The sequence below is a fragment of the Acipenser ruthenus genome, chromosome 48, assembly GCF_902713425.1.
Source record: "Acipenser ruthenus chromosome 48, fAciRut3.2 maternal haplotype, whole genome shotgun sequence".
In the NCBI taxonomy this organism is placed as follows: domain Eukaryota; kingdom Metazoa; phylum Chordata; class Actinopteri; order Acipenseriformes; family Acipenseridae; genus Acipenser; species Acipenser ruthenus.
In genome coordinates, this window is record NC_081236.1 from 5,848,472 (window position 1) to 5,915,971 (window position 67,500).

At 42.7% G+C, this 67,500-nt stretch overlaps 4 protein-coding genes and 1 non-coding gene across 6 annotated transcripts; 2 read left to right on the forward strand and 3 right to left on the reverse strand.

Annotated features, from left to right (window-relative positions):
* Window positions 1-8,291: 8,291 nt before the first annotated feature.
* Window positions 8,292-17,472, forward strand: LOC131721177 (cobalamin binding intrinsic factor-like). The gene is made up of 10 exons (XM_059014501.1): window positions 8,292-8,557; window positions 9,603-9,803; window positions 10,319-10,468; window positions 11,435-11,590; window positions 11,843-12,024; window positions 12,538-12,709; window positions 13,227-13,336; window positions 14,570-14,730; window positions 15,882-16,000; window positions 16,773-17,472. Exons 1-10 carry the CDS (start codon window positions 8,479-8,481, stop codon window positions 16,832-16,834), a joined length of 1,392 nt encoding a protein of 463 aa, XP_058870484.1. The 5' UTR covers window positions 8,292-8,478; the 3' UTR covers window positions 16,835-17,472.
* A 5,359-nt stretch (window positions 17,473-22,831) lies between these two features.
* Window positions 22,832-34,852, reverse strand: LOC117404826 (uncharacterized). Its single transcript, XM_059014610.1, has 23 exons — window positions 34,721-34,852; window positions 34,402-34,457; window positions 33,752-33,841; window positions 33,380-33,504; window positions 32,876-33,019; window positions 32,127-32,204; window positions 31,276-31,446; window positions 30,389-30,485; window positions 29,700-29,923; window positions 28,980-29,133; window positions 28,511-28,719; window positions 28,102-28,219; window positions 27,589-27,764; window positions 27,076-27,193; window positions 26,306-26,475; window positions 25,977-26,074; window positions 25,672-25,811; window positions 25,261-25,308; window positions 24,875-25,058; window positions 24,646-24,784; window positions 24,385-24,472; window positions 23,848-23,946; window positions 22,832-22,935 (listed from the first exon to the last, which is right to left on the reverse strand). The coding sequence occupies exons 1-23, from the start codon at window positions 34,741-34,743 to the stop codon at window positions 22,841-22,843; spliced, it is 2,844 nt and encodes a 947-aa protein (XP_058870593.1). The 5' UTR covers window positions 34,744-34,852; the 3' UTR covers window positions 22,832-22,840.
* Window positions 34,853-42,958: 8,106 nt separating this feature from the next.
* Window positions 42,959-43,030, reverse strand: trnat-cgu (transfer RNA threonine (anticodon CGU)). Its single transcript has one exon. It is a non-coding gene; the product is annotated as a tRNA-Thr (tRNA).
* Window positions 43,031-44,276: 1,246 nt separating this feature from the next.
* On the forward strand, window positions 44,277-53,770 carry LOC131721204 (break repair meiotic recombinase recruitment factor 1-like). 2 transcript variants are annotated; one of them, XM_059014614.1, is made up of 8 exons: window positions 44,277-44,357; window positions 45,304-45,343; window positions 45,665-45,827; window positions 46,181-46,259; window positions 48,939-50,477; window positions 50,672-50,802; window positions 51,444-51,539; window positions 51,881-53,770. In XM_059014614.1, exons 2-8 carry the CDS (start codon window positions 45,313-45,315, stop codon window positions 51,990-51,992), a joined length of 2,151 nt encoding a protein of 716 aa, XP_058870597.1. In that variant the 5' UTR covers window positions 44,277-44,357; window positions 45,304-45,312; the 3' UTR covers window positions 51,993-53,770. The 2 variants fall into 2 exon arrangements, with proteins under 2 accessions (XP_058870597.1, XP_058870598.1); XM_059014615.1 differs by having other exon boundaries at window positions 46,184-46,259.
* Window positions 53,771-58,782: 5,012 nt separating this feature from the next.
* Window positions 58,783-59,142, reverse strand: LOC131721178 (nanos homolog 3-like). Its single transcript, XM_059014502.1, has one exon. It carries the CDS (start codon window positions 59,140-59,142, stop codon window positions 58,783-58,785), a length of 360 nt encoding a protein of 119 aa, XP_058870485.1.
* Between the last annotated feature and the right edge of the window lie 8,358 nt (window positions 59,143-67,500).

Consider the following 67,500-nt stretch of genomic DNA (forward strand, 5'->3'; position numbering starts at 1 on the left):
TATAATAGAAGTCAGGCTTATTGGTCTGTAGTTACCTGGTTCGGTTTTGTCTCCCTTTTTGTGGATCGGTATTACGTTTGCTATTTTCCAGTCTGTCGGTACAACCCCTGTGTCAAGAGACTGTTGCATGATCTTGGTTAGCGGTTTGTAAATAACTTCTTTCATTTCTTTGAGTACTATTGAGAGGATCTCATCCAGCCCAGGGGATTTGTTTATTTTAAGAGCTCCTAGTCCCTTTAACACTTCTGCCTCTGTTATGCTAAAGTTATTTAAAACTGGATAGGAACAGGTCGACATGTGGGGCATGTTGTCCGTGTCCTCCTTTATAAAAACCTGTGAAAAGTAATCATTTAATATATTTGCTATTTTTTTTTCTTCATCTATGATTTTGCCATTTGTGTCTCTTAGACATTTAACCTCCTCTTTGAATGTTCTCTTGCTGTTATAATATTGGAAAAACATTTTGGAATTGGTTTTAGCCCCCTCAGCAATATTGATTTCTGTCTCTCTCTTGGCCTTTCTAACTTCCTTTTTGACTTGTGTTTGCAGTTCCAAGTACTCTTTCTGTGTGCTTTGTTTTTGGTCCCTTTTAAACGCTCTGTAAAGTGCCTTTTTTCGCTGAATATTTTTTTTAATTGATCTATTAAACCGTTTTGGCCATTTTGTTTTAGATTTAGATTTGTCTACTTTTGGGATGTAATTGTTTTGCGCCTCTAGTACTACATTTTTAAAAAACAGCCATCCTTTTTCTGTGGATGTTTTCTCTATTTTACTCCAATCTACTTCTATTAGTCTCTGTTTCATACCTTCATAGTTTGCTTTTCTAAAATTGTAAACCTTAGCTTTAGTCATTACTTTTGGGGTTTTAAAAAATATTTCAAATGAGACCATGTTGTGGTCTGAGTTTGCCAATGGCTCTCTGACCTCTGTTTTAGTTATTCTGTCTTCATTATTTGAAAAGACTAAGTCAAGGCATGCCTCCCCTCTAGTCGGTGCCTTGACAAATTGCGTTAGGAAGCAGTCATTTGTCATTTCCACCATTTCAATTTCGTCTGTTGTGCTCCCCACCGGGTTCTCCCATTTTATACAGGGGAAGTTGAAATCCCCCATTAGTATGGCTTCTCCTTTTCTACACGCATTTCGAATGTCATTGTACAACAGATTATTTTGCTCAGCATCTGAATTTGGCGGTCTATAGCATGCTCCTATTATTATGCCCTTTGAATTTGTGTCCATTATTCTGACCCATATTGATTCTGCATTGTTTTCTTTGTCCTGATTTAACACCTGGGCTTCAGGACTATTTCTTATGTATAGTGCTACCCCTCCGCCTCTTCTGTCCTGCCTGTCTTTCCTATACAGTGTGTACCCACTAATATTATATTCGTCTCCATCACTCTCAGACAACCAAGTTTCTGTAACACCTATCACATCGTAGTTACTTGTTAGTGCAGTAGCTTCAAGTTCTAACATTTTGTTTCTGAGACTTCTAGCATTAAGATAAATACATTTAATAGTGGTCTTACCTGAGTTGTTGCCCTTGTTTTGATGTGGTCTCCCTTCTGTTTTTTTGTTTTCTCCCCCCTTCCTTTCTAGTTTAAATGCTTCTGGACCTCCTGCTTTGTGGATGAGGAAAAAAAGCTACAAGAGATAGTTGTCTACAATTATTTCAGCATTTATTTTGCAAAACTAAAAATACCCTTTGATGCTATGATAGTATTATGTACAAGATACTAGCAATTTCAATATGATAATGCAGAACCTAATTCTAGAAAAGTCTAGAAAATGCTGGAATGTAGGTGAACATTCTTAGAGAGTATAAAAGGGTTAGGCATAGGATGACTGCTGTCATTACCAATAAGTAAATATCTGAAAAAGTAAAGAGCTATCTGAAGACCTTAGGCAGAAAATTATTAATGGATTGTCATAAAGCTGGAGAAGAATACAAGAAGATTTCCAAGCATTTGAATATCTCAATTTCAACTATTATTTCTATTATCAAGAAGTGCAAGTTTCATGGTACTGTCACAATGCTCCCTCTGTGTAACACCCCCCAAAACACCCTGATGGTCTAACCCTGGGATAAACCCCCTCGGCTAGCACTATAATTAAATTGACTATTTTAAATGACCAATTAAGTAGAGTTAAAGACTACACCAATTTGGAGCTAATATAACTCCAAATAAATAACAGGTTCTTTAAAAATCAAGAAAGCTCAGTGTGTAAAGTGAGGACAACAAGGAATAAAAACAACAAGGATTTTATTCAGACAGAATGTTCCAGCTTTTACCTATAGCAGCGGAATCGATAGCAGCAACCTTTAACTAGAACAGCAGGTTTAACCAAGAGTGATCCCACCAGACCCCAAGTCTCAGGATACTTTAAACTAGGTAACGTCACACCAACACTTCTAAGAAAAAGAATGATTTTCACATCACAATTCCAAAAGTAAAATCTTAAACACTTAAATAACACTTTAAAAACTAGTAATAGACAGTGACTTTCATATAAAAAGAACGACAAAAAGCTTCATGCAACCTAAAAATGCCTAATGACTCCAATAGCCGCTATTGTAGTTAATACACATGTTGATAAAGTGCCAGAGTGCAATCGAGAGTTAACAGGCCGCTTGTAAATATGTATTGTAAACACAGTTACAGCTGGAATAATCAGGACAAAGACGCTACTCTAAAAGTCTAAAACCACCACTAACACAGGAAAGGAATTCTTATACAGAGCTATTACAACGAAATTCACACGATGGTAATTACAAACTCAGGATACTGGCAGTGCACATTCTCTTTTGTAATCAAACCCATACAATTGCTACCGAAGTCTGAGAGCACGAGGGATACTTCATTGAAACCACTCTAATATAGAGCGACCAAACTATTCAATATGAACAGTAGTAGTTTACCATTAACTTCTAGTGCTTCAGCCAATTCACAGCGCCTCAGTATTACACTTCAAAAGTTAGAATCCCAAACAGTAGTTCCCCGGCCCGTTACATCTGTCTGGAAGAAAGAAGGTTCTTTCACCAAGAACACGTAGAAGAATTGTGAGGAAGGTTAATAACAATCCGAGATTGACTGCCAAAGATATTCAAAGTGATTTGGCTGCAAGTGGGACTGGGGTTTTCATTTCAACCACAGGTCGAGTATTGCATGGTGAAGGTCTCAATGGTCACAGGCCAAGGAAAAAGAAACTCAGGAAAACATCACAAGGACAATCGCTTAATGTTTGTAGAACTGCATTTGAATGATGAATATGAGTTCTGGTCAAAAGTTTTGTGGAGTGATGAAACAAAAAAAATCAAGCTATTTGGTCACGCTGATAATCCTTACGTTTGGAGAAAGTCTGATGAGGCGTACAAAGAAAAGAACACCATACCTACTGTCAAGCATGGAGGTGGTAATATCCTTCTACGGGGCTGTTTTCCCTCTAATGGCACAGGAAATTTAGTTCCAGTACATGGTAAAATGGATTCCATAGCATACCAAAGGATACTGGCCAATCATCTGAAACCCTCTGCTACAGAACTTGGTTTAAAGCTCAACTGGACGTTTCAACATAACAATGACCTGAGGCACACATCAAAATCTACTTCAGAACGGTTAAAGAAGAATAAAATCAAGGTTTTGCAATGGCCCGGTCAAAGTCCTGATCTAAATCCAATTGAGAATCTTTGGTATGAGTTGAAGAAGGCTGTGCACAAGAGAAGTCCTCGGAATTTGAATGAGCTGGAACAATTTTGCAGAATGGTCAAAAATCACTAAAGAATCATGCCAAAAGTGTATTGACAAATATCCTAATATTCTAAAAGAGGTTGTTAAGGCCGTAGTCAGCTGTGAGGCACCCGAGGACGGGGTTCGGTTAAAATCATACTAATAATTATTTATTTATGTCTTTTGCATGTTGCTATGGCGTGAATAAAAACACATTTCATCCCTCGTTGTGTGTGCACATTAATTCCCAAGTCTCGCTGATATCTCTGGGCTCTTCAAAATCGTTACTGTCATTGCAGACTACAGTGACACGACTCCATTTTTATTAAAAACTGATACGAGATGATTAACTAAGACTTCTCTCTACTCCAGCGAATAACCTGAACGTGCAGAAGGAAGGCGGTGGAATAAAATGAATTGCTCTGCATTTTAAGTAGTCCTCTTATAATGCAAACACATAATTAATCATCACAGTTTTTAATATTTTTTTTATAGGGCTGCGGTTTGCAAACTAACATTAATAGAAGTGCTGAATACAAAAATAGCAGCAAAAACATCCAGAGTATAAAACGCAGTGAATGAACACTGTATTGTGATTAGCACTGAACACTGTCACTGTATCCTCTAACTTCTCTGCCTCTGACAGCTTGTTAGTTAGCTTCTCCACCACATCTTTCACCTCAGTGTTGGATTTTAATAGTACTTCTAGTGCTGTTTTGATGCTGCGTAGCTCCTCCTTCACTGACTCGCCGTTAATAGTTACTGAAGTTGCTGCGGCTGTACTCTGCCTAGAAGCCGGAGGCGAGGTTTTGTTTTCTTTATTTGATGTTTTTCTTCTGTTGTTGTTTCTGCTGTTTTCCTGACATCTTGTAGATTCTTTGTTTTGTTAGAAATTAAAAACATGACATCATTTATTATAATATATAACAGTTTCACCTCAGAGCTCCCTACTTCTGCTGCCTCCCACCTCTGTGCATCACGTGACTCTTCCAAGCCCTGTCACTGTTACACCAGATTCAGGCTTCCACTCCTTTCATTGGACAACGCGTGTGCACGTACTGTTAAAAGGGACGTGTGATGAGACTTTGAAGATTAATATAGAAATGATGGGCTCAGCTAATACTAGCTGTTGGAAAACATGGAACTTGAACGTTTTAATGCAATGTAAGATATATGTCTTCTTTTTCAGGCTCGTACACTTTGTTGGTCTTTTGACTCATAAGAGACGGGATTCTAAGAATGCATTGAAATTCCAATGACAGAGACCAACTCTGAAACAAACACAATCCCATCTTGCTGGAGGGCCATTAGGAAAACTCTGCGCTGAAACATCTCAAAGATAAATTAATGAATAAACACAAAGGGACACACACACATGGCAGAAACCAGTTTATTTTGCTACATGAAATTAGAATTGGCTCTGGATCGTAACACATTCCATTGCTGGTGCGAACAAGTTGTGTTTTACAAATACAAGGGACAATGGATTATAACCTTTCCCCCACCTGGGAACAGGAGACCAGTTTTAGGGCAGAGGTCAACGCAGATCTTCCAAAAACCAGATAGTGTTGTTATCTTGAATAAAACAAAGAACAGCCATTTGATGCCACAGAGATCAAGAGATTGGTTCACGGACCCCCAGGGCACAGCCATAAGGTCTGCGGTGACACTGATTAACATACACCTTTTAGCTGGAGGGGAGGACAGGGGGGTGTGCTCAGGAATGGATCCTCATGTGTATAAAATGCAACATGTAACTTTAAACCATGAAGAAATCACTGTGCTTGGTGTAAGGCCTTCCCACAGGTACAGAATAAACTAAGATGGACAAACCATGTAATTAAAAATGCCTCTGTAGTCTTTTGACTTCAGACTTCAGAAGGTGTGTGATTTCTCTGACCTCAGAAGACTGCACTGCCATGGATGGGACTCTGCAAGCTGCAAACAGGCTGTGTGATGCTGCGGGCTGCGAGCTGCTGTGTGTATTTATCAGAACAGAACACATGGCAAACCCACAGCCTGCTGTAACGCTCATCCATAACTACTTACATCTGTTAGAGGGAAAGACAATTGTCACAGCACTTTTCTTTCCCTACCCTTTTGTTTTTATTACTTCACTAGCATTACCGGAAAACGAAAAAAAGAACTAAAAAAATCAGTGATTTTTTCATTTGTCCTGCTGCCTTTAAACCAGTGGTTTTTAACCCTTTCATCTCAAGTACCAGTGTTTCCAGCAGGGACCAGTGGCATAGCCAGGAATTTGTTTAGGATGGGTAATAATTTATAAAAATGTTTCTGTCAGTAAAAATTAACTACACTCCAAACTTGCAATGAACTTGAAATCTCCCTATTGAGAACCGTGCTGTTTCGCCTCACAATCACATTTAGAATCACTACCGCAGTTATCAAACATACAAATTAAATAACAGAAAGAATAAACTACCTTACCTGCTGTTTAGATCCCCAAGTTCATCCTCCTGTTTTTCATTGCAAACTTGTCTCAGCTTTACAGCAGGCGTTTAAAGCATGATTCGCATGGGTCTATAAACCAGGTGTCCTCGGAGTTGATCAAAAGCAGAGGACGTCGACCCAGACAGCAATTTTTAGTTGGGCCAACATTGAGCTTACATCCAGAGTTTACGTTGCCAACTGATGGCAGGCCCAAGATCATTTTGCTCACTGGGACAACGTTGGTACAACATTGGCATTTAGTCGTTATCATCAGATGGGACAACGTTGTGCCGACATTATATTCAGTGCTATAGGTCGGGCCAATGATGGAAAATTGCAACGTAAAGAATATAGGAACTTCAAACATAGTTTACTAACCCTTCTCTGAGTAATTTACCAACATAGGAAAACAGTGTCTAAATTACTCAGTGACCCAAACCCTTCTCTGAGTAATTTACCAACATAGGAAAACAGTGTCTAAATTACTCAGTGACCCAAACCCTTCTCTGAGTAATTTACCAACATAGGAAAACAGTGTCTAAATTACTCAGTGACCCAAACCCTTCTCTGAGTAATTTACCAACATAGGAAAACAGTGTCTAAATTACTCAGTGACCCAAACCCTTCTCTGAGTAATTTACCAACATAGGAAAACAGTGTCTAAATTACTCAGTGACCCAAACCCTTCTCTGAGTAATTTACCAACATAGGAAAACAGTGTCTAAATTACTCAGTGACCCAAACCCTTCTCTGGAGCGCTGACTACACATGAACATTATGAGTTCTTTTTTTCAGAAGGAAAAATCTTATGTAATAAAATAGGTTGCATCTTTCCACATGGCACAAGGGGGCCTCAAAGTGAAGTATCAGTTGTGACACATGCCAGAAGCCTTGTTGAACCTGTTGCACTACCATTATAATTCTAACAAAGTAAAACAATCAATTATATCTTAGCTACTAGGTCTGACATCTAGTATAACAGGATTGCAGTAAAACATGCAGATCTTACTCTATTGGAAATAGAAAGTGCAGTTATACTGGGACGTGTGGATTTTCTGCAGTTAAGGTTTACCAATGCATGGATCATGCCAAAATACTGTACCTGTTAAACTAAATTACCACACTAATTGTTTGCTAAACTGTCTTAGATTGCCCCAGCTGCTACTGAGACCTGTGTGAATTGCTACTGTGTTCACATACTGCCTATTTCAAACTCTTCACAAAATACAGGCTCTTTTCTACCTATACTCTCTGGCTTTTCTGCCTGTGTGCACTGTTTACACGCTCCCTGCCTCGGCTGCTTCCTGTTAGTTTGTCCACCCTATCCACAAGCACTTCCTCTGCTACCTGTCAGGTAACGAGCAGCCATCGCACTCATAGATCAGAGAAATTGGTGGGGTGTGGGATTTGAATATCTGAATGTGTGATTAACAGTGGCCAGTGGACACCAATAAACTACATTCCCGAGTACATTATGATGCGCTGTGAGATTTTAGATCTGTGTTTTTTATGTTTTATACTGTCAGCTAAAAGAAAATCACGTTTATTTTTTATAGCCAACCTTTAGGAATTTCTAGTGGCAGTGCTTGCACCTAAATTAAAGTTTACGTTTGCACATGATGTTTTGTTTCTGATTGAATAGTGGCGCAGTTATTATTACTGAGCTGTACTTGCACTCGCTGTGTGTTATTGTGTTCTGTAAAGCATTGATATCTTGTCAGTTAAGAAAAGGCTTCATGAAAAATCTTGTTTTAACGTTGTCTGTTACACCGGCCAGAGATCCGCGCTGCATTGCCATGTTTTCTACATTTGCTTTAAATTCTCAAATTAATAAAAGTGACCCGGGTAGCGTCGGGTAATTTACAACCCGTGTTTTACCTGGGTTTTCGGGTACCCATGCCGACCCCCAGTTTAGAGTTTCTATTGTTCTTCACACAATCACTTTCTTGAAGGTTGGTGATATAATGACTGGGGGTGAGGGAGGGGTGAGCGATGCGGGGAGGGGGCGAGTGTGATTAGCATCAGGTGATTCAACACCAGCATTGACTAGGAAAGGCAACAATAGTGGGAGGGAGAAAACCTTCAGGAGCAAAAGACTTCCTGGAGGTGACTATATAAGAGAGAGGGAGTGAGAGAGCGAAGTACCAGTATCGTCATTCCCAAGGGGAAAGACTCCCTCGACTTGGTGACAGTACAGAATTAAAGACAGAAAGAAAGAAAGAGGATCATTAGCTACAAAATAAGAAAGGAAGAGAGAAAGAAAGAAAAAGAAAGGAGGAGATAAAGACAGGAGATAGACAGAATGGCAGTGGGTTGTGTGAGGGTGGCTCTGGCTGTGTTGCTGCAGCTCTCTGTTTGGCTCCCGGTCGCTCTGCAGTGCTGTGAGTACACAATGAACCGCTTGCTATTAATAGCTGAATAATGATGCCTTTGTATTAACTAGACCAGAGAGTGTGTTTGTGTGTGTGTGTGTGTAGCTGTCTGTGTCTATGTGTTGTGTGTATGTCTATCTGTCTGTGTCTATGTGTGTGTGTATGTCTATCTGTCTGTGTCTATGTGTGTCTGTGTGTCTCAGTATGTGTGTGTGTGTGTGGCTGTCTGTCTGTGTGTGTGTGTGTGTGTGTGTGTGTGTTTGTATATGTATGTGTGTCTTTGTGTGTGTGTGACTGTGTCTCTATGAGGGCAGGTATTACTATCAATGTGCGGACACAATTTGAGAAAATGTCCCCACAAAGATAGTAATTGCTGAAAAAATGCCGTTGTGGGGACGTCCCCACTTTGTAAAACACCTTTTTAAGAACAAAATTTGCCTTAAAAAAAAAAAAAAAAAAGTTTGATGTCCACATTCACCCTGCGTGGAGTTTTGTTTTACTGGAGTTTGACTATAGTGAGAGTCAATGAGGGAGGTCCCTGGTTCAAATCCCAGCTCAGCCACTGACTCATTATGTGACCCTGAGCAAGTCACTTCACCTCCTTGTGCTCCGTCTTTTGGGTGAGACGTTGTTGTAAGTGACTCTGCAGCTGATGCATAGCTCACACACCACTTTGTGATGATGGACCACTATGAAAGACACTATATAAAAATAAATTATTATTATTATTATTATTATGAGAAGTCCCCACAAATATAGAAATGCAAACATGTGTGTGCATGTCTGTGTGTGCATGTCTGTGTGTGTGTGTGTGTGTAACTGCGAGTGTGTGTCTCATTATTATCATTTATAGTTCTTAATAGAAATCTCTCAATGCAGTTTCAATTAGTTTTTGCTTCAGCCCCTGTATCTTTCATTAATGTACTGTTCCTCCTCTATCTCTCCCCTCCCTCTCTCCTCCCTGCCTCCTCTATTTCTGCCTCCCTCTCTCCTCCTCTCTCCCTCTCTCCTCTCTCTCTCTCTCTCTCTCTCTCTCTCTCTCTCTCTCTCTCAGCTGTCTCAGAGATTCAGACAGGTCAGGTGATTCGGCTCCTCAATATAATGGTCCAATCAGAGAACAGCAGTACTGCCAGTGGCTCCACCCCCAATCCCAGCATCCTCCTGGCTCTGCGTCTGGCCAGCCATCATGACAGTGACACAGAGAGAGGCATGCTGGCTAGACTGCAGGTTGATGCAGTGAAGAGAGTCCAAGAAGGTAAAGAAAGCGACTCAACAACCAACCAACTGAATTAACAACTAACTACCAACTAAACTAACAACCAACTATACTACAAACTAGCTACCAACTAACTACCAACTAACCAATGATACTACTAACTAAACTACCAACTAAACTCACAACTAACCAATGGAATTACTAACTAAATAACTGAACTACAGACTAGCTACTATAATTAACATTCAACTACCAATTAACTACCAACTACCTAAACTAGCTACTAACTAACAATGAACCAACTATACTATTAACCAAACTACTAATTAATTACCAACTAACCAACTAAACTACCAACTAACAATGAACAAAACTAATCTAAAATGTATCAAACTAAAAACTACTAAATCACGCTAAAATACCAACTACCTACCAACTAACATTCAACAAACTAAAATACAAACAACTAACTCCTCTCACCTACACTTTTCTCCTCTCTCCTCTCTCATCTCTCTCCTCCCCTCTCACTCCTTTCTCCCCTATCTCCTATCCAGGCCTCCCCTTCTCCTCAGGCACCGTGGCTCTCTACTGTCTGGCTATGCAGGCCTCCTGTGCGGACCCGTCTCTAACTCCAGCCCCAGGACTTAAAGGGGGAAAGAAGGCCATGGACCTCAGAAAACTGCTGGAAAAAAAAACTGAAGGAAGAGATTGACAATATTGGTGAGAGCGAGAGGAGAGGAGAGGAGAGAGGGAGGAGAGGGGATAGGAGAGAGAAGAGAGATGAGAGAGGGGAGAGGAGAGGAGAGGAGAGAGGGAGGAGAGGGGATAGGAGAGAGAAGAGAGATGAGAGAGGGAAGAGGGGAGAGAGAGAAGAGAGGAGGGGAGATGGGAGAGGAGAGAGGGGAGATGGGATAGGTACCAGCTATGATGTTTTAAAATGTTTAAACTGCAGTGAACACCAGTTAAAGGGATACATTGTAAAGCACAGAGAGGTCTGGTAAAGCATAGGGAAGCATTGTAAAGCACAGAGAGGTCTGGTAAAGCATAGGGAAGCATTGTAAAGCACAGAGAGGTGTGGTAAAGCATAGGGAAGCATTGTAAAGCACAGAGAGGTCTGGTAAAGCATAGGGAAGCATTGTAAAGCACAGAGAGGTCTGGTAAAGCACAGGGAAGCACTGTAAAGCACAGAGAGGTGTGGTAAAGCATAGGGAAGCATTGTAAAGCACAGAGAGGTCTGGTAAAGCATAGGGAAGCATTGTAAAGCACAGAGAGGACTGGTAAAGCATAGGGAAGCATTGTAAAGCACAGAGAGGTCTGGTAAAGCATAGGGAAGCATTGTAAAGCACAGAGAGGTCTGGTAAAGCATAGGGAAGCATTGTAAAGCACAGAGAGGTCTGGTAAAGCATAGGGAAGCATTGTAAAGCACAGAGAGGTCTGGTAAAGCACAGGGAAGCACTGTAAAGCACAGAGAGGTGTGGTAAAGCATAGGGAAGCATTGTAAAGCACAGAGAGGTCTGGTAAAGCATAGGGAAGCATTGTAAAGCACAGAGAGGTCTGGTAAAGCATAGGGAAGCATTGTAAAAGCACAGAGAGGTGTGGTAAAGCATATTACAAAAACAAACCATTTTAAAACTAACCCTTATTAAAGTCCCTCCCACTTTCCTTTATAGATTCCAAGAACGTTCCCCTCACCAACTATTATCAGGTGAGCCTTGACATACTGGCGCTGTGCATGATGGGAAAACCAGTGACATCACACAGCGTGCAGAGTCTGATTGAAGCTTCGGATAACGGAGGATTTTCATATGGAGAGAAATATTCAGTGGGTAAGAGACCTACGGAGATTGGAGCTAGGATTGAAACTCAGGGGGACTGTCTGAAGCTTGTTTGGTGTCACTGCTGTATAGTATATAAAAACTATGGAGATTGAAACTCAGGGGGACTGTCTGAATCATGTTTGGTGTCACTGCTGAATAATTTATAAAACTATGGAGATTATAAAACGCCTCTCTCTCTCTCTCTCTCTCTCTCTCTCTCTCTCTCTCTCTCTCTCTCTCTCTCTCTCTCTCTCCTCTCAGACACAGCCTCGGTTGCAGTTCTGGCTCTGACCTGCGTGAAGCGCTCTATCAAGGCCCCTGATCGTATGGTTCTGCGTCTGAAGATACTGAATGCTCTAAAATGTCTGATCAAGAACATTCTCCAGGAGACAACGAGCGACGGATTGATCGGGAACCTTTACAGCACAGGACTGGCCATGCAGGTGAGAGAGAGGAGAGAGAGAGAGAGAGAAGAGAAGGTGAGAGGGGAGAGAGAGAGGGGAAAGGAGATAGAGGGGAGAGAGAAGAGGAGAGAGAGGGCAGAGGAGAAAGAGAAGAGAGTAGAGAGAGGGGAGAGTAGAGAGAGGGGAGAGGCGAGAGAAGAGAGGAGCCATATGTGTTGGTGGAGGTGCAGGTCCTGTCTCTGCTGACAGAGTTGTGTCAAACTCCATATCTATAATAAAGAGAGGAGAGAGGAGAGAGAGGATGCATGGTTCATCCCCCTAGTCTCTGCAAGTCATTTAGATAAAAGTGTCTGCTAAATGACTGAATAATAATAATAATAATAATAATAATAATAATAATAATAATAATAATAATAATAATAATAATAATAATAATATTATTATTATTATTATTATTATTAATGAGGCAAGTTTTGAACATTCATTCCCTGGTTATCGGTGGGGGGCTATGTTGTGACACTACCGACCGTCTCTCTCACTGTCTCTCCCCAGGCCCTGTCAGTCACCTCCACCAACTACGACTGTTCCAGAACTATCCAGACACTTCTAGAGCGGGCTGGTTCCGGATCCTTCGAGAACCCCATGGCTGCTTCTCAGATCACCCCCTCACTGGAGAACAGAAACTACCTGGAGCTGAACAAGCTAGACTGCAAGGACTTTGAGAGTGAGAGAGAGAGAGAGAGAGAGAGAGAGAGAGAGAGAAAGAGAGAGAGATAGATAGATAGAGAGAGAGAGAGAGTAAGAGAGAGAGAAAGAGAGAGAGAGAGATAGAGAGATAGAGAGAGAGAGAGAGAGAGAGAAAGAGACAGACACCGACACGCAAAAGAAGGAAAGAAAGAATGAAAGAAAGGTGACAGAGTATGTATATGAATGAATATCTCAGTCCATCTGAGTATGTGTGGGATGAGCTTGAGCACACACACACACATACAGGGCGATTAGAAAGTAGGTTTACAAACAGAAACAGACAAAGGGGACGGGAAGGTGAACTTGCATACCGTTGTTAAGGGAACCAGGGGACACAAATGCAACAGTTATTAATTGTTGTCACCAGGGGGGCACCACTATGACCTACCTCTGATAATCACATAATAAGTGTTCAATATGTGCTCCTCCATGATCCAGAATGAATTGCATTCGTGTGACAATGGCCATTACGGCAGCGTTGTGCATCTCATCAGGTATGCGGGCCACCTCCTGGACAATGGCATCCTTGAGGCCCGGAATTGTGCGAGGGTTCCCTCAGTACACTCGTGACTCCAGGTACCCCCATAACCAGAAATCCACTGGTGTAAGGTGCAGTGAGCGAGGTGGCCATTCACAAGGAAAGGGAAATGATTCTGTGTTGAAAGTGCTCCTGCAAGACGCGTTTCACCTGGTTATCAGTATGCGGAGGGGCCCCATCCTGCATGAAGATGGTAGTGTTTATCACATCTCGCTGCTGCAGCACAGGACTGACATGGGCTGTCAGCATGGGCTGGTATCGTGCAGCAGTGACTGTGCAGGTTTGAGGTCTCCTTGCTGAGGGCTCTTCAAAAAAGAACGGTCCAATAACAAAGTCAGGCGTACAGCCACCCCACACTGTCAGTTTAACATCATGTAGGGGGCTCACAAATGGTGCATGTGGATTAGTCTCTGAGCAGATAACACACTTCCAGACACGGTGACGTGCCCTTCATCTGTCCATAGGATATTAGCAGGCCACTGGTCATCCAATTCCAGTCGTGCCAAGAACTGCAACACAAAATCGCCACGTCTGATGAAATCCGTCTCCTCCAATGCTTGAACATGGATCAGCTTTTATGGAAACATCCGAGTTGAACAAAGAGCCTTAGGAACAGTTGAATTGGGCAAATCCAGGCAGCGGGTGACAGCATGTGTGCTGGTGCTGTTTGGTTCTGCTACGGCGTGGCTGATCTCAGTGACAACTTTGCTTGGTGTCGGTGGGCTGCCGCTATGAAGCTTATCACAAGTGCAACCGGTTTCCTCAAATGTTTTGATTAACTTGTGAACAGCAGCTCTTGAACAAGGCCCGCTGCGGATGTTATGCACTCTATGGTATTCCCAGAGAGCTGCCTCGGCATTGTTTCCTTTGCTGTAAAAAAAAAAAAAAAGAACAGGACCAGTTCACCTCTCTGCACACTTGTCAGCTTCATGTTGCTTGACTGAGCTGCCTTGCGAGTGACAGGACTATTTCTACCCTGTAGTATGGAAATATGCGGCAGTAACCACAGTGGTGCCCCCTAGTGGCAAAAATTAGTAACTGTGGCATTTGTGTCCCAATGGTTCCTAATCCCCTTATATATATATATATAGAGAGAGAGAGAGAGAGAGAGAGAGAGAGAGAGAGAGAGAGAGAGAGAGAGAGAGAGAGAGAGAGAGAGAGAGAGAGAGAGAGAGAGAGAGAGAGAGAGAGAGAGAGAGAGAGAGAGAGAAACTTGAGACCAGTGCAAGTAATAAAACCAGTTTCTTTACTGTTCTTTCCTCCACACAGAGACACTTGATGGGTCGGTGCTTCCTCTAGCGCCCCCCCACTGCCCCGGAGGGTGTAATCACCGTGCACTACAGAGTGGAGGACGGCATTCACTACTCCTTCAATGACAGCATCGAGGTGACGGTCCCTGTGGGGTCCTCGCTACTGCAGGTCATGGAGGAGGCGGCCAAGATATCACCTGCAAAATTCAGGCACGAGTATTCACTGTAACTATGTCTTTGTTTCCAAACTGCACAGGAGCTGCCTAGGAAGTGCGGGTGTGACAGGAGGCTCAGAAACAGGTTCCTTTATCCCAAAGCAGTACCAGATACCATGGGCTTACAATGAAAATCCATGTTTGCTTTAACTATGTGTTTCATTTAAAACTGCACATCTGAGAGCCGTGGTTTCACTAGGCATTTAATAATAAGACACAACTGGGCTTGTTACCTAGACACACTGGCTGATCAAGCTGGTAGTAAAACCTGGAATGGGAGAAACTGCTGTGCAGTAGGGTCTTATTACCATCCCTGCAATGTAATTCCAGTCCAATCCAGTCTAGTGATATTAAACTGCAGTTACAATGTAATTCCAGTCCAGTCCATTCTAGTGATATTAAACTGCAGTTACAATGTAATTCCAGTCCAGTCCAGTCTAGTGATATTAAACTGCAGTTACAATGCAGGGATGGAAATAAGAATCTCATTGCATAGCAGTTTGATCCATTCCTGGTTTCACTATGAGTTTAATAATAAGACACATCTAAGCTTGTTACCTAGACACACTGTGACTAATCAAGCTGGTAGTAAAACCTGGAATGGGTGACACTGCTATACAACATGAGTCTTATTACCATCCCTGTTCTATTAGAAAAAAAGCAACAGCGCCATCTAGTGCACAGCTAGCTTACTGCCAGCAAATTAAAACTCCAAAGTCTCAGATCACAAGATAGCAGTGGCTGTCTCTTCTGTAAAGACTGGCTGATCTAGTCTGTGTTACACACGTCTATGGCAGTGCAACTAGAACTGAAGAGCAGCTCCTGAACTCAGTCAATGCAGAAAGTGTAATACAGCACAGCGCAGCGCATTGTAGTTTAAAAAACTACAGCTCCCAGCATCCATTGCCATTGCCACGGGGGCAGAGGCATGCTGGGAGTTGTAGTCCTAGCCAAGGCTGATTCACAATACAATAACTATCAGTGCAGCTAGAACTGAAGAGCAGCTCCTGAACTCACAGTCAAAGCAACACAGACTGAGCAAAACAATAATAAACACAGTACTTGAGTGACTGCAATAATAAGAAGCACTTGGGATGTTTGCAAACCTCATATAAAATAATGATCACATTTTCATACTGGTTCTAGGTTCACTGTGGAGCAAAGCAGCTGGGGTCCATTTGTCACCAGTATACAAGTTTTAGCTGGGAACACGGAGGAGCGAACATACTGGCAATTTCTCACTGGGAGTAACGCTTTGGATCAAGGTACAGATCTCAATTTAATTAGAGGACTCTGTGTGTGTGTGTGTCTGTGTCTGTCTTCTCACTAAACTAATAGCAGTGTCCAGTGGACCCCGTTTCCCTGTCTCTTGTGGTACAAGACTACTAGTAAAATTAATACAGCTAACGATTGCCTGATTGCGCTGCCTGTCGCACTGCATTCAGGAACCTGGCAGCCACTTCCGTTTGCTTCCTTCCCGGTAAACAACTGAACACACGCTGCAGAGAGCTGCACCATTTCTTTACAGCCTCTTCATCGAAAAAGACACCTGCTGCGTCAAAGATTGGAAATATATTTCTGCTCAAGATCGTTCTGTCCAGTATAAGATAGGGAACATTTTTAACATGTGTGTTGTATTTATTTTTTGTGTTTTATTGATAATTCAGTGATGGTAAAAATAGAACGTCTGTAAACACTCGGCATTAAAAGAAGAAATGATCTACAATTTAGCATTTGCTGTTTTTCAAGAAAGCCTTTCAATATTTAGGAACATTTTTCTATCAATAACTCTAGAGGAAGGGATAGGTTTTGAATGTGGCAACGATATTGTTTTCTGCTTTAATAAATATGACATTTAATAGTGAAATATCTTGAAAAAAACTCATTTTAGACATGAAAAAAATGCTTATTAATTAGGCACTCTAAATATATATATATATATATATATATATATATATATATATATATATATATATATTTCTGTGTTATTTGCAATTAATAAAGTATAATGAATTTTCTTTTTCTTTGTCGTTTCAGGAGTTGGTGATTATAAGCCGTACGATGGGGATTACATCGTGGCAAAATTCTCTACAAATTAACTCTCAGATTTCCATCTCATAATTCATGCATTGTTGGAGGTTGTGTTTAATTATCACTTATTTTAATCACATTATAATTCTATGATTCAGAGGGGTCTGGTAAAGCATAGGGAAGCATTGTAAAGCACATAGAGGTCTGGTAAAGCATAGGGAAGCATTGTAAAGCACAGAGAGGTCTGGTAAAGCATAGGGAAGCATTGTAAAGCACAGAGATGTCTGGTAAAGCATAGGGAAGCATTCTAAAGCACAGAGAGGTGTGGTAAAGCATAGGGAAGCATTGTAAAGCACATAGAGGTCTGGGAAAGCATAGGGAAGCATTGTAAAGCACAGAGAGGTCTGGTAAAGCATAGGGAAGCATTGTAAAGCACATAGAGGTCTGGGAAAGCATAGGGAAGCATTGTAAAGCACAGAGAGGTCTGGTAAAGCATAGGGAAGCATTGTAAAGCACAGAGATGTCTGGTAAAGCATAGGGAAGCATTCTAAAGCACAGAGAGGTGTGGTAAAGCATAGAGAAGCATTGTAAAGCACAGAGAGGTGTGGTAAAGCATAGGGAAGCATTGTAAAGCACAGAGAGGTGTGGTAAAGCATAGGGAAGCATTGTAAAGCACAGAGAGGTGTGGTAAAGCATAGGGAAGCATTGTAAAGCACAGAGAGGTGTGGTAAAGCATAGGGAAGCATTGTAAAGCACAGAGAGGTGTGGTAAAGCATAGGGAAGCATTGTAAAGCACAGAGAGGTGTGGTAAAGCATAGGGAAGCATTGTAAAGCACAGAGAGGTGTGGTAAAGCATAGGGAAGCATTGTAAAGCACAGAGAGGTCTGGTAAAGCATAGGGAAGCATTGTAAAGCACAGAGAGGTGTGGTAAAGCATAGGGAAGCATTGTAAAGCACGGAGAGGTCTGGTAAAGCATAGGGAAGCATTGTAAAGCACAGAGAGGTCTGGTAAAGCACAGGGAAGCATTGTAAAGCACAGAGAGGTCTGGTAAAGCATAGGGAAGCATTGTAAAGCACAGAGAGGTCTGGTAAAGGATATTTAAAAATGGCAACAAAAAAAAAAATAATAAAATAAGCAAGTTAGCAACTTCAAAACTAAAATGTCTTGTTTTTATTACTGTCCCCTGCAGAGATGGAGTCTCTCACCTATCAATACTGTGTACCAGCCTGTCATTAAATACAAGCATACAACTCACTTTAAAGCAAAGAGAAGATTGGGAATAGTGACATGAGCGGTGTCTATTACCAAAACAATCGATTCATTGCAAAATAACCAATTATTATGAAATAACACAATAATTATTATGAAATAACACGATAATTATTATGAAATAACACGATAATTATGAAATAACGCAATAATTATGAAATTATTATTATTATTTATTTCTTAGCAGACGCCCTTATCCAGGGTGACTTACAATTGTTACAACATATGACATTATTTCACATTATCTTACATACAATTTATACAGTTGGGTTTTTATTGGAGCAATCTAGGTAAAGTACCTTGCTCAAGGGTACAACAGCAGTGTCCCCCACCTGGGATTGAACCCACAACCCACCGGTCAAGAGTCCAGAGCCCTAACCACTCCTCCACACTACTGCCCTGAAATAACACAATAATTATGAAATAACACAATAATTATTATGAAATAACGCATCCCCTAGAGGGTCCTGATATAAGGGACTAAATTAAACCACCAAGCTCTTTAGACCAAGTAGAAGAGTTACCGCACTAACTCAAGTTAAATGAGAAACCTCATTAAAGAAATGAAACCTTTAATACAACCAATATCAAATACATAGTGTCACGAATTAATCTGAAAACTGTCTTCCCTTGTGCAAGGTGCAATCACCTTTTTTGAGTGAAAGGTGTATGTGGCAGAGATAGATGTCTCTTTGATAGAAACAGTTTAATTTATTTGAAGTCTTCCCACTGATGATAGGAAAGGGAATGTAGAGATGGGAGCCCTGCTAACAAGACTGAAGTTTTTGCAGCTATCAGGCTTTTAAAGGCACACCTGTGGTGGCTTTGACAGACTCATGGAGAGCAGAAACTGACCCAAGACAGTGACAGCTACTGGAAGCAGTCTGATCTTTGGGATGGAAATTGAACATTTGTGAAACTGCATGTGTGTTAAAATGGTGTAATAACTGTACTGTGTTTTAAAGAATATAAAGTCAGCAGAAATACTAAGCAAACTGTTAAAACACACTGTTCATACAAGAAGTTATAATATGCTCTGTATTAACCTATAGGTATGTTAGAACATTCTATATTCCTGTTTATTCTGTTATATAAGAGAATACACACTACCGGTCAAGTTTTAGAAAACCCCAATTTTTCCAGTTTTTATTGAAATTTAAGCAGTTCAAGTCCAGTGAATAACCTGAAATGGTACAAAGGTAAGAAAAAAGTTTAGGTTACCAAAAACTGAAAAATAATGTACATTTCAGAGTTATACAAAAAGGCCTTTTTCAGGGAACAAGTAATGGGTTAACAACTTACAGCTATTGATTACTTACAAACCCTCTGTCTGTATAAAAGCAGTGTTGGAACAGACTGTGTTACTACACCCTCTTAAGCATTATTTGGACAGTATTGTACTGCAGGAAGTAGTATATTGCTCTCATAATGGCGAGAAAAAGGCAATTAACAAAGGAAGACAGACAGACCATTATAACCCTTAAAAGTGTAGGTCTTTCCTTTAGAGAAATTGCAAAGAAAGCCAAGGTGTCAGTGAGTACAGTTTCCTACACCATCAAAAGGCACTTGGAAACTGGAGGAAACTCTGACAGGAAGAGGTCTGGCAGACCCAAAGCCACAACAGAATCAGAAGACAAGTTTCTGAGAGTCAACAGCTTGCGTGATAGGCGGCTCACAGGACAACAGCTTCAAGCACAGCTTAACACTGGTCGAAGTAAGCAAGTCTCAGTTTCAACTGTGAAGAGAAGACTTCGAGCTGCAGGTTTGACAGGTCGAGTGGCAGTAAGAAAGCCATTGCTAAGATGGCAAAATAAGAAAAAGAGGCTTGCCTGGGCCATGAAACACCGCCAGTGGACTACTGAAGACTGGAAGAAGGTCTTATGGACCGATGAATCAAAATTTGAAATCTTCGGTTCATCACGCAGGGTTTTTGTACGCCGTCGAGTAGGCGAAAGGATGGTTCCTCGGTGTGTGACACCAACTGTCAAACATGGAGGAGGAAGCGTGATGGTCTGGGGCTCTTTTGCTGGATCCAGAGTCGGCGACCTGCACAGAGTGAGTGGCACCCTGAATCAAAACTGCTACCACAGCATTTTGCAGCGCCATGCAATACCCTCTGGTATACGCCTAGTTGGTCAGGGGTTCATCCTACAGCAAGATAATGACCCAAAACATACCTCCAGGCTATGTCAGAACTACCTTTAGAAGAAAAGAACAAGACTGTAGGCTTCAAATCATGAAATGGCCAGCACAGTCTCCAGACTTAAAACCCATTGAGCTGGTTTGGGATGAACTGGACAGAAGGGTGAAAGCAAAGCAACCTACAAGTGCAACACATTTGTGGGAACTTCTGCAACAGTGTTGGGAAGAACTTTCCGAACAATATTTGATTTCCATTGCAGAAAGAATGCCACGAGTGTGTTCGGCTGTTATATCTGCAAAAGGTGGCTACTTTGATGAGTCAAAAATTTAGATTAAATTTTGTTAAACAAAACGATTCCATGATTTCTTTTTTTTATCTCCAATTGTTTATTTGTTCTATGCTTTAATTTCAGAGTACATTGAGACATTAAACTGCGTAAATTTCAATAAAAACTGGAAAAATGGAGGTGTTCTAAAACTTTTGACTGGTAGTGTGTGTGTGTATATATATATATTCTACAAGACCAGTTTAAATTGCAATCTGTTTTAAGGGTATCGATGCCCCGTTTATCTCCTCACTTACATGGGCGGTGCTCATTGCGGTTCTTCGCTTCTTAACCCAACATCAGCTGTCGGACTTCCCCGCTGTATTTTGTTTTTTTTTTCGTTCAGATACAATGACACACACACCGCGCCGCTCCGTCACTCCGCCCCCGTGTGTCAATCCACGGCGTCAGACACGCCCCCCCCCCCCCCCCCGAACACACGTGACGTCACAGGGTATGATTCTAACGAATTCCAAAAAAACACAACTAATCTTTTATGATTTGTTACGTAATAGGCTAACGTCACTCCTCTCCAGTGACTCTCACCTATATAGAAAAATAACAAAGTCACCTTTTCACGCACTGAGGGGCTAACTTGTCAAAAACGTCATGCAAAATACATATATCTTTATTTATTTTGTGGCTGTGCACCCATTGCCACGGCTACACACGATGCATGTCAACAGCGTGTACACACCACGGTGCTGCCGCGGAAGAAACAGCCATGAAACGCTCCCTCACAATCGGAGCAGCGGGGTCCCTGGATTGTAATGAAACGCTCCCTCACAATCGGAGCAGCGGGGTCCCTGGATTGTAATGAAACGCTCCCTCACAATCGGAGCAGCGGGGTCCCTGGATTGTAATGAAACGCTCCCTCACAATCGGAGCAGCGGGGTCCCTGGATTGTAATGAAACGCTCCCTCACAATCGGAGCAGCGGGGTCCCTGGATTGTAATGAAACGCTCCCTCACAATCTGAGCAGCGGGGTCCCTGGATTGTAATGAAACGCTCCCTCACAATCGAAGCAGCGGGGTCCCTGGATTGTAATGAAACGCTCCCTCACAATCTGAGCAGCGGGGTCCCTGGATTGTAATGAAACGCTCCCTCACAATCGGAGCAGCGGGGTCCCTGGATTGTAATGAAACGCTCCCTCACAATCGGAGCAGCGGGGTCCCTGGATTGTAATGAAACGCACCCTCACAATCGGAGCAGCAGGGTCCCTGGATTGTAATGAAACGCTCCTCTTGAACTGAACGGAGAGGCGAGGGGTGGACACGATGCGCCAGCTAACCTGATTACCCTTCAAATACAGAGAAAACTTTACAGGCGAGAGAAAAGGTACAGCTCTAACACAAAAGTAGCAATATATATTAAATCCCTTAAACATTGTGTACCTATCAACTATTTCTCATATATATAATATATATATGAGAGAGACACAGAGAGAGAGAGATTTCTACCATGATATCTGAAGATGCAAAGCCAAGACTTAAACCCAATTATTAAAACAGGAAGTTTTGTGAATGCGGTGTTACTGCATTTTAGCCATAGATACCCAAAAACATCTACTTTACACTAACTGGTAGTTTAAGTGCAGCAAACGGGACACAGCTGTGAATTCAGGGGCGATTGAGAGACACGTCACACAGAGCGAGGGGGGAGTATAGAACGGACACCCACCTAGACACGCCTACACTGACGTCACTGCGTGACCCGACCGAGTGCAGGTACCATGAACAGGAGGAGCGCAGACAGACCTCCCTTGCAATTTAACTTTCTGTAAGTAAGTCTTTAGCACTTTGCTTACAGAATGCAGTAGATTTAATTCTGCGTGCCATTCCCTTACCCGGACGCGTCACGTTTGACAGCGATAGCGTGGAGTTTGACCGGGTACCCATTCACTCCAGAGCTGTACGCATCGGTTTGAATTGAGACCAGACGCTAGCAGCTTTTACCCCTTTCAAAAAAAGGGTTCCCCAAATCCCGGTCCTGGGAGACCCCTCAATCGGTCACTTTTCTAACAGAGCGCCGAATTACGCAACTGAACTAAATTCACTTACTAGACTTCAGAGCTATAATTATATATAGGATTTAAGATTTTTCTAGATAACTTAGAATCTGCAGAGATTTAAGAAATTTAAGTAAACAAATAATTTCAATTAAGGGTGTAATCAAGTAATGAAGAGCTCAATTGGAATGCAAGCCAAACACTATCTTAAAAGACTGTTTGAACAGCAAGCAGTGCTGGATTCCTGGTGTACCTTCAGGGTACAAGAAAGCAATGGGAGGACACACAAGAATCGAGATGCAAAAATCTTTATTGGGTAGACAGCAAGTTTAACATCTCCTGAATCCGACAGCAACAAGAATGACGAGCAGAACTCCGAGGAGAGCGGACGCCACGCCCAGCGCCAGAACCAAGGGGGAGTCACCTGAAATTCAAAACATGACGGGGTGAGCACTAGGACCCGTGGGAGCCACAAGACGCCTCCAATTACAGTCAGCGTTGCTTAGCAACTTCAAGAAATTCTACAAGTTAGCATGGAGGTACTAAACATTAAAAGAGTAAACTAACATTTGAACACCATCTTTATGCAAATCCATGAATTTATTATTTGTTTGGGGGGGCGTGAGAAGTCCTCAATTTAAATAATTAGTTTTGGCTACAAATTGCTGCATCCAGTTCTGAAGGACAATCAGAACTGATATTTCATACCGGCTATAGGATAGCGATTTAGCATCACAGGAATGGAAATAAGACCAGTTGGATAGTTTTGTCTATTTCTGTTTACACTAATATTTTAATAAGACACATACCTGAGCCGGTTACCGATACAGTCTGATCATGCTTCTAGTAAAATAAATAAAGCTTTGTGCTCCTTTAGCACCATCTAGTGGTTTATTACTGCAAACACTGGAAGTTAGTGGATTAGCAGACACTTCGCCAAAGCGACTTAGACTAGGGATGTGAACTCTGCATCACAACTGCTGCAGAGTCACTGCCAATAGGACCTTGTTTGTTTGGCGTCTCATCCGAAGGACGGAGCACAAGGAGGTGAAGTGACTTATTCACGGTCACACAGCGAGTCAGTGGCTGAGCTGGGATTTGAATCTCCTGCTAATAGACCCCCTTTAAGCTCTGGAGCAGCAAGCCTCATTCATATATAAATTATATATATATATATATATATATATATATATATATATATATATATATATATATATATATATATATATATATATATATATATATATATAGAAAGGCATCCCCTCCATAGCATCGGATGAGGAGGGTTAGAATTCAAATGACCAGGATATTCAACAGAACTCTCTCAAGGTCTCACCTGCTGTTTGAAGGTCCAGGACTTGTCCTTCTGCTACCAATTGGACCGGCCCGGCAGAAACGTAGCCTCTGATCTGGCTGTATCGATCCACACTACGGGCTGAGAGAAAGACAAAATTGAAACAACTCTCACCAGGGTACAGATAAAGGACTATTGCCAGCTCTGAGGTTTGACTTGTGGGTTTTATAGAATACAAAGTCAAATTTCTTTGCATTCATTTTACTGTAATGAAGTGTTCAGGTTTAATGGTTCGGATTAAAATTGCAACAGATATTGCATGAAAAAATGCATCATTATAAATACTCACTCAATGCAGAGAGCATTACCCGCACAATACAAAAAAAATCTTACAAACACTCAAATAGAGAATTGTATATATTACACATAGGAAGGACCCATCAGAATATTCATATCTTAAATAGATTAGGCTTTGTATTCCCTTCACTCAATGATAGCAGCTTCAATACAGCAGCGTTGATGCTGTACTGCAGCTGGTCATGCTTGCTTGTATTACAGGACTGATCTCCAGATGCTCACCAGATCTCTGGGCTCCAGGCACACAAGTCTTATTGCAGGTATCCTCCAGGTTGGGATCACAAACCACAGCCATGCAATGGAAATACACCTGGGGAGGGACAGAAGCAGCTCTCGTTAAACAGGAGAACACTGCCACACTGTGGCTGAAGTCAGTAGTGCATCAATCCCTCTTTCCTATTGAAGTTTAATAAAAGCATTCCTACTGAAGCACTTTGCATGGAGTGAATCGTCCCAGGTTCAAGTCAGAGAGGGGGCACTAACCTGTCTCCAGAAGGCAGAGTCCTTGCTAGACTGCTGTGCCTGCACCTCAAGCCTCTGGAGCTGGGGGGAGCTCCTGGTGAGAGTGCTGGCCGGCACTGGGTGGAAGTGGGTCCTGTACGAGTCTCCAGTGACCAGGCAGCTGCAGAGAGACAGGAACAGGAGTCATGACAAGCCTGCATTGAAAGCACAGCTGAAATGGGCAGCGCTAGAGGACTAGCAGACCCCTCACCTGTCAGTGACCAGGTCCCATTGAGGGCTGGAGTCCAGTTCAGGGGCCAGTGTGGCCCAGCAGTCCTGCAGGATAAGGTGGTCAGTCTGGCCATGAGGCTGCTGGAGCTCAACCTGCAGAAACACGGGCTCCAGCAGAGACTGGGACACGGGGAATGCAGAGTAGAACTGGGAGTAGCTCACATCTAGAGGGGAGAAAAAAAATTGTAGTCACTGCTGTGCTTTTGAAGCACTGGAGTTCAGGACTCCCTTCATAGCAAGGACAGGGGCTCATGGAAGTTGTAGTCTAATCCTGACAGTGGGCCAATGTGACCAGCTCTGGGAGTTTAGAATGAAGACTACAGAGCAGAATTTGCCAAGTGGAAGTGAAGACAGAGTTCAACTCACCCCTGGCTAGCCGAGCCTTCAGATTCAGAACATCTCTGGGACTCTTGGCTGCAAAACAAAATAAGGATTTGGTAAAATGCTAAAAGGCTTAAAAAGACAGAGAGAGGGCTACCATACAACATGAAAAGCACATCCATTTCAAAATGGACAGATCTCTAAAGAAATGTTCCATTTAAAATGCTCAGCTGAAACAGTAAATGCCAAGTAGAACATTTAATGATTTTTGATGCAGCCAATGTTCAATGAAGACCTTGAAGTCATCTCTCTCCACACAGAGTGTTCAGTCATTTACCATAAGCAAAGTTAACCAGCTGGCAGCACAAACAATGGATCAAAGCAAACTGTTGAAGAGATTTTCTATCCTTTAGTCCCAGGAGACAAGCCTGGTTCAGCTTGCTAGATACTCTGTACCTCTGCTCATAGGGTCATAAGATCGGACGTGCAGGGACCCAAGCCCCCGCACAGAGTAGGGGGCTGGAGCAGGGACCGCCTTCCTTTCAGCAGCCAGCGTCAGGGTGTCGTTGAGGGGGTAGCGACAGCGGATCGTCAGCCTACGAGGTAACGACACACGGGTTTAGATCAGGGGCTGGAGTCGTGTGTAAAACGGACTGCATGGTCCAGCTGGGTAGTCCGGTTCAGGGCAAATGGGCTGTGTGATGTCACAGCCTATGACATCACCACAGTTCCCTGTGAACCAGGAGACTCCCTGTGCTCACCTGTATTCAGAGTCCCTGGTGATGACTGGAGCATTGGGTGGGAACAGCGCTCTGGTATACAGCACCTCGTTCTCGTAGATCAGGTAGTTACCCACAATCTGAAAACACAGGAGCCAGAAAAGCATGCTAGCAATACAAAGCTGACCTCCCAATAGCAAAATCTAAAGACTACCAGACAGTTAATGCATAGTCAACCACTCCCCAGTTGCTTTGGATAAAACAATGTTAAAAAACACAACCAAATGATCCAGTGAAGGTCTACCAGTGCCAGACCTGTATGAAGGACCATTGCCTTGACCCACAACACCACACAGGAAGCCCCAGCTCACCTGGCTCCTGGTCCCACAGGTGTTCACCCCAAAGGTGAAGAGAGCCCTGGTCGAGTCAAACTCTTTGGGTTTGCAGGTCTTGTCCAGCAGGGTTGTCTTGCTGGGATCCACTAATGGTATGGGCTCCATGGTGACAGCCACCACCGTCACCACTCCGTTAGGAAAGCACACTGTGGCGGGGGAGGAGAATGAATTAGAGACCAGACAGAATCAAGGCAACGCCATGCTACCCCAATAACATCACCAGATCCTGCAAGTCAGAGGTCTACACTTCAAGCTGGACTAGTGTCATTCTCCTCAACTCCTTGTCCTAACCCTACCTCAAGCTAGCTCTTCACACCCAGCTTCCATGCAGCCAGATTGACTACAGTGCAACCATTTTTTGCTAGGACTTGCATGCAAGTTAAAAGCAGGGTTCCCCAAAGGAATTCCAACACATTGATCAAGATTGCAATTAACTAAATATTTACAGTGGCAACAAGTGAATTCAACTTGTCAATTAAGTCGTCTCCAAAAACAAAAGGCTACTTAATTAGAGTTCTTGTATCAGAGCTAGGATTCCCAACAGACATGAAAACTCAAGACCCTGAACTCTGCAACTAGATCAGCCATAAACTGGGGACCACTTCAAAAATCTGAAGGACATTCAAGAACGGAAGTCCCACAGGCTCAGAATGCATGGCAATAGGATCCTTGGAGTGGCTAGTTCTGGTGAGAAGCGTGGTCAGGACTCTGCGAGGCGTCCACCACAGTGAAGGAGTCCTCCTCACCCAGCAGCTCCCTGGTCGGGATTGGGCAGCGTTGCACAAACTGCTTCTCGACCTGCAAGGTCTTGACGTTCCTCATGTTCAGCTCCACTCGAACGGTGAGGCCCCTCAGAGAGATGTCCTGAGAGGGAGGAAGCAAGGGACACGTCACGGCTGGCAGTACCCTTGGAGCAACGTACTTGAAGTGAACAAGCCTGGGGAGTTTGATACCTCTGAAACCAAGCATGCTGCCTCAGTTTGGGGGTGCATCTAGGAGTAGTGTTCAAAATGTATTAGAAAACAAGATTTGTCACTTAGATTTACCTACAGAAAGCCTGCGTTGGTGTGAGAATTTCAGTCGGTAACAAATCAGTCCTATAGAGTGTAGCAAGATTAATGGCAACTAAAATGCAAAGTAACCAACCCAATGGTCAATTCACTACATGGCTGGGCAGAGAAGTCCCTCGGTAGAGGCTACCAGTTGACCAAACAGTGCTAGCCCTGGATTCAACGTTGAACCCCTGGGGAGATCCTCACCTCATAGATGTAGCCAATGCTAAAGAGTGGCAACTCGATGGTGATCTTGGGCTCAGCGATGGTGTAGGGTAGAGGGCGGCTCCCAATGCACAGCTCCCAGCTGGAGTCCATGTTGCCCGGGGTCACTTCGAAAACCACGCTGCGGTTCGTACAAAAGCTTTTGACATCAGGAAGATCTAGAGGGAAGGGATTGGTAGGTCGGTCAACAAATGTTGCTTACAAAATCTCCACTTTGTAGTTTGGCATATTCTGTGTCCAACTGGCTTTGGAAAACAAAAAAAAAAAAAAACAAAAAAAAAAAAAAAAAAAAAAAAAACAGTTGGCGATATACAATTCAAGATCGGTGGTACAATGCTGAAGACAGAAAAATCGATGCCACAATGTAGCCCATGTCAGATATGGGGTTGTTGCAAGTTGGGGAACCTGGCAAAGCTCTTACAGATCTACCTAGTCAAGGAAGACCCCCCCCCCCCCCCCCCCCCCCCCCCCCCCCCCCCCCCCCAGTTTACTTACTAACATCCTTCACATCGCACACAATAGCGGCCGGGTGAAAATATGGCTCATTCTGGGGGACAATGTTCAAGGTGTAGTTGATGTTCAAGGTGTACCTCCTGATGAGAGCCCCAATGTACTGCAGGAGAAAATTGGGTCAAAGGTTAGACAGAACCACCCCCCAAATCCTGGACTGTCACCTGCTGCAGACAGGCCATTCTCCAAGGCAGTGCATGATACAGTCCATGTGCAATTAGGTTTCCTGTATAATTCATGTTGCAGGTTTGTTCTAGAGTCTTCCCCTGTGACACATCATGGTCACGTGTATACAAGTTAAGCCATCTTTCACAGTGAACAGGAGGCTTTTTCCAATGGTATGGTTGTGTTCAATGGTTTGGTACCTCCTTATTCAAGTGGGGTTAATCCTCACCTCTACAGAGACCAGCGGGTTGTTGAAGGGGACCTTCAGGACGAAGTCCTTGGTGCCGTTGGGGTGCTGGACCTCGCTGATCTTCACGCCTCTGTTCTGGGCCTCAGGAAGGGTCAGGGGAACCCCGCTGAGGGTCAAGTTCTTCAGCTCGACGTCCGGCTTGAAGTTACCAAGGGTCACCGTGAAGCCCTTCTCACTCGGGACAGTGTCTGAGAACAGGGATAGAGAGAGATGAAGAGCAAGAAACATAACTGAACAGAGCTCTGAACCCCAGGACCGGGTGCAGCAGCAGGGCTAGTGAGAGTTTGTAACCCTGCTCAAACTCCTGATTATTTCAATAACAGACTTCATTGAGGGGAGCTCTGAACCCCAGGACTGGGTGCAGCAGCACTAATTTCTAACCCTGTTCACCCCCAAATTGCATGCTCCAAGGTTACACCAACAGTGCGGGGCTGTGGAGAGTACTCACTGTTGACCACATAAGGGGTCTCAGGGAGGTAGGGGGAGCGGGCTGGCTTGAAGGAGCGGTGCTGGGTCACCTCCCACAGGTCATCGGCCCATTGGTGCTCCAGGAAAAGGTCAATCTCATACATCTGGTTGTACTTGTTATCAATCACATGACTCTAAAGACAAAAAGTTAGATATGGAAATCAGTACAACATCTGACTGTGACTCTGAGCAAGTCACTTCTCCTTGTGCTCAGTCTTTCGAGGGAGACGTTGTTGCAAGCGACTCTGCAGCTGATGCATAGTTCACACCCCCTAGTCCAAGTCGCCTTGGATAAAAGCATCTGTTAAGAAACAAGACTTCCCCCTATATCCCCAGATTCTCATATGCAATAACTTATGCCAAGTAGTTAACAAAGGATTTCCCCCAGATACAGGGAGAAGTGACAAGCAATACTGCTGCCACTACACCCCCTTCTCCAGGGAGAAAGGGGCTTTTAATTGTTTAGCAAGATGCTTCTCTAAAGCAACTTGACGAGACTAGGGGTGTGAACTATGCCTCACAACTGCTGCAGAGTCACTTCCAATAGGGCCTCGTTTGTTTTACGTCTCATCCGAAGGACGGAGCACAAGGTGAAGTGACTCGCTCAGGGTCAGCGGCCAAGCCAGGAAAAAGCCCTTCTCTAAAAATCACCAAGCCTCCACAGACAGAGACCCAACCAGAGGGTCCCTGGCTATCTTACCTTGCGATACCCCCCCACAGCTCCGAAGGGAATGCGGATTTCCACTGCAGTGCGGTTGACTAGCAGCTGGTACCCCCTGCTGGTAGCAGCGACCTCATCCAGGCCCCTCCCCTCCACCCCCATTGTGATCCGTTTATCCAGGAACTTGGTGGGATGCAGGACCAGCGGGGTGATGAGCCTCGGGGTGACCCAGCTCAGGTAGGTGCCATCGAAAACAGAGGGGTCTGGAAAGAGATAACGGGAGGCATTTTGCCATGGTATACTATTCTCCCCCCCCCCCCCCCCTTTAAAAGTCAGATGACAAGATGTTTATGGTCTTAATGCATGGAAGATTAAGCACTTCCAAACACTAGAACCAGAACTAGTAAACTTTGGAGAATTTATGCAGTTTGACACTAGACTTAATATGTTAGGGTAGAGATTTAACATGGAGCTATGTCAGTCACATGTTCAAATATGAAAAGTTACACCCCATCCTCAAAAAGGAGGACAATGGCACTTAATGGGTTAATAGGTTGTGGAAGAATGAGTTCCACATAACAGTGCCACCAGGTGTCAAAGTGTTGCTATTGCAGCCAATGCAAAGTCAAGTGTACAATGCACTAGACTGTTCCACTTCAGTTCCCAGCTCAGGTAATGCTTCCAGACCATTAGCCCTCCTAGGATTGCTGTGCTCCTCGGGTACTCACTCTTAGCGCAGGCAGCTGAAGTGTCCACCAATAGCAGCATCCACCTCTGCTTGTAGAACACAGTGGCTCTGACGACTTCCACAGGGATCCCCGACACCTGAGGATAGAGAAGCGCGTTGGAGCAGAGACTGCGCCTCACTGGAGCAGAGCCCACAACGAGCCCCGCACCTCACCGGAGCAGAGACCGCGACGAGCCCCGCACCTCACTGGAGCAGAGACCGCGACGAGCCCCGCACCTCACTGGAGCAGAGACCGCGACGAGCCCCGCACCTCACTGGAGCAGAGACCGCGACGAGCCCCGCACCTCACTGCCCCCTCAAGACCCCCCCTGTTCAGACTGCGCTTGTAGATCTCCCGATCCACCCCTCCTGCTCTGGACTCTCCTGACCTCAGCACCACATTACTGGATCCTCAGCTGATGCATTATTGCACCACTATAGACACAACTTGCTGTAATCTTCACTTGTAGCATCCTACAAGTATTTTGTAGTGTGGTTTACAGCAAGTGCAAATATGAATCTTGCATTTTAACACCCGTCAGTCACCTTGGATAAAAAGGAGTCTGCTAAAGTCATTCCTAGACTAATATTATGACATCCTGCAATACAAAACTCTTACATAGATCTAAATTGTTCACAAGATTAAATTGGGCTAGATTTTAATCCTAGTCATATGCAAAATTGAGAAGGCAGCTATAATCAAATTAAATTCAGAAAATTAAGTTGATTGCAAGAGATTTAACTTTAAATCCATCAGTATTAAAATGCCAAGCTCGTAATATCCCATTTTTTGCCTCTATTTCTGGAGAGCCCTCAGACGCTCGCACACAAAAGGACGCTATTAAATAATGGAAGCTGGTTTGGGATCACAGTATTTTAAGAACTCACCAGCAGCACCTCGGACATGGGCATGCCGTAGGGCGACCTGAAAATGACGCGGCTGGACGTGGAGTTGACGAGGTATCCTGCGGTACGGGCGTCCGCTGCGGTCATGGTTTTGGGGGGCATCCCGGTCTTGTGGAACACCACCTGCCACACGGACATCACCGCTCCCTGGGCCTGCAGAGCAACACAAACGAAAAGCCAGCTGAGACCCAGAGCCATTCGGGAAGCTGCAAGAGGTGCAGTTCAGAGAGTGTCCACAAGAGGCACTGCAAGCACTACAGAAAGAAACCTCTACACCAGAGGCATCAAACTCCACTCGAGGGACAGTGCCCATTCCAGCTTCTCTCAATGAACTTACTTGAGCCAATTGAATAGGGTTAATATTTTTGCATTGTCTTAGTGGATTTCAAAAAAAAAAAATTTGAGGTACACTACCTATACAAACAGAGGCCCGGGAGAGATGTTAATGTGTCCGATTAATCAAATGAAACCAAGTGCTTCAGAGCTGTGGGTTGAAGACACTGTGGCCGTCCAGGAACAGTTTGACACCCCTGCTCTACACCCGCCCCCACCCCATCCTGGGGACCCCCTGCATCTGCAGATTCCCATTCCAACCAGTTTATCAATTGCTTACACCCTTCACTCATCTAATCGTGCTTAAACCTGCAATTGTCCTCAGCTTAAGTTACTTCTAAAAGTTGAATACACTGCCAGTCATTTAGATGCTGAACAATTAAAGAAGTCTTAAGCCAATAGTTCAATTGAGTGCTCAGGCAGAATTAAACAGACACAAGGGGTCCCCCAGGACCTGGGAAGCCCTGTACCACCCCCACCCCAGTTGAAAATTCACTCACTATGGAGAGAGCCGCTTCCCAGTCCTCCTTCTCCAGTCCTTCCTGAGCGATGACCGGGACATTCTTCCTGACAGACACCTGGGGGCAGGAGGTTTGAACAGCAGGGATTGGAGCCAGACTCCCCATGCATAGCAGGCACAGACGTGCCTGGTTTTGTGACAAGCTTGTTACCTAGGCACACTGTGGCTAAAATCAAGCTCACAGTAAAACCTGGACCGGAAGTGAAACTGCTATGCAACAGGAATCGCGTTTACCCCTGAAGTGTAACTCCATTAGTTAGAATAATTTAACAGACACCCTTATCCAGGGCGACTTACAATTGTTACAAGATATCGCATTATTTTTATATACACTTACCCATTTATACAGTTGGGTTTTTACTGGAGCAAACTAGGTAAAGCACCTTGCTCAAGGGTACAGCAGCAGTGTCCCCCACTAGGGATTGAACCCACAACCCTCCGGTCAAGAGTCCAGAGCCCTAACCACCACTCCACTGCTGCCCAGGGAGCAAAATAAGACTCCCAATGCAAAGCAGTTTGATCCAATCCTGGTTTTACTACAATTAAGACACCCAAGGTTGTTACCTACACACTGTGGGTAAAATCAAGCTGATCATAAAACCTGGAATGGGTGAAACTGCTATGCAATAGGAGTCATTTCCATCCTTGAATCACTAGGGTGTGATTGATCAATTAATAGGAGCAGATACATTGCTCAATTGTGAACCCTAGTTTCGGGGTCCCCTTCACCTCCATGTAGTTATCCTCACAGACGATCTCACGGGGGTTCCAGGGGCTCTCCGTGCTGCAGGACAGGGAGAAGGGGTAGACCGTCTCTCTGCCCAGAGAGTCCAGTCTCACGAAGCGGTACTGGAGCGCATAGGAGACGTCATTCTAGAGAGAACGGAGAAAGAACGGGGTCAGTACTAGAGACTTCTTCACAAGCGGCATACGGGGCTAGGACTTCCAAAAACAGGGTGGATGACAAGACCATTGCACCCCTAAAAGGAATGGGAGACCATTTCTGAGATAGTTCACCTCTTTCAATTGAAAGGAACTTCATGCACCAAACTGACTTCAAATGAATGCGTTGCCATTGCGAGATGTTTACCTGCCGATTGCAGACTTGATGAACATTGTAATTGATAAAGGGAACAGGATTATATAGATGCATGTGTTTTTTTCAGTTCCCCGTTGCGGTGTACGAGAGTGTAGAGCGTTTTTTTTTTTTTTTTACTGCAGTGACGTACTCACCACGCTCTCCACGTGACAGGCCAAGAACGACGCTCTGAAGATCAAGTCTCCGGGAAGGTTGAAGGAATACGTAAACCCGCACGCCGCTGCGTAGCTGTCATTCAGCGGGTAAACCCCGCTTCTATCTGGAGGGGGGGATAAAAATGAGGGAGAACATCACAACGGGCTACCGAGCAAATCCCATAGGGATTGAAGTCATTTCAGAGATTCCGTTTATCTGTGGCACTCAACGAGCCAATAAGAGTTTCCTTTAAATTACTTTAATTCTGATACCCCACAAGGTTTTTATTAACAAAGAGACCCAACGTTTTACCCTATACTCAAAACCCGAATGCCCGCACAGCTGCCGTTTCTTAAACCGACCCAACTTACCGATGACGTCAAAGCGAAAGTTACCGCCGGCAAACTTGCCATTGGTTGACATCCAGAAGTACCGATCCCGGCACTCGGTCACAAAGTTACCTGAAGTCAGAAATGAACGCACAGAGCCGCTCCGTTATTTAAGAACACCGGCAACACAAAGTCACACACCATATTAAATAGAATAGATAAAACGTTTTTTTAAGTTGGCTATATAGCGTTTCATAAGCCTAAACAAAGCTGCCAATTCAATCAATTAATAGAATACTCATAACTTGAACCAACTACAGCGTTCAGGAAGTCTAAACGTTACATGCCAAATCAAGGGCGAGTTCCCAGTTCAATTAATTCTCTTCATTAAGCATCTCGAGTGACTGTCAATTATCTGATCTGCCCCGAGAACCATTACCCTTTTATTCTGTATACAAGGGCGGTCAATCAATTTATTAAACATATCTGATAATACTGTGATAGACATAATACACAGATTCCAGTTAGCGGGAGTCCTGGACTAGCCCAACTGGATAACATTAAATACCCCAACATTAGTGTAGAGTTGGGTTTGTGAACCCAAGACACACAAGTACCACATGAACCCACGTGATACAGATATATTACACTGCAGACTGGAGATTGTTCTGCGGCGTGAATATTGATCTTACCCGACAAGTCCTGAGCGACCAAGCCAGCCGGCAACACCGCGCTTAACCAGGCAACTCTGGAATAATAATAATAATAATAATAATAATAATAACATATACATGCGAGTTCTTAGACATCCGGCACACTCATCCGCAGTAGCCAGTTAATACTAAAGTTCAAATTAACTTAAACAGACCACGGACTATGCTAAATTGTTAATTATTTTAAATGTGCACAGATAGAGGGGTTGGTGGAATTGTTTGAAAATGTGATAACCACAGTCCACGAATAGTGAGACAATATCTATCTTAAAATCTAATTTAAAAAAATTAAACTCACCCTAAAAGCAGCCTAAACCCCATCTCAATACGATTTCTCCAGCCGTGTCCACCACAGATCAGCAATCACTAACAAAACCTCGCTTCTCTACAACAGAAAGAAGCCGCTGCGTTCGCTCGCTTGGTGGGACACGGCGCGCCCCGGGGTTTATAAAGCCCTCAAAATCGCACCGCTTCCGATCACAGCACCTGACTGAGATTGAACTGAAGAGTCAACACGTGGTCTTAATCACGCGTGATTAACTGCTGATCGGGAGTCCCCAGTTATCATCATCATCATCATCATCATCATCATCATCATCATTAGTAGTATTTTGTTTTCTGAGTTTAATTTAATTAATGACGCAATGCGGGTCGATTTCCTCAATTGATCCTCCAGAGCGCGCAATGGGTCGGAATTGCTTGATCAATCCCACCTGCTATCGCTGCCGAGACCCGGCGTCTCCAGTATATATACTCGGGTCGGGTCCGGTTAAACGATGTCGGTGGTGTTGAGGTGTCGTGGTTATTCGGGCAATCAGCGTGGAAAACAGATACAATGGCCGTCGCGCTCTTTTTACAGTAAGTGCAGTCTTATTTATGTTTTTTTTTTTTTTTTTTTTTTTTTTTTTAAATCTTATTTAAATTAGGAGGCAGCTGTTATATATATATATATATATATATATATATATATATATATATATATATAGTAAACTAGAAACACTTTTTTTTTTTCTTTGTGTGTGTCGAGCACTCGGTTTGGGAAGCTTAACTTTATCCTTTTCCAACGGTGATAACATTCAAACGTTAATATGTCTTAAAAACCTAATAGTATCTTTCTTAACCAAATTAAAAGTTAACTTTTTTTTTCTTCGCTGTTTTGTTGATCAAATGGTATCCAATTAATATTGGAGAGTGACTCGAGAGGATAAAAACTGACAAACTTAAACGCCCGCATCCAACCTGTCCGTACGTTTGAATTGGTGCACTTCGTTGTAATAATGATTTGGTATAATTCGGGGGGGGGTAGTAATAACCTGTACCTTAAAGGGTTAATTTTAATTGTTCCTTTGCCCTCACTCGATTAGCGCATACCCTGCAGCGCGCTCGTTACACGGACCCGTCTAGACTAACGCTGAAGTCTCTCTTCCAGATTCGCACTGCTGTGCGCGGCGCTTCTCGTGGACGCGGACGCGCTCTGTAGTCTTCATTCTAAACCCCCAAAGCTGAACACATTGGCCAACGGATTAGACTACAACTCCCATGAGCCTCTGTCCTTGATATGAAGTGGATCTTGAACTCAAGTGCTTCAAAAGCATGGCAGTGACCTACAAAGCTTTTTTTTTTTTCCTCCTCTAGATGTTAAAAACTACAAATCCCATACCCGCCAGTTTCACTGATTTATCAGTGCGATGGCTACTCGTTTCCAGACAGTTTGTCAAACCAAGATGAGGAAAATAAAAAATTCAGATATGTCTGCGTCTTTACAGGAAATGAGCAATGCAGGTGTTTCAGAAATTGAAAGCGAACAGGGAGCTTCGAGTTAGTTGCAGCGTGTTCACAGTCGAGTAAAATACAAGTTCAACCAACAGTGGCTAAAAGATTAACCCTGGCTTAAGTTTGACAATGTTAAAAAAAAAAAAAAAAAAAAAAATCCATGTTTTGTACGTTTTATCAGGATGCAGGGGAACTGATGGCAGGCAAGACTGCATTTTAACAGGGAGCCAGGAGTTGAAACATGAAAATATCTTAAACACAGCGCTTCAAAACGACACGCAGTGTGCGGAGAGGCAGCTCAGCGCGCCGCCATAAACAGCAAGCAGCGCCTTCTGAGGAACATGCGAGCAGGCAGCTAAAATAAATAAATAAATAAATAAAACGTTAACCATTTTAATTTTGTTGATGCAAAATAATTAAACTGCACACGTGTTATGTAAGAAAGAGGGAACAAAAGATCTGTAGACATTCAACAATACATTTAAGCAAACCATGTTTATTATTATTATTATTTGTGTGCGCGTCAAGCATTTTTATTAAATCTCGCTTATAATTGCTGGTCATAACTTTTAGTTGGTCAAAGCAAGTATTTTTTAATACAGTGTTATTTGAGTATTTAAAATATGGTTATCTTCAAAAATTAAAATATCAGCAACGGTGTGTTAATTAAACGAAGCGCCTGACGCCGCTCGGAACTTTGGCATTTTTAAATCCTAACGGTCTCTGCTCAGCGGAGTGGAATGTTCAGGAGCCGGTTGCCTAGCAGCGTCTCCGCCTCCTTCTCTGCCCCGCCCCCTCTCTCCCTCTCTCGTTGCTCCAGCTAGGAGTTCACATTCAGCTTCCTTAGATTATATAGCGCCATTCTTTACTAACTTTTACAAATGAGCTTATTGGAGGCTTCGTGTTTTTAAGATGGTTCAGGTGCAGTCCGGGCAGACTGACTGCAGCATCATTACAGTATACCGCACTGCGCTCGGCTTTGTGTGGAGGCTGATACACAAAATAATGAACGACTGGTAAAGAAATCACATGGATTGCTTTTTAATGCTAAATGTGTATCTGGTATTCTAAGTATTACCTACAATTAATAACTCAGCTATATTCATATTCAGAATGTGATACAGTATTAAGACAGTGTCCAGTATTAGAAATAAATAAACACGCTTTAAGAGAAACAGCAGTGATGTTTATTGACCATTCCCATCCATTCTCTATATGTTTCTACATTGTGGTTGCAATCCACAGGGACAAGGGACTCAGCGATGTTAAATAAAAAACTAGAGCCCACAATTAACCAATATAGAAAGGAAGAGGGGAGAAATGTACTGCCTGCATGCAGGACCTTCCACTTTCCTCTATTAAATGTCATTTGCCATGTGTCTGCCCAGTTCTGAATGCTGTCGAGATCATTTTGAATGACCTTTGCTGCTGCAACAGTGTTTGCCACTCCTCCTATTTTTGTGTCATCTACAAATTTAACAAGTTTGCTTACTATACCAGAATCTAAATCATTAATGTAGATTATGAATAGCAGATGACCTAATTCTGATCCCAATGTGCATTATAAATATGGGAGATACTGAAATTGAAGAAGGAATCTATGAAAAAGACCCAGGAGTTTATGTTGGCTCAGAAATGTCTTCATCTAGACAATGTGGGGAAGCTATAAAAAAAGGCCAACAAGATGCTTGGATATATTAAGTGTTGAAATTAAATCAAGGGAAATAATGTTAAAACTTCACAATGCATTAGTAAGACCTCATCTAGAATATTGTGTTCAGTTCTGGTCACCTCGTTACAAAAAGGATATTGCTGCTCTAGAAAGAGTGCAAAGAAGAACAACCAGAATTATCCCGGGTTTAAAAGGCATGTCGTATGCAGACAGCCTAAAAGAATTGAATCTATTCAGTCTGAATCAAAGAAGACTATGCGGTGATCTGATTCAAACATTCAAAATCCTAAAAAGTATTGACAATGTCAACCCAGGGGACTTCTTGGACCTGAAAAAAGAAACAAGGACCAGGGGTCACAAATGGAGATTAGATAAAGGGGCATTCAGAACACAAAATAGGAGGCACTTTTCAACCATCACAGACTAGCAGCTCTGCACACTCCTATAACACTGCATGAGATCAAAGAACAGCCACATAAACTACAGCCAGGGAACTCCTGTGGGACAGACATGAGTAAGGATCCGCGCAAAGTGATGTGCGGTTTCAAACCCCCGTGAGAGGCTGTGTGCTCCCGTGGTTAAAGACAAGGGCTTGCAGGGAAATAAGCGGCACGCACGCTTTCATTTTTGAATTTTTGTTTGTAAAAAACAGCGAGTTAAAGACCACGTACATTTTATTTACTTTTTTTTTTTTAAAACAGCTTCAGTGGTTTCAATCTCTCCTCGCACTAAATCGCAGAGTCAGCTCTGAACACGGCATCCTTTATATCCCCTTGTGTGATCGAGTGGAAATCTGCTCTGCAGCGCACTCCAGCACCCACACAGCTCCCTGACCTGCACACCGCAGGGCAACTGCTGTACAAAGGCTGTTTTATCAGTCCCTGCTGTGGATTAAAATAGTATTGGTTTTAAGAATAAATAATTAAACTCACATGGGGAGGTGTCGAGTCGCAGGGCTTCCTGTGCTGTAAACCTGGTCGTCATGGAGACGGGCAGAACGCAGCTCACGCTATTCCTTATACAATGCTGCCATCGTGCGGTCATTTACTAGAACTGTTTGTTATCTATCTATCAGCTCAGTTGCCCTTTGAAATGACTCGGATAACCTTAACCCCTGTGTAAAGATAGACATTTCAGATACATTCTTAAAATACAGCAAACAGAATATTTACAGGGTACGCAGGAGAGTACTGTGTGTATAAATAATAAAGTGTTTTGTAATTGCTCTTATTTGAAATCATTCATGTATTTATCATGTTTACTACGTGTTCTTACTGGACTCATATAAGCAAATAGTTACTATCAGGTTTAGCTGCTCTTAGTCGAATTCACTCTTATAATTTACTGTGTGCTTTATTTTGCTCTTACTTGAATTGATCTTATTGTACTTTCATATCTGCTCTTATCTGTATTATGATATTCTGTAATGTGATATTTTATAACGTGATACTTTGTACTGTGATAACTTGTAACAACTGTAAGTCGACCTGAATGTCTGCTAAGAAATAAATACTAATAACAGTAGAAATGTCATTGCTGATTTTCACTACCTGTACTACCTCTTGTAAACAGCAGAGGGCAGCAGCGACCGCTTGTCACGGAGCTGTGTTCAGATCAAATAACATGTTAGTTTAATACAGTGGTGGCCGGAACGTGGATCGCAGAGATTTTCGGTGGATGTCGGGTCGAATCATAGCATATACTCACACAACAGTGTTTGCTTCGGATGATGGGCAGAGTCTTCTGTGTCGTCCAGTAGCACAGATGAAATCTCAACAGTTTCTGCGTCTGAGACGAACAAAATGCTTGTGCGAAAATACATTTTAATTTAGGCGCACGTAGGCGACTAGAAATTCCTAAAGGTAGACTATATAAAAAATAAACGTGATTTATTTTTTCAGCTGGAAAGTAAAACCAAAAAAAACTCACATTCGGATCTAAACTCTAAGCTCAATCGTAATGCACCCTGGGAATGTAGTTTATTGGTGTCCACTGCCCACTGTTAATCACACATTAAAAACTACAAATCCCATACCCGCCAGTTTCACTGATTTATCAGTGCGATGGCTACTCGTTTCCAGACAGTTTGTCAAACCAAGATGAGGAAAATAACAAATTCAGAGATGTCGGCGTCTTTACAGGACATGAGCAATGCAGGTGTTTCAGAAATTGAAAGCGAACAGGGAGCTTCGAGTTAGTTGCAGCGTGTTCACAGTCGAGTAAAATACAACTTCAACCAACAGTGGCTAAAAGATTTCCCCTGGCTTAAGTTTGACAATGTTAAAAAAAATCCATGTTGTTCCCGTTTTATCAGGATGCAGGGGAACTGATGGCAGGACAGACTGCATTTTAACAGGGAGCCAGGAGATCAAACATGAAAATATCTTAAACACAGCGCTTCAAAACGGAGAGGCAGCTCAGCGCGCCGCCATGAACAGCAAGCAGCGCCTTCTGAGGAACATGCGAGCAGACAGCTAAAATAAATACATAAATAAAACGTTAACAATTGTAATTGTGTTGATGCAAAAGAATTAAACTGCACACGTGTTATATAAGAAAGAAGGAACAAAAATATCTGTAGACATTCAACAATACATTTAAGCAAGACATGTTTATTATTATTATTATATGTGTGTGTCCCTAAATGTCAGTGCGCGTCAAGCATTTATATTAAATCTCGCTTATAATTGCTGGTCATAGCTTTTAGTTGGTCAAAGCAAGTATTTTTTAATACAGTGCTATTTGAGTATTTAAAATATGGTTACTTCAAAATTAAAATGTCAGCAACGGTGTGTTAATTAAACGAAGCGCCTGACGCCGCTCGGAACTTTGGCATTTTTAAATCCTAACGGTCTCTGCTCAGCGGAGTGGAATGTTCAGGAGCCGGTTGCCTAGCAGCGTCTCCGCCTCCTTCTCTGCCCCGCCCCCTCTCTCCCTCTCTCGTTGCTCCAGCTAGGAGTTCACATTCAGCTTCCTTAGATTATATAGCGCCATTCTTTACTAACTTTTACAAATGAGCTTATTGGAGGCTTCGTGTTTTTAAGATGGTTCAGGTGCAGTCCGGGCACACTGACTGCAGCATCATTACAGTATACCGCACTGCGCTCGGCTTTGTGTGGAGGCTGATACACAAAATAATGAACGACTGGTAAAGAAATCACATGGATTGCTTTTTAATGGTAAATGTGTATCTGGTATTCCAAGTATTATCTACAATTAATAACTCAGCTATATTCATATTCAGAATGTGATACAGTATTAAGACAGGGTCCACTATTAGAAATAAATAAACACGCTTTAAGAGAAACAGCAGTGATGTTTATTGCCCATTCCCATCCATTCTCTAGATGTTTCTACATTGTGGTTGGAATCCACAGGGACAAGGGATTCAGCGATGTTAAATAAAAAACTAGAGCCCACAATTAACCAATATAGAAAGGAAGGGGGGAGAAATGTATTGCCTGCGTGCAGCACCTTCCACTTTCCTCTATTAAATGTCAGTTGCCATGTGTCTGCCCAGTTCTGAATGCTGTCGAGATCATTTTGAATGACCTTTGCTGCTGTAACAGTGTTTGCCACTCCTCCTATTTTTGTGTCACTTGTTATTGATTTATTTATATAAATGTGTGTTTTGTTGTTCACCTCTTTATTATTATTTCTCATCTCGAGTGTGGTTTGATGTATTTGCTTCACTGGACCCCCCTAAACTACTTTCTCTCTTTCCTCTATGGAACTATACGAGCGAAACTCCGATTGGCTGAAGGACTGTCTGCCCAATGCACGCCCCTCCCCCCCCCCGTTGCTTAGCAACCGCGTCTCCCGTTCCACGGCTCTGCTTGCCAGCGGCTCGCTGCTTGATCTCCCCGCCCTGCCAATCATCTCCTGCCTTTATAAATGCGGAGGAATATTGTGAGAGGGAGAGCCGGACTTGTGAAGGAGATTCCGCGCTGCAGACTGGAGCTGGAACGCGGAGAGACTTTATGAAACTGATAGATCCAAGTATTTTATATAAACTGCAATAATATAATCTGTGGTAACTAGTTTAATTAACTTCACTATAAGAAACTGATAGATCCAAGTATTTTATATAAACTGCAATAATATAATCTGTGGTAATTAATTTAAGTTTAATTAACTGCACTATATGAAACTGATAGATTTAGAGTTTGTTTTTATTGTATTATCCTTATATATATATATATATATATATATATATATATATATATATATATATATATATACTGTATATCTACTAGACAATTGTTAGATTGTGAAGTGAAGGTGGCATTGTCATTTGGTTTTCATTATTGTTAATGTGCTTGAGATTTTTTAAAACAATTACAAATAAAAACTTGTAAAGATTATTTTTGGTATATGATTGCTTGGTTTCCCCTGGATAAAAGAGTTTTTGTGCGAACCAACCACTCGACGTCCTTGTCCTCAATAAACACAAGGTGGCGCAGTCAAATTATTAACATAAATGTAGCTATATGTATATAAAGACCTGCTACACAAGCAACCAACTGTTTGCTAAACTATTTAAGGACCAAGCGTTTTTTTGGCTGTATTTGACTATGTTCCTATAACAATGCACAAAAAATCAATTTGTTACAGTCGCATCTTGGAATGGGTGTCCTTGTTTTCAGAACACTCTGGGGAACGTTATAGCTTCTCTTAAATAATCTGTCAAAGCCGTCTGGCAAGGCAAGCTGTGGCTTTCAATTTGAAATTTCAGTATGATGTGGTGTTGACACGATCTCGGTCCTTAAAGGGTTAAGAGCCAAACACACTGACCAATTGCACCACAGGAATTTTCTGCGGGATACGAGGTAAAAAATCACCAGCCTTGACAGGTTGCATTCCTGAAACTGACAGCTCGGCACCATTGGTTGTGCTTGATAGGAAATGGTGTTGTTGGAGTCGGGGTATAGCTCAGCGGTAGAGCATTTGACTGCTGATCAAGAGATCCCCGGTTCAAATCTGCATACCCCCATTTTTATTTAAATAAAAATACAAGTTGCATTATATAATTTTTCTTTTCAGCTGCAAAGGTACAAACAAGTAACAAATAGTGTTTTAAAGACAGCAACAAGGTACGGACGGGGATTGAACCCGTGATCTTCGGTTTACGAGACCGACGCCTTACCACTTGGCCACCGCACCCTTCATGACTGCAAATGAAATGGGAAGCTTGGACTCTATTGAGAAGGCTGCCCGGAAAGAGAATCTGGCTGGAAACCAACCTTACGGTTAACAGCTGAATGCCAAGGATGGGCAAAATAGTCTCGGAAACTCTTTAAATAGAAAACATTGGTCTCCATATTTATTTAAAATACAAATAGAAAATAGGTTGCCAGACATGTATTTTAAATAGAAATGAGTAAATACTATTTTGCAAATAGTATTTTTTTTAAAACACTTGACACCCTCTACCGGCTGTAGTATACACCCATTTTTTATTTATTGTTTTCATAATAATGAACTGAAAGTTTCAGTACTGCCTCAGTCCACAAGCCTGTCAGTAACCGTATTTTGATCCAAAAGAACTGGTACTTCTATAGCAATAATTACAGTAGTTTTATGCTGTCTTTGAAAATGAATTAATTTGGAGTTAAGAATCGTACATCTTTTACCAGAAACATTTAGTTTTACATTAAATGGATTTCATATTGGAGTGAAGCTATAGTCGCATTGCTGAGTAAGGAATGACCATAAAACAAGGCACATGCTAATTCTGAGGACACACTCGTTTTAGGTGTTAACCCTATTATTTGCAGCAGCAGCGATGCAATTTTAAAGCTTTTCACCATTTTTCAACTTTTTATTTACTTAAAACAAAAATGCAGTTTCTGCTCAATTTGTAATAAAGCAGTACTTGTTATATGATCCTGATAGTAATCGTAATATAATCAGAGCCTTCTGAGGACACAGACGCCGTTACCCACAGTGACTTACAATCATAAACAAAAACACATTTCAAGAATCACAGTTCAAGTATTCATACATATAAGAGCAAGATCAAATACAATGACTTCAGTTCTAAAAAGTACAAGTATATGGCAAAATACGATTCAATAATCAGAGCAGATAACAGCTCCTCCTCAAGAGTCACCTCTTCAGACAGCACCTGTAGAACTCCTATTTCTGATTAGTGCCACCAGTGTCGTCCAAATCGATCGCTTTCGAATTCAGCGGGTTGCCCGGGTTAGTACGGCTCCTAAAGAAATATGCATTTTAAATCTGAAGCTTAATAATCCCCAAAGAACAGTTTTAATAATACTGATGTGTAAGTATAGGCAAAACATAATGCTATTAAAAACGATATCCGTTTGGGGATGTATAAAAACTACAAATCCCATGTGGCATTGCGGCTCCCGCACCTGCGCAGTGAGGTGAGAGAGACTGCGAGTCTTGTTTAAATTTTGAGCGGGGAAGAGAAAAGGCGCGCGCCTCGCGTCGTCTCCACACTGTCGCGTGAGAAGAGCTGACGGTATAATAATAATAATAATAATAATAATAATAATAATAATAATAATAATAATAATAATAATGACAGTGTACAACAGGTTTCTTAAAAATGTACACAATGTTTAGCAGATTAAAACATCTTTTATTTTCATGACGTTTCGGGCAAAAGCACTTCAGCTGTTAAAAAGAAAAATAAATTTGTTGTTATTCAAGAATTGTAGTTATACAAAAATTATATATATATATATATATATATATATATGTGTGTGTGTGTGTGTGTGTGTGTAAACGGTGTAGGAGTTATTTAATTAATGTTTTGACATACATTGATTCATCTTGTCTAAAAATGAGTAGGAAATAAAGAGTCGATTTGGCTGATATTTGTTTGAGGTTTTTATTAAGTAACGGCAACACGTAATAAGTTGTAGATTTAAATGACAAGTGTTCGTTGTTTCTTTGCTATAGTTTAGTTTTCATTTGTCTAATAAGCGCATCCCTAAGCCAGGCCGCGCTAGCAGGCGTCCCGGGGAAACTCGAGCCGTCACTTTCCAGCCTTCACTTTTATTTTATTTTTTATCCCGGTCAGAAACAGTAAAAATGTAAAATCGTCCAGGTTTTAATATTTTATATTCAACATTTTTTTTGTATCGTTTCTAAACTGTGCTCGCAGCAGCGCGCGCGTCAAGTTGACACAGCGCAGTCTGTTTATTAAACACAAAAGCAGAATAAAGAAAGGTGTGGGTGCCTTGTTTCATCATTCCCACTGTGTGTTTGAGGATTTAATATTCTGTGTAACTTCCTGGACCATGGCAGTTTGAACTCATTATTTATTTTATTTTATTTTGGAAGTGCCACCAGCCGAGGTAGCCTTTTAAGTGAAGTCCCTATCGTGTTTTTATTAAAACAGACATTATATATAATATATTCGTGTCAATAGTATTTAATTTTTTAATGTATGTATAATTCAGGTTTGCGAAATGTCTAAAAGGAAGAGGCAACAATCTGCAGGTACGTCTAAGAAAATACATTTGGATAAACCAGATCAACCTGTCTCTGTCTGTCTGTCTGTCTGTCTGTCTGTCTGTCTCTCTCTGTTTGTCTTTCTCTCTCTGTCTGTCTCTCTCTGTCTGTCTGTCTCTCTCTCTCTCTCTGTCTGTCTGTCTCTGTCTGTTTCTCTCTCTGTCTCTCTCTCTGTCTGTCTCTCTCACTCTGTCTGTCTGTCTGTACATTTTAAACCCTGTTTCGTGCAAATAAAAACACCTTTTTATTTGTTGGTTCACGCACGGCCCTCGTACCTTCATTAAAGGGTTCATTTATTTTAATTCTCAGGCGGTAAGCGAAAAGGAACGACAAAGAAAAAGAAAGTAACACAGGAGAAGGCTTTGGGGACTGTGAACGAGGAGAGCGCCGCCTGTGGTCAGCAAGCGGAACTGCACTGTGAGGATGACCCCGCTGCCCCGAGCAGCGCAGAGGAGAGAGGAGTCGCAGGGAGGTACGGGACAGGGAGACAAACTAGGGCTCCTGGAACCAGGGTTCAAACCGCCGTTCCTGAAAATGGATTCATACCAGCAGTCTGTGTGGGTTTTTTTCTCCAAGTGTTTCGGTAGCTTCCTCAAATCAAGTTCAGAGTGTTTTTTGTCTCGCAGTCCTCACATAGCAAAGCCAGCTGGAGAAACACACTCGTGACTGCATTGGAGGCTCTGCAGCCACCGAACGCTGTGAAACTTTGACGTGCATTATCTATGTGACAATGCTTTAGGAACATTTCTAAACGTTTTACACTTGGACTGCGGCTGAACTCTTAATATCTGGCATGTTAACCCAGCTTTCTTATCCTTTCTAAAGCAGGTCAGAGAGTGAGGGGGGAGACGGCGCTCACAAACTCAGCCCTGGAGTGAAGGACTGCTTCCTACCGTTAGCCCAGGTAGGCATTTCATTATTCATATTTCAATGGATTTATTCATTATTTTAACACTCAGGCTGTAAATACACATTTTTAATAGATCCATCCTTCTGTAATGGTTGTTTTAGCATTTAAACCACCAGAACCACATTTACAGATAGATTTGCAAGGTTGTGTTTTTTTTTTTTTTCCCAGTAAAAACTTTTCAAATGGGGGAAGGGGGAAAATAAAATAGTACCCTTGACTCTGAGGACCTATGAATTGCTTCTGTTTGCAAAAATCCTTAACGGCTAGTTTCACAGCCCACGTTGAGCGCTAATCAGGGTCTGTGAAACTAGCCGCTAGTATGGCTAACTCCTTTAAATAAAATAATATATATTTAGCTCAAAGAGCAGGCTGCCCTATAATTCTGTTATAATTGTATAATATATACTGTGAACTAGCCGGCACCACACACGGTTCTTGCCCCTTTAAAAATAGACCCAGGACTCCAGAAACTGGTTTATTTCTTTTAATAAACACAAAACAAACACAAAAACAAAACACAAAATAAACTCCTAGCTCTATACGAGCACTAACTAGACACACGGGAACCTCACTATCGGGCAGGACGGCTAAGACGTTTAACTGCCAAATGCAAAAACACACTCTTCTTCAAACTTACACGACTGCTTGGAAGCAGAGCACCCCTTTCTGCCTCCTTCTCCTCAGCAGCCCCGAGCAAAGTGACTGCCTCTCTTTTATACCCTGCACCTGGCTCTAATTTAATAATAAGCACCAGGTGCAGGGGATAATTAATAATAAAACAATTAACAAATCAAAGTAACAATAAAGCAAAACAATCAAACAATAGAGCAAACTAACAAACAAGGTGCCTGCGCACATATCCTACACAGGGAGGATTTTAACACCCCTCCCTGCTGTCTTACAATACATATATAAAAAAATCACTCTTACATCTGTATCAAATACATGAACACTTTTTATAATAAGTGTGTCTGAGGCTCCCGCTTCTGTAAAGACGTGCGCGGCTGGACTCTGTAATAAGAGCGTGTCCGAGGCTCCCGCTTCTGTAAAGACTCGTGCGGCTGGACTCTGTAATAACAGCATGTCCGAGGCTCCCGCTTCTGTAAAGACTCGCGCGGCTGGACTCTGTAATAACAGCGTGTCCGAGGCTCCCGCTTCTGTAAAGACTCGCGCGGCTGGACTCTGTAATAACAGCGTGTCCGAGGCTCCCGCTTCTGTAAAGACTCGCGCGGCTGGACTCTGTAATAACAGCGTGTCCGAGGCTCCCGCTTCTGTAAAGACTCGCGTGGCTGGACTCTGTAATAACAGCGTGTCCGAGGCTCCCGCTTCTGTAGAGACTCGCGCGGCTGGACTCTGTAATAACAGCGTGTCCGAGGCTCCCGCTTCTGTAAAGACTCGCGTGGCTGGACTCTATAATAACAGCGTGTCCGAGGTTCCCGCTTCTATAAAGACTCGTGCGGCTGGACTCTGTAATAACAGCGTGTCCGAGGCTCCCGCTTCTATAAAGACTCGCGCGGCTGGACTCTGTAATAACAGCGTGTCCGTGGCTCCCGCTTCTGTAAAGACTCGCGCGGCTGGACTCTGTAATAACAGCGTGTCCGAGGCTCCCGCTTCTGTAAAGACTCGTGCGGCTGGACTCTGTAATAACAGCGTGTCCGAGGCTCCCGCTTCTATAGAGACTCGCGCGGCTGGACTCTGTAATAACAGTGTGTCCGAGGCTCCCGCTTCTGTAAAGACTTGCGCGGCTGGACTCTATAATAACAGCGTGTCCGAGGTTCCTGCTTCTATAAAGACTCGTGCGGCTGGACTCTGTAATAACAGCGTGTCCGAGGTTCCTGCTTCTATAAAGACTCGCGCGGCTGGACTCTGTAATAACAGTGTGTCCGAGGCTCCCGCTTCTATAAAGACTCGCGCGGCTGGACTCTGTAATAACACCGTGTCCGAGGCTCCCGCTTCTGTAAAGACTCGCGCGGCTGGACTCTGCAATAACAGCGTGTCCGAGGCTCCCGCTTCTGTAGAGACTCGCGTGGCTGGACTCTGTAATAACAGCGTGTCTGAGGCAGGGCAACTAGAACTGAAGAGCAGCACCTGGGCTTGGGTAAAACGTTTATATATTAAAAAGAAAAAAACACACCTTAACCAAACGAGGACATATCCCTCCTAATCGCGCTGGTGTTAAACTGAGGGTTTGTATCGGGGTTACAGCCCAAAGCAACCTGAAAGGAGGCTCAGGAGCGTGTGATACAAGATGGGTGGAGACCGGTGTGAAATCAGGAGCAGTGATCGTGCTCACCATGTAGAGTGACAGACAGACAGACATCCTTCAGATGAGACATGAAACAAACAAGGTCTTATTGGAAGTGACTCTGCAGCAGCAGCAGTTGTTGATGAAGCATAGCTCACCCCCTAGTCTCTAAGTCACTTTGGATAAAAACGTCCGCTAAATTAATAATTAATAATAAAAGATGGACACTATCGGCCCATAAGGATCCCAGTAACAAAAACAGTATTTCAGTAATTGCATTAGTTTTCTATACTGCAGACGCCATATGAAGGGTAAGAAGGTGGCGGGCAGGAGGGGGGTCAGTTCAAACTATTTTAAGTAATAAAATGTATTTTGAAGTTACTTTCCTTGTTTTGGTGAACTGCTGTCTGCTGTGCTTGCGTTTTCAGGATATCCTCCCGGGCCGCTCCTCCACTGCGGGCTTATCCTGCGATGATGATGAGGATGATGATGATGATGATGTCGCCCAGCCCAGCGCGCCGGAGGATACCACTTCGGACCAGCACAGGGGGGCAGGGGAAGGGCCGGGGCAGGGAGACGCCACCCTCCACAGTCACGGGGGAGCGCAAGGGCCGAACCACAAAGCCAGCACTTCGGGAGAGCAGAGACAGGAGGCAGATCCAGAGAGGCAGCAGCCCACTGTAACGGAGCAAGGGGGGGCAGGAGAGGGGGGGCAGGAGCACCTACCCCATCCCGAGGGGTGCGGGACCCCTGGATTAAAAGCCTCTCTGGGGTTGGAGGGTACAGAAACGCAGGGTGGTGGTGTTGCTGGTAGTCCACAGGGAGAGCTAGCCTGTTTATTAGGGAGCACGGAGGCTGTGTTTACAGAGGGGGGGAAGCAGTCCGAGTCAGCCAAGCCGAAACACGTTGAGACTTACCCCGAGACACAGGCTGAAACATCGGCCGAGCTGCAGGGAAAGGGGGTGGCGGAGCCTTGCATCGAAGCTGGGGCTCAGCCTGCACCCCCACATTCCCACTGCGGAACCCCCGGAGAGCCCCCTGCCCTACCAGCAGCAGCAGCAGCCTCCGTTCCTGAGAGAGAAGAATCTATGAGGCTCTGCAAAGGGGTGATCACCAGGCAGGGGCGAGGAGTCGCGATGGAGAAGGGCTCGCAAGTTTTCCCGAATCCGGGATCCGGAACAACACCGCTGCCTCGTGCCTCTGCCGCCTCCTGGTCCCCTCGGAGCTGCGCGGGGCGATCCCAGATCCGACTCGGGAATGAGAACGCGGAATCGGCAGCAGGCAAGAAAATCCAAGACAGTGAGGAGGCGGGCCCTGAAATGAACGAGAAGGATTTCATGAGAAACACCCAACAAAGCCATTCACAGAGCAGAACCGAGACGGAAGAGTTAAAAGCATCGCAGAGCTTCGGAGATGGAGAGGGAAGCGACTGGGGACAAATAAAGCTTTCAGAGAACAACAAACTATCAACGTCATCATCCAGTGCAGCAGCAGCAGCAGAATCCAAACCAGCAGCCGTGTACGTGAACCCGTGCGTGCTGGAGGAGAGGGACTGGGAATCCCGCTTCGCAGTGCTGGAGATGGAAGACTCGAGCGACGCGGGGGCCGGGCAGCGCAAGGCTAAGGGGGCGGCGCGGTCAAGGCGGTGCAAGCCTGCCACCAGTGCTGCTGCTGCTGCTGCTGCTGGGAAGAGGGAGGTGAGGACCGCGCTAGTGTGCGCTGAGACAGCCTGCCCTGATCTGACTCACACCGAGGCGGAGGGAAGTCTCCAGGGAGCAGCTGGGGCAGGCGGACAGAAAGACCCTGCCTCGGCCGCCCAGGATCGAGAGGAGGGGGGACCCCACCCCATTACCCCAGCTGCTGCCCGGGGGAGCCCCGAGTCTGAGAGAGAGGACGTGGGGGCCACACAGAGCTGCAAGGATCACAGCGAGTGGGACTCTGAGTTTCTGCACAACTGCTCCACGCAGGTGAGTGACCGGCGTTTACTGTGGGCAGCGGATCAGTCAGTCAGAGTCATATTAACATGGTCCCTTATTAAAGTTTCTCCTGATGTTTTAGCAGTCAGTCAGTCTCCCCCCCCTCAGGATTATATAGCACTGAGTTTGCCATGGTTTCCAGGCAGCCTCTATCTCTCTGTAAGAATCTCCTCTGTGTGTTGCAGCGCTTCCCTGACTCCTGCTCTCTCCCGGCTCCGCTCCCCGTCCTTGGGACAGAGTCCGGTGGTTCTGCCCTGGAGCTGCCTCTCTCCATCGGCTCCATCTCGGACTCGCAGCTCCACGAGATCACACTGGGGTAAGCGGAGAGGGAGGGAGGGGGGGCGTTTTCAAACATCTGTTCTCCATTAGTGTGTTTGAATGGAGTGTTTGTGTCCTTTTATTCAGAAGGTAATTCTCTGGCGTTCACCTCATGACTAGCAACCACTACGAAGCGCTTTAACATTGAAATGCTGAAAGAAAAACTCAAATCCAGTGAGAAAGCGTTTAGATTAGAAGTCGTCTTTTTGAACAGAAGGCTGCTGAAGGTTTTTCAATGAAGCATTCAGCAGAAGCTGGGGGATCGCCACCGCTTTGTAGTTTTCCCATGTACTTAACGAAAAACTGACGACAAATGTGACGTTTAGAAATCTAACATGACATGCTGCTGTGCTGATATTATGGCTTCAGGTCGACTTTATTTTCAGGATATCGTTTTGTTGTTTCTTTGATTACATGATGTTAAATAACAGATCAAAATGATGTTCAAATAGTGTATTTATTTTTTATTTATTTATTGATTTATTTGTTTTTTTAAATGATGTTTCAATCCTAAAATGTCTCGGTTAGATGCTAGGTGTCCTACTCCAGTGGAGACGTTACAGCTGCAGTGGCTGGCTGGCTTTACAGCTGCAGTGGCTGGCTGGCTGTTTCAGTGCTGCTCTGTGTTCTTGTCTTCAGGGAGGCGATGCCCGAGCCCCAGTCCCAGTCTCTGCAGGACTACGAGGACGCCAGCGAGCTGGTGTGCGGACTCATAGAGGAGCTCTCGCAGATCAAGTAAGTGAACTCACCCGAGACACCAGACCGCTTCACCGCTCGCTCCTTTCACTCGCTCTGGGCTGTGTGTCTGCCTCTGTCTGTCGTTATAAAGATCTTCCTGACAATCTGTTGTCTCTCTGTATCTGCAGTTTGCACCCAGTTTGCACCCGTTTCCCCGTTCTCTCTCTCTCTCTCTCTCTCTCTCTCTCTCTCTCTCTCTCTCTCTCTCCGTCTGCGTAATGCTGTGCTTTTTGCACCGCTTGACATCTAGCTGCACTGTGAAGCCCCACTGCCTGCTGTGTCTCTCTGTCTCTCCTCTCCTCCCCTGTCTCTGACATCATGTGCGGGCCCTGTTTCAGCCGGCTCATCATGCTGACTCATCAGGAGCTGCAGTCTGGAAGGAACCCCCGCAGGGCCAGGCTGGGCTGGAGGGGAGCTGCTCGCTACACCGCCAACCCCAAGGACCTGTAACCCCGCTGGGAGACACACCGCCAACCCCAAGGACCTGTAACCCCGCTGGAGACGCACCGCCAACCCCAAGGACCTGTAACCTCGCTGGGAGACACACCGCCAACCCCAAGGACCTGTAACCCCGCTGGAGACACACCGCCAACCCCAGGGACCTGTAACCCCGCTGGAGACACACCGCCAACCCCAAGGACCTGTAACCCCGCTGGGAGATGCACCGCCAACCCCAGGGACCTGTAACCCCGCTGGAGACACACCTCCAACCCCAAGGACCTGTAACCCCGCTGGAGACACACTGCCAACCCCAAGGACCTGTAACCCCACTGGAGACGCACCGCCAACCCCAAGGACATGTAACCTCGCTGGGAGACACACCGCCAACCCCAAGGACCTGTAACCCCGCTGGAGACACAACGCCAACCCCAAGGACCTGTAACCCCACTGGAGACGCACCGCCAACCCCAAGGACATGTAACCTCGCTGGGAGACACACCGCCAACCCCAGGGACCTGTAACCCCGCTGGAGACGCACCGCCAACCCCAAGGACCTGTAACCCCGCTGGAGACACACCGCCAACCCCAGGGACCTGTAACCCCGCTGGAGACACACCGCCAACCCCAAGGACCTGTAACCCCACTGGAGACGCACCGCCAACCCCAAGGACATGTAACCTCGCTGGGAGACACACCGCCAACCCCAAGGACCTGTAACCCCACTGGAGACGCACCGCCAACCCCAAGGACCTGTAACCCCGCTGGGAGATGCACCGCCAACCCCAGGGACCTGTAACCCCGCTGGAGACACACCGCCCACCCCAAGGACCTGTAACCCCGCTGGAGACACACCGCCCAACCCCAAGGACCTGTAACCCCACTGGGGACACACCGCCAACCCCAAGGACCTGTAACCCCGCTGGAGACACACCGCCCACCCCAAGGACCTGTAACCCCGCTGGAGACACACCGCCAACCCCAAGGACCTGTAACCCCACTGGGGACACACCGCCAACCCCAAGGACCTGTAACCCCGCTGGAGACACAACGCCAACCCCAAGGACCTGTAACCCCGCTGGAGACACACCGCCAACCCCAAGGACCTGTAACCCTGCTGGGAGACACACCGCCAGAGCAGGGCCAGCAAACTCCAGTCCTCCAGGTTTTCATTCCAACTTGAGCGCTTGAGTTTCACTTCATTCTTCTAACTTATTTGTTCAATCGGACATCCTTATGAGTGACTCTGCAGCAGCAGCAGTTGTGATGCATCGCTCATCCCCTGGTCTCTGTAAGTCGCTTTGGACAAAAGCGTCTGCTACATTACTCCTTTTTAATAAGAATTTTTTTTTCAAGGTCTTTTAAATTGACAGTTTAAAAAAAAATGCCCTTGATTCAAAGTGTGCACGAGCTGTGAAACATTGTGAGGCCGGGGAGAGAGAAGTGTTTAATGTGTCCAATTTGTCAAATAATTTAGAGCAATTAAGTAATTGAGAGCTCAGGGTGGAAGGAAAGTCAGAAGCTGCCCTGCGACCCCCCCAGGAGCTGAGACTGCCCCCCCCCCAACCCAACCCGCACAAGAGGCACCCGCAGACACACGACAAAGAGAGCAACGCAAAAATATTCAGCAGTCACTGAGCTGCAGAGGTCAGGTGCTTCTGTGTGTGTTTTTGTTGGGTTATTTTTTTTACGTTCTTAAAGTCTAAACGGTTTTAGAAAATACTTTGAGTATCTGGTTGTCTTTTATAAATGTTTTTTTTATTTATTATTTATTTAATTGATTGTTTTCAAGCGGCTTACCAAATGTTTTTTTTTTTTTTTTTTTTTACATGTTGAGTAAAGTTTGTTCTCTCATACTGAAGTTACTCCCTGTTCTCATTGGTGTGGAAGGTTTGTATTGGAATTCCTTTTAAAAAGCTGTTTTCTAGTTTTTATCCTGACCTAGATCACAGCTTGATGATGTCGCGTGTGACTACGGCTGTGTTTAGTTTTATTTATTTCTTTCACGGATTTCAGTTCCCGTGTAACATGTAGTTCACCGTGAAGATCCCATCACTGGCAAAACTCCTCAAACCTGACGTCTGCAAACTGATCTGCGTTACAAAAAACAGATCCGAAGCACGTGTTAAAAACACTCCACAGGAAGCGAACCTTAAAGTGACTGACGATGGGAGTGACATCACCCAAGCACGGGCTGCGACTAGCCAGGATAGGGTGAGGGGACAGGGGCAGGAACCACGGCATATATATTGAGTATAATAAGCAGAGCTCCAGCTCAGAAAAACAGCTCTTTAAGGACTGCATTCGCCTATCGCCCCCTGCAGGAGAGAGCTCTTTATTTTTTTACCAAAGGCTTTATTTTTGTAATTGCTGTTTGTTTCTAGTTCTGAAGCCAAAGTGAAATCTGCAGCTCAGGTCAAATGTTTTGCACCAAAAAAACATTTTTAGGATTGACATATAAAAAAAAAAGAAAACCTATCTGAACACAATGTAGATATTTTATTTAACATTGTGTAATCAAAAGAAGCGACAAAATGATATTGCAAAAGTCTACCGGAAGCCACAATAGCAGTACAGTAGTATTTCATGTTAGATTTTGAAATGTCCCATTTTTTAATTTGTCAGGTTTTTTTGTTAAGTATCTGGAAAACTACAAAGCGGTGTTTTATTCAATATGTTAACGTCACATTATTCAGCGGGTTTCATTCGACTGCATGAAGCACAGTGAGTTAATGGTGATGCAAGAGTTTTGCGTGTTTCTTGTAAAAGTACAGAAATGTTTGAAATTGAAGTTAATAATAATGTGCATCGACACAAAAAACCAAAGAATAGAGACACAACGAAGAATAAATGTAGGTTGTTTATATTGGGTGTAAACTCCTTGGAGCAATGCAATCGAGGAGCAGTGAGGTGAAGAACTATCCAATACAAAACCTTTACATCTATACATCTATACTGAAGAACTCTACATGCAATACAAAACCTTTACATCTATACATCTATACTGAAGAACTACATGTAATACAAAACCTTTACATATATACATCTATACTGAAGAACTCTACATGCAATCCAAAACCTTTACATCTATACATCTATACTGAAGAACTCTACATGCAATCCAAAACCTTTATATATATACATCTATACTGAAGAAATCTACATGCAATCCAAAACCTTTACATATATTCATCTATACTGAAGAACTACATGCAATCCAAAAGCTTTACATCTATACATCTATACTGAAGAACTCTACATGCAATCCAAAACCTTTACATATCTACATCTATAGTGAAGAACTCTACATGCAATACAAAACCTTTACATATATACATCTATACTGAAGAACTCTACATGCAATCCAAAACCTTTACATATATACATCTATACTGAAGAACTCTACATGCAATCCAAAACCTTTACATCTATACATCTATACTGAAGAACTCTACATGCAATCCAAAACCTTTATATATATACATCTATACTGAAGAACTCTACATGCAATCCAAAACCTTTATATATATATACATCTATACTGAAGAACTACATGCAATCCAAAACCTTTACATCTATACATCTATACTGAAGAACTCTACATGCAATCCAAAACCTTTATATATATACATCTATACTGAAGAACTCTACATGCAATCCAAAACCTTTATATATATATACATCTATACTGAAGAACTACATGCAATCCAAAACCTTTACATCTATACATCTATACTGAAGAACTCTACATGCAATCCAAAACCTTTATATATATACATCTATACTGAAGAACTCTACATGCAATCCAAAACCTTTACATATATTCATCTATACTGAAGAACTCTACATGCAATCCAAAACCTTTACATATATACATCTATACTGAAGAACTCTACATGCAATACAAAACCTTTACATATATACTGAAGAACTCTACATGCAATACAAAACCTTTACATATCTACATCTATAGTGAAGAACTCTACATGCAATACAAAACCTTTACATATATACATCTATACTGAAGAACTCTACATGCAATCCAAAACCTTTACATATATACATCTATACTGAAGAACTCTACATGCAATAGAAAACCTTTACATATATACATCTATACTGAAGAACTCTACGTGCAATCCAAAACCTTTACATCTATACATCTATACTGAAGAACTCTACATGCAATCCAAAACCTTTATATATATATATATACATCTATACTGAAGAACTCTACATGCAATCCAAAACCTTTATATATATATACATCTATACTGAAGAACTCTACATGCAATCCAAAACCTTTATATATATACATCTATACTGAAGAACTCTACATGCAATCCAAAACCTTTACATCTATACATCTATACTGAAGAACTCTACATGCAATCCAAAACCTTTATATATATACATCTATACTGAAGAACTCTACATGCAATCCAAAACCTTTACATATATTCATCTATACTGAAGAACTCTACATGCAATCCAAAACCTTTACATATATACATCTATACTGAAGAACTCTACATGCAATACAAAACCTTTACATATATACTGAAGAACTCTACATGCAATCCAAAACCTTTACATATATACATCTATACTGAAGAACTCTACATGCAATACAAAACCTTTACATATGTACATCTATACTGAAGAACTCTACATGCAATACAAAACCTTTACATATATACATCTATACTGAAGAACTCTACATGCAATACAACACATTTACATCTATACATCTATACTGAAGAACTCTACATGCAATCCAAAACATTTACATCTATACATCTATACTGAAGAACTCTACATGCAATCCAAAACCTTTACATATATACATCTATACTAAAGAACTCTACATGCAATCCAAAACCTTTACATATATACATCTATACTGAAGAACTCTACATGCAATCCAAAACCTTTACATATATACATCTATACTGAAGAACTCTACATGCAATACAAAACCTTTACATATATACATCTATACTGAAGAACTCTACATGCAATACAAAACCTTTACATCTATACTGAAGAACTCTACATGCAATACAAAACCTTTACATATATACATCTATACTGAAGAACTCTACATGCAATACAAAACCTTTACATATATACATCTATACTGAAGAACTCTACATGCAATACAAAACCTTTACATATATACATCTATACTGAAGAACTCTACATGCAATACAAAACCTTTACATCTATACTGAAGAACTCTACATGCAATACAAAACCTTTACATATATACATCTATACTGAAGAACTCTACATGCAATACAAAACCTTTACATATATACATCTATACTGAAGAACTCTACATGCAATACAAAACCTTTACATCTATACTGAAGAACTCTACATGCAATCCAAAACCTTTACATATATACATCTATACTGAAGAACTCTACATGCAATCCAAAACCTTTACATATATACATCTATACTGAAGAACTCTACATGCAATACAAAACCTTTACATATATACATCTATACTGAAGAACTCTACATGCAATACAAAACCTTTACATCTATACTGAAGAACTCTACATGCAATACAAAACCTTTACATATATACATCTATACTGAAGAACTCTACATGCAATACAAAACCTTTACATATATACATCTATACTGAAGAACTCTACATGCAATACAAAACCTTTACATCTATACTGAAGAACTCTACATGCAATCCAAAACCTTTACATATATACATCTATACTGAAGAACTCTACATGCAATCCAAAACCTTTACATATATACATCTATACTGAAGAACTCTACATGCAATCCAAAACCTTTACATATATACATCTATACTGAAGAACTCTACATGCAATACAAAACCTTTACATCTATACTGAAGAACTCTACATGCAATACAAAACCTTTACATATATACATCTATACTGAAGAACTCTACATGCAATCCAAAACCTTTACATATCTACATCTATACTGAAGAACTCTACATGCAATACAAAACCTTTACATATCTACATCTATACTGAAGAACTCTACATGCAATACAAAACCTTTACATATATACATCTATACTGAAGAACTCTACATGCAATACAAAACCTTTACATATATACATCTATACTGAAGAACTCTACATGCAATACAAAACCTTTACATATATACATCTATACTGAAGAACTCTACATGCAATACAAAACCTTTACATATATACATCTATACTGAAGAACTCTACATGCAATACAAAACCTTCACATATATACATCTATACTGAAGAACTCTACATGCAATCCAAAACCTTTACATATATACATCTATACTGAAGAACTCTACATGCAATACAAAGCCTTTACATATATACTGAAGAACTCTACATGCAATCCAAAACCTTTACATATATACATATAGACACACATATACTGTGTATTAGACTCGTAATACATTAACACGCCGAATATTTATTTACAGGAGAAAAAGTACAGCTTGTAAACGCAGACAACACGGCAGCAAAGTGCAGCGAGAACAAACAACAAACCCACATTTAAAACAACTGGGGTTTGGTTTGGTTTGGTTTTTTGAGGAAGAACGGTTACCCGCCGTCCCAGTTGTGTTTTTGCTTCCCCAGACTTGAATCGGAGCCTGTCGGTCTGGGGCGGTTCTGGGCCGTGTGCATCTCAAATATATTCTTGGGGTATCACTGAAGGGGGGCACCCCCTGGCGCCTTGCCCGTCTCGCTTCTCTTTAGCGGGCCGTGGTGGTCTGTGTTACGCTGCGGGCAGTAGCGCTTCGTGTGCGCTTAATCTCCGGTGGCACCGCAACGCGGGCACTTGTAGCGTCTGAGATAGGGGCACAGCACTTTGTCACCGTCCTTAAAGCTGTGGCCGTTATAGACCTTTCTGGACTCCCCGTTCTTTTTGCAAAAAACGCATAACTTGCTTCCTCTGTCCGGCGGGTCGGGTTGGTTTAGCGCCGGTGGCTTGACTTCTGAAGCGCTCTGCTGCTTCGTGCCGCGGTCGGGCTGTGTCGCCGCCATGCCGGCTGCAGCTTCGGGACCCGGCTCGCTTCCAGCAGCGCCACGAGTCCTCGTTTCCTGCAGCAGTTCGGCCAGACCGAAGTAGTCTTTCCACACGTCGAAGCTCTGGTTACCGCGGTCCATTTTTGATCAAAGTAAAATAACGATACACACACAAAGACTTGCGGTTGAACTGTCTGCACACGGAGTCGCCACCAGTACTCAAGCTTCGACCTGTCAATCCAGAACCTGAATTTGAATTTTAAGGCAGGGTCCCGGGATACAGTAACACCCCGTTCCTCAAATCCTTGACCAAGGCGGCCCGAAATCAATACAACAAACCATCGAAAAGAACCGACCAACTAACCTCCAGGCGCATTCAAGCTGCAACACTTTGCAACTCGCGATTTCATTTTTCTTTCTTTTCTTTTTATAATATTATACGATGGTGAGTTTTTATAATAATACCAGACGTTTGAAACCGCGGGGTTCAGCGGTGTGCAGAATCAGCGACGCGGAATGGAATGAATCTTTGACGCCAGGACCGGTCTCTGACGCCAGGTTATTAATATTTGTTACTGTACATGCATTGTTGAAACGCGTTGACAGGGATGGTAACCTGCAGATTCACATACAGTATGTGTATTAACACAGTATCGTACACTGTAAGACCGAGTGTTTAACTTTAAAACTCTTTTCAAACACCTCACTGAGTTTGTGATTCTAAATGTGTTAGGATTCAAACACCCTGCGGTGTTTATTTTGTAAACTCTGGGACGTGTTTATGATTTGCAAGACTTTTAAAACATTTTGTACGCGTTTATAACAGCTGGTGTTTAAAATCTAAACATTAAACTACGACACAAATTAAACCCATAACGTTTAGCAATTATTTAGAGTTCCACATGACTAAACATCACAGTGTTACACCTGGAGCCGGTTGTACTAACGAGATCAAAAAACAGGATCGGATCCGGGCTCACTGGAGCCGGATCATGAAAAGGCGTGTACTGAGCGGATCAGAACCAAGCTCCACTGATCCGAAATCTTGATCCGATCCTGGAGCTGCGCAGCCGTAACCAGAGAAACTGACCAATGAGAAGCGAGAATGCGTGGCGCAGAGACTGAATAATCCGAATATCAGAAAATGAAGTGCATTTAATTTAAACGACATAAAATCAGAAGCAACTACTACTATACATGTATCATTTAAAACTTCAGCGAATCTATAAAAGCATATCGAGTATATTAATACCGGTATCTGTTTTTTTAACTTCTAAAATGTTTTAATAATGTTAGTGTAATCACGGTCGTGTGTATTTTCTGGCGGTCACACAGATATTTTACAGAGGTATAGCCTCCATACACACAAACATGTAGCTGCAGCGTCGGTTCAGGGCAAATTATCAACACATGTTGAGCAAATGTAATCCAGTGCTGACAGACAGCTGCAACTGGAAAATAACGCGGACAGGGGGAGAGTGAGGCTGTCAGAAGGTAAGCTTAATTTAATGAGAAAAAAAAGGAATGGGGGGGGGGGAATGATATGCATAAAAAATACAACGTTAAATCTAATTAAATGAATGAGAACGCCAGTATGACTGTCTACACAGAAAACGTATACATATTATTTATGAAACCTATAGGGGCTTTGTCCCGCGTCCCGATGGAGGTACTGTCGGGACGCCATTTGTCCCGATTTTGTGATATTTTTATTTTCTCGTTATGAAATGCAGTATATGGGGCTGCTGCGCTGGCTGGCGGTGCAATGGCATACTCTACTGGTTCAGGGCGTGTTGATTGAGTGAGCTGTTTGCATTGCATCTATGCGGCTATCCAATCACGTTAACCTGCACAGTCACGTGATGCGGGATGCGTCATGTGTGTTCCTTGCTGCGTGCGCCTGTGCGTCCGGTTTTACTGGTGAAGTGTCATGATGGCTGCTGTTGTTGGCGAGTCTGTCACTAAAAATCAAAAAAGACAGAGCAAGTACCGAACGCAGTGAGGAAGGAAAAATGGATTCAGTCACATGACCATGGTCAAGTCATCCAATTAGGATTAGGATTATAATGAGGATTTCACGGACCTGTTAAAACATGAAATACACCTCATATTTCAGAGCACTAAAAAGCCTAAAAATAGTGGTACTTGCTTCCTTAATAAAACAGAGTGCTGGCATTTGTTAAAAGGGAAGCATGCAACATCTCCCAACAGTTGCTGCCGACATTCTCTGTCTGGTGTGGATTTGAACATACATTGAGACTGCACGTCTGCATCCACTGAATTGATTGGAAGTGTACGGCAAAGCTTTGCCAAGTTATACAGATGTGGACATCAATTAGAAACAGTCCCAAAACTCGGTTACCCAAAGGTATCTCTCATTCTTTAATAAAGTCCAGATATGCAGCACGCTCGTTGTCATGATATTTGTCCCATCCAGGAATCTATTTTATCAGTACCGAGTCAAAACAAAGAAAACGCGTCTATTCGGGTCTAAAATTGTAACTGCGTTTAAAAAGTAAACAGCAGGCTGTTTGAAGCGAGGCAGCTGTGCTTGATCGGACCCGTAGTGCTGATTTAACTTGAATACAATCGACACAGGAATCCTTTTTTTTTTTTTTATATCTGCGCTGACTCTCCAGTTTGTTTTCTGAAAGCTGTTGTTTGTTTTCCGTTCTGTTCAGCAGCCTCTGTAGTAGCCTTTTGTTTAATGTGGGATTTTGAAGCATATAGTTTGACAAAAAAAATAATAATATATATTTAGAATCCTGGAGATAACATAACAGTTTGAACCATTAGCATTGTTTAGCCATCAGTATCAATCTAATTTAATTTAATCTTAAAAATAATAATAGCCAATTGCATTTCTTACGTGTTTTTTTCTATACTTTTTTCTATTTGGAGTCACCCATTGTTTTTTTACAACAACAAAAAAGCACATCGCAAAACGCTGTTTCCCAATTCCTCTTCTATCCAGGAAACCTTTAGGGATTAGTCATGTGATCAATCACACGTTGAAGCACACCCATAACCGCAACATGTACATTTTACACAATCAAAGTTTAAACGTGTGTATATTAAGTATTTTTTAGTGTTTAACACAGTAAAATAACATTTAGAAAATGTATATTTAATGTGCGTGTAAAATATAATAGACGTTTAAGAACGAGACTGTGTAATATCATCTTAAAAGGTCGTTGTATGTAGCTGATACTACCTTGTGGACTAAGGTGAATCTCCCTCATTATTAAATTATAAAATATTTAACCGTAGCTGTAAATTCTCATCTATAAAATACATTCATTCCTCAAGGTCAAATATGTAATCACAAGTAATTAAGCCTTGGGTACAATAACGTTACAATACCAGTAGATGTTTGTATTGATTTATTTTGGAAATTAGGTGTATATCTCAATTATTATTATTTGTTTATTTAGCAGACGCCTTTATCCAAGGTTACAAGCCCGTTTCTTTAACCACTGGACCACAAAGCCTCCTATTATTATTATTATTATTATTATTATTATTATTATTATTATTATTATTATTATTATTATTATTATTATTATTATTATTATTATTATTATTAATTTAGTAATTTGGCTGACTTTACTCAAGATGACTTAGAAGTATTAATCATAATTTGTGCAAAATAGTTAACTACAGATATGATTCATTGTGTATGTGTATAAAAAATAACAAACACACAGAGGCTACAACTAGTAGTGATTCATTTTATTATTTATTTGTTTGGCAGACTTACACAAGGTTACGTACATAGTAAACTAAGAAGAACTGTAAGAAATTCTGGTGCACAAACTTGTAATCTGAGTTCCTTACAGCGTGAAGCAGCACTCTAGAAAGTACACACCGTCTGGATCATAGATATGGGCAGCAGTGTGGAGTAGTGGTTAGGGCTCTGGACTTTTGACCGGAGGGTTGTGGGTTCAATCCCCAGTGGGGGACACCGCTGCTGTACTCTTGAGCAAGGTACTTTACCTAGATTGCTCCAGTAAAAACCCAACTGTATAAATGGGTAACTGTATGTAAAAATAATGTGATACCTTGTAACAATTGTAAGTTGCCCTGGGTAAGGGCGTCTGCTAAGAAATAAATAATAATAACAGATACATAGCTCTGGTCTGGAGGATGTAACTGGCGCCATTTTGGCTCACACAGAGTTCTTATCATGCACTAAGTGGGAATTTGGATCCAACATGGCACATACGGTCTTCAGTTTCATAACACTCAACGAGTTGAGAGACAACCCGGTTTCCTTGTTACAACGAACAAATCAGCCAAACTCGAGAGGTAAGGAATCACTTCATGAGTTTTGATGGTAACTCAACGCCTGTGCGCCACGCAGCTTGTTCATGGGGTGAATCAAAAGAACCGATTCAATGGGGACTCTGATCCGATTCCCATCGTTCATCTTAGTGAGTCGTTCAAGAAGAACAATTCATTCATGCACTGCACATCACTAGTGCGGAGAGGACTCCCTTTGTAAAAATATCTTGGGACGTCCAGATTTTCCCGTCCCAGTCTGACTACCGCTGCGGACTCTTCTGCTATACCGTCGTCACTGGTACTGCGTAGAATTTGATGCCGAATTATCTGCAACTTAGCTCTGGCACCTTCATCAATATTTTCATCAGTACATTCCAATATCTGCCCTACACCTGAGAGGCGTTAGAAAACGAAAGCTCTTTGAATGAAATGCTTTTTATTATATGAATAACTACCCAGTGGAGTGACAGAGCAGGTTAATAAACTAAATGTATTGAATGAATAAAGAAATCAGATCATATATGTCAGAGATTGACAAGTGTGTCTGCTAAAAAAACAAAAAACACATCCTAATAATAATATGTGTGTTTGTTTTGTACTTGGATGGGAGACTGTTTGGCAATACCAGGTACTGAAAACTTTTCCTTGAAGTTGTACGTGTTTAATTAACAAATAGTAGATTAAACAGCAAAAATGAGCTGATTTACTTTTAATGTATTGATGCCAGCTCCCTGCGCTCGTCTTAAATAATTCCCACCTCGCTTTGCTCGCCTTAAAGATTCCCGGGTCGCTGGGCTCGCCGGCTACTCACTGCTGTTCAACACCACAGAGATAACACGGACATAAACAAACAAGACAGCTGCTTCTGCATCCAGCGCTCAAAGAACATCACAGACATCTGCAGAGCGTGTTGAGATGTTACAGTAATAAAATAATGACTCGGATCGCGTGATCGAGGAGTTTGGTGATAAAGAGAGTGATCAGGAGATGATTTATCGGAATGCACGACTATGAAGAGGTATGTGATAAATACAGCGAACAAGGAGCGGGGCTGGAGATGCAGTATTGAGAGTCCTGTTGATATGCAGAGACTTTTAAACCTGTTTTACTGGGAATAAAATACTTTTAAACAGCACATCTAAAATAAACTGAGCGTGTGAAAATAAATTGGACGTGACACGCCTGAGACGCGCTGAATAAACGGACCGCAAAGGGTTATTAATCGCTATTGAAATAATTGCATAAGAGAAGTTATAGATGGATTTATTTCACGCCTCCACCCGCTGTTTTAATGCATTTGGATCATTCCAGACACAACCTGATACGCGAGCGCAACAAACTCAGCAATGCATTGATCATGAATACATTTTAAAAACACAAAACATCAAAGTCCCAGCATGCATTATATTCGGTCCGGGACATTTCAATTGGATGAGAACAAGCAGAGTGTTTAGCCGCTCAGAAGCACGCTGCTCTTTCCCGGGTCATTTGCATATTTTGGGTAAACCAAGAGGCATGATGGGATGCTGGAGACGTTATGGCAAACCCTGCTTTTACTTTATTGTGTGCTCCCTCAATTAAACTGGTTATCGAACCCGGAGCATCTCTCATCTTTCACTTCTACTAATGAATTACTCTCCACCTCTCGGGAAACAAAACACAGATGTGTGGATTGTATTATCATGATGTGCTAGAATTTCCCTTGCGCTAAAGACTCACTGTGCTGTCTGTAGTAACTTGTATTATAACAAGGTCAAGTTTATCAAAACATCTAGAGAATGGATGGGAATGGTCAATAAACATCACTGCAGTTTCTCTTAAAGCGTGTTTATTTATTTCTAATACTGGACCCTGTCTTAATACTGTATCACATTCTGAATATGAATATAGCTGAGTTATTAATTGTAGGTAATACTTAGAATACCAGATCCATATTTAGCATTAAAAAGCAATCCATGTGATTTCTTTACCAGTCGTTCATTATTTTGTTTATCAGCCTCCACACAAAGCTGAGCGCAGTGCGGTATACTGTAATGATGCTCCAGTCAGTCTGCCCGGACTGCACCTGAACCATCTTAAAAACACGAAGCCTCCAATAAGCTCATTTGTAAAAGTTAGTAAAGAATGGCGCTATATAATCTAAGGAAGCTGAATGTGAACTCCTAGCTGGAGCAACGAGAGAGGGAGAGAGGGGGCGGGGCAGAGAAGGAGGCGGAGACGCTGCTAGGCAACCGGCTCCTGAACATTCCACTCCGCTGAGCAGAGACCGTTAGGATTTAAAAATGCCAAAGTTCCGAGCGCCGTTAGTATGGGCTGCCAGAAATGAGGAGAAAATAAATACAGCTTTTTATAAATGTGTGCATTCAGATATCATTTAGAAATCTAGTTACAACATTTAACAGTTAGCTAAATATTTAAATAAATTTTAAATCTCTCAACTAGACTTAACATTTAGTTAAATATTTAACTGGCAGCTAATCTGGAGTTTGTATGCAAATGAGCTCCGCCTGCTTTGTGCTTTCACGCGATTTGATTGGCTCTTGTAATGTTTACATTTGCATATTTACCAATTAGCATAAAATAAGTGCATAGCATAAGTGTGTGTGCGTGTCATTACCTGTGTGTGTGTGTGTGTGTGTGTGTGCGGGTCAGTATTTGTGCATGTGTGTCAGTACCTGTGTGTGTGTGTGTGTGTGTGTGTGCGTGTCAGTACCTGTGTGTGCGTGTGTTTGCGGGTCAGTAACTGTGTATGTGTGTGTCAGTGTGTGTCTTAGTGTGTATGTGTGTGTCTTAGTGTTTGTGTGTGTCTCTCATTGTGTGTTTCTCAGTGTGTGTGTCTCAGTGTGTGTATGAGTGTCTCAGTGTGTGTGTGTGTCTCAGTGTGTGTGTGTGTGTGTGTGTGTGTGTGAGTGTCTCAGTATGTGTATGAGTGTCTCAGTGTGTGTGTGTGTGTGTGTCTCTCATTGTGTGTGTCTCAGTGTGTGTCTGTGTGTATAAATGTCTCAGTGTGAGTGTTTCAGTGTGTGTGTGTCTCAGTATGTGTATGAGTGTCTCAGTGTGTGTGTGTGTCTCAGTGTGTGTGTATTTGTGTTTGTTGTAGCACTAGCTACATGAATGCAGCATAAGTAATTTGCTGCCTGCTGCTCTTAATTGAGTATTAAATTTTCACACAGAAATGCAGCTACTGTGCCGTCTCTGAAACGTTTTAATGAGTGTGTAAAATAGCCTTTAATACAGCATGAAATCACACAATCCATGCGGGTGTAATAACGTCATCACCCTTTCACACAGCATGAAATCACACAATCCATTCTGGTGTAATAACGTCATAACCCTTTCACACAGCATGAAATCACACAATCCATGCGGGTGTAATAACGTCATCACCCTTAAACACAGCCAAAGAGATCGCGCGAGTACAACCTTCAAACCTGTCAATCAACAGACTGTTCACTGACAAGACCGAACACGTGCAGGCAGCGCTTAATGTGTAAAGAAAGATGAGCCGGGACGCTAGCAATGACAATAATACCGACCCTAAGAAGAGCATATTCAAAATCAGAACACGTTTAAGAACATAAGAACATAAGAAAGTTTCCAAACGAGAGGAGGCCCCATTCGGCCCATCTTGCTCGTTTGGTTATTAGTAGCTTATTGATCCCAGAATCTCATCAAGCAGCTTCTTGAAGGATCCCAGGGTGTCAGCTTCAACAACATTACTGGGGAGTTGGTTCCAGACCCTCACAATTCTCTGTGTAAATAAGTGACTCCTATTTTCTGTTCTGAATGCCCCTTTATCTAATCTCCATTTGTGACCCCTGGTCCTTGTTTCTTTTTTCAGGTCAAAGAAGTCCCCTGGGTCGACATTGTCTATACCTTTTAGGATTTTGAATGTTTGAATCAGATCACCGCATAGTCTTCTTTGTTTAAGACTGAATAGATTCAATTCTTTTAGCCTGTCTGCATACGACATGCCTTTTAAACCCGGGATAATTCTGGTTGCTCTTCTTTGCACTCTTTCTAGAGCAGCAATATCCTTTTTGTAACGAGGTGACCAGAACTGAGGTCTTACTAATGCATTGTAAAGCTTTAACATTACTTCCCTTGATTTAAATTCAACACTTCTCACAATATATCCGAGCATCTTGTTGGCCTTTTTTATAGCTTCCCCACATTGTCTAGATGAAGACATTTCTGAGTCAACATAAACTCCTA

What these genes read in the sequence shown, in the direction of transcription:
- LOC131721177 (XM_059014501.1), top strand. Translation starts at nt 8,479, where the DNA reads ATGGCAGTGGGTTGTGTGAGGGTGGCTCTGGCTGTGTTGCTGCAGCTC. An exon ending in TGGAGAGAAATATTCAGTGG is followed by an intron (nt 11,591 to 11,842) that starts GTAAGAGACCTA and finishes CTCTCCTCTCAG; the next exon opens with ACACAGCCTCGGTTGCAGTT. An exon ending in GCACAGGACTGGCCATGCAG is followed by an intron (nt 12,025 to 12,537) that starts GTGAGAGAGAGG and finishes GTCTCTCCCCAG; the next exon opens with GCCCTGTCAGTCACCTCCAC.
- LOC117404826 (XM_059014610.1), bottom strand. Translation starts at nt 34,743, where the DNA reads ATGGGGTTTAGGCTGCTTTTAGG. An exon ending in GACCCCTTATGTGGTCAACA is followed by an intron (nt 28,720 to 28,979) that starts GTGAGTACTCTC and finishes CCCTGTTCTCAG; the next exon opens with ACACTGTCCCGAGTGAGAAG. An exon ending in ACCCGCTGGTCTCTGTAGAG is followed by an intron (nt 28,220 to 28,510) that starts GTGAGGATTAAC and finishes TTTCTCCTGCAG; the next exon opens with TACATTGGGGCTCTCATCAG.
- LOC131721204 (XM_059014614.1), top strand. Translation starts at nt 45,313, where the DNA reads ATGTCTAAAAGGAAGAGGCAACAATCTGCAG. An exon ending in GAGAGAGGAGTCGCAGGGAG is followed by an intron (nt 45,828 to 46,180) that starts GTACGGGACAGG and finishes TCCTTTCTAAAG; the next exon opens with CAGGTCAGAGAGTGAGGGGG. An exon ending in GAGGAGCTCTCGCAGATCAA is followed by an intron (nt 51,540 to 51,880) that starts GTAAGTGAACTC and finishes GCCCTGTTTCAG; the next exon opens with CCGGCTCATCATGCTGACTC.
- LOC131721178 (XM_059014502.1), bottom strand. Translation starts at nt 59,142, where the DNA reads ATGGACCGCGGTAACCAGAGCTTCGACGTGTGGAAAGACTACTTCGGT.